We start from the raw sequence: 72089 nt of genomic DNA on the forward strand, positions 1-72089 counted from the left end.
AGTTTCCATGTAGTTGAGTGGTTTTGAGTGAGTTTCTTAATCCTGAGTTCTAGTTTGATTGCACTGTGGTCTGAGAGACAGTTTGTTATGATTTCTGTTCTTTTACATTTGCTAAGGAGTGCTTTACTTCCAACTATGTGGTCAATTTTGGAATAAGTGCTATGTTCACCTAGAACTTTCAAGTCTTGTTTCATAGTAGACTAATTTTGTCCTTCAAAAGAAAACAAATCAACATAGCAAATGTTGGGTTATTTTTTCCACTTACAGGCTTTACTAGAATAGAAAATGCTAGCAATTTATTTGTGGGTACTGAAACTTATGATATGATCTAAACAGAATAAGATGTTGGTGGAATGGCTTTTCTTTAAGATCAAATTTTTGTCTTTAAGTCCTATGATTTTTTTTCCCCTTTAAAATGTCTCCTATAGTCATCCTTTTCCTTGGTTCTCCTTTTAACTCCCTAACCCCAAATTCTCGTCGTCTCATTCCAACAATGATACAATAGATTTTCAGCTGGCTTCCTTGTCACCTCTTTTCCTATCAAATCAATCCTGAATGTTACTATCAGAGTATTCTTCCAAAATGATGTTTTCATCACTAGATGAAACAACTAGATGTAAGTTACATCACATCTAGTAACTTAAAATAACTTCTTAGAGCTGGACAAATCAACTTCATACTTGGGCAAAGCATTGCTTCTCATAATCTCCTCCCCACTGGCTCCCAGCTTTGTACACCAGAGTGCGCTCTGTTGCAATCTTAGCATCCTGCATGGGTCCCTGGTATGAACTGTCCCTTTAAGATATCTGTATCTGCATGCAACAGGAAGTGGGGTGTGGTTTGTTCTGGGATGAGACTACAGTTGTATGCTGAAAAGAGTTTATCCTTGACCTAGAACTAGTACTGCTTTTAGAAAAAAAAAAAAAATATTGTTTACAGTTAAAAAGGAGAAAGTTAAATAGCACAGTTAAAAAGAAGAAAGGCAAATAGCAACAGACAAAGAATATAAAATGTAAATGCTCCTGGTAATAACAACCACTATTTATTGAGAGCTTACTATGCGCTAGGCACTACACATACATTATCAGTCTTAACTCTGAAATAGATACCATTATCCCCATTTCACAAATATCTTGCCCAAGATCACACAGCTAGCAAGCCAAAACTGAAAGTCTGCTCCATACACACGCCCCTAACCACAAAACTATAATAACTCTTCATTGGATCTAAAGCTGGCATCTACCCTGAAACCTGAGAAGTGCCTGCTCTAGGAAATAACAAATGTTTTCTGCTTATATACTGGAAGGAATTTCCTCTATCTTGAAGGGAAGGGTTTGTTTTTTGTTTAGTTTAGTTTAGTTTTGTTTTGTTTTAACAAAAGCACACTGTAGTGTGGGTCCAAACAAGACACAGTGGTATTCTTATCACCCTTGCTTCCACTTTTGAGCAGCTGCTTTAGGTATTGATCAGGTGTTTCATTTTACAAAGAAACCCCACAGATTACCAAGGGCAATGTTTTAACCCAAACCAGACCATGGGCCACAATATTACAAATTGGAGAGTGTGGTGGGATTGGTTTGGAGTACAGTCCATGCTGTGATCCTCTGTGGGAGACTGTTGACTAAACCCAACTTGGCAACTTTAATGGTGCAAAAAAATGGCCCAAGCCAGGAAGGCTGCAGAATCAATGTCTCAGCATTTAACATAGAATTTTCTAGTAGAAATGTTAACACAATATACAAGTAGAGAACTATGACTAGGTGATCAACAGCATATAGGACGTGGCCATACCTAGAATTTCAGGCGTGAGAAGATCTTATACATGAGATGTTGCCTCCATTGCCTACTATAATATAACAATTTAATCATTTCCCATCGGCTCATAAGAGCTGGTTGTGCACATCTCTTCCCAACCTTGAGTTCAGTGGCTTGTGCTGATAACCTAAAATTGGCCACAGTAGGAGTATTTATACCATGGGCAACTAGAAATGCTGCAAATCAGAGTTCCCTCCCACCTCCCTTCCCAGCCAGTTTAGCAACAGCACAGCACTAAAACTACCCCAAGAGTTGCTTAAAACAGCAACTATTTATTATTTCTCACAATTCTGTGGGTTGACTAGGCTCATCCGGGCAATCTGTTCCATGTGGTAAAGCTGTGGTGACTCATACAGCTATATTCAGCTAAGATAGGATTTCTCAAGTTTGGCACTAGATTTGGGGCTGGATAATTATTTGTTGTTGTGTCCTGTGCATTGTAGGCTGTTGAGCAGCATCTCTGGCCTCAATCTACTAGACGCTAGAAGTGACAACCAAAAATATCCCCGGACATTGCTAAATGTCCCTGAAGGCAAAATTGCCAGGGGTTGAGAACCACGAAGCTAAGAGCTTGGCTGGGGCTGGAACACGAATATCCCTTCTCATCTTCCACATGTCCATGACCTTTTATTAAAGAAAAATGTTATTCGTGACATTTGTTAGAGATGGTAAGGCAAAGTTTTCAGGGGAACTACTACCATGGAGTTTTGTATTAGGAGAGAGAGATTGGGCTCAACTCCAAATACAACAAGGAAAAGTGGGGATTTGTAGCCAAGGAGCAGGGGTGGGAGTCAGTGGATAGAGAATTACTAAGAGGAAACATCAAGGTTAGGGGGATTGTGCCCAAACTGACTTGAGAGGATTCTTGCTGAAGGCAGGCCAGGCTGATCTCATACGGAAAGTTGGGGATTTTTATGAAATTGACCCAGCAAGATTCTTGCTAAAACAGAACTAAGCAGGCCAAGGACAAGGCAAGGTTGGGGCCTAGTCAAAAAGAGGAATCAGAGGGGCCTGACTCAAGTTTGGTCAAGGACAGAGTCTTTGTCACCTTCTCCATGTGGCCTCTCATCATCATAGTCTGGCTCAAGCTTCTTTGCAGCATGGTGGCTGGCTTTTGGGAGAGCAAAAGCAAATTTAGGGTCCAGACTAGAGCAATTGCACTTTTGCTGCATTTCTAATTGGTCAAAGCAAGCCACAAGGCCAGGTTAGATCTAAGGGGAAGGCAAATAGACTCCATCTTTTGAAGAGAGGAGTAGCACATTTGTGTTCATCTTTAATCCATGCAGTATCATGTTTGCATTTAAGGACTTAGAACAAATATTCTGCAGGAGGAAAGGAAATCTTAAGACAAAATTCTATTCAAGATTGATTGAAATTAACTCCAGAACCACACATAGCAGTCCTTATTACTGGACTAAAGGTGAAACTGATTGTTCATGTGATGGTAAATTTTTGTTACATATAACAATTACAGCATATTTGAAATTTCTTAAAATGGAAGCAATACCATGAATGTTCAACTGTTTACATCATTTAGAATTAGTACTTAATGTATTATATCTTCTGACAGTTTCAGTTTTATAGTTTTGAAGATATCTCCCAAGAAGTTTTCTAAAGAACTGGTTGTTTACAAGAGGGATCCAGTATCTGTGTTTTTCACCATTGTATCAATACTCACCTGATTGCTAGTGCCAGAAGTAATAGATTGTTTTCTTTTCTTTTTCTTCTTCCTTTTTTTTTTTTTTTTTTGAGATGGAGTCTCACTCTGTCGCCCAGGCTGGAGTGCAGTGGCACCATCTGGGCTCACCGCAACCTCTGCCTCTCCGGTTCAAGAGATTCTCCTGCCTCAGCCTCCCAAGTAGCTGGTATTACAGGCGTGCACCACCACACCCAGCTAATTGTTATATTTTTGGTAGAGATGGGGGGTGGTTCACCATGTTGGCCAGGCTGGTCTCAAACTCCTGACCTCAAGTGATCTGCCTGTCTCAGCCTCCCAAAGTGCTGGGATTACAGGTGTGAGCCACTGTGCCCAGCTAGAAGTAGATTTTTGTTGTTGTTGTTCCAAGGCATTATTTCCTCTAAAAATATTCAGCAGGACTCTACTTCCACAGAATGTTAATGAGCATTACATGTAAAAGGATTTATAGGTTATATACATTTGGGAAATTCTAAGTTGAGAGTAAACAGGTTTCTTTACTGCTGGACTTTTAGGATCTTTACTATGCTAATATATATTGTGACTCATACAATATACAGTGTTTCCTAGACTTATTTTACCACAGAAATAGAGGCACGTCTTATATAACTAGTGTTCCTCAGAATATTCTTGGTAGAAATCATTCCAAGTAGAAATAAAGGAGGAAGCTGAATCTTGAGAGAAAATTCTAGCCAAGATCAATCAAAATTAACTCCAGAAACAAGCAGAGCAGTAGCCTTAGCACTTAGAAAAAAAATAGGTGTCCTTGAAGTAGATCCTCAGATCCAACAATGAACTAACTACACTGATTGTGTTTGTTCTAAAAGTCAATAGCTCTTTAACTACAGAGGCCTGAAACACTTAAGCCAAAGATCTTTTGCAAAAGTTATTGTAAATTCATGAAATTTTATCATCCAAGATCATCAAAGATTCATTAGTTGAAACAGCAGTGTGGAAAGGAAGAACTGGAATAAGGTCTTAACTTTTTCCATGCTTTTTATCTTATAAACTAAACTTGAAGCCCTTGAAAATGAGAACTTAGAGTGCAAGCAGTATATTAATATATTTGTGGTAGGTAGCTTCTAAGATCGTTTTGTTGTTGTTGTTGAAACAGAGTCTCGCTCTGTCGCCCAGGCTGGAGCACAGTGGCGCAATCTCGGCTCACTGCAACCTCCGCCTCCCGGGTTCAAGCGATTCTCCTGACTCAGCCTCCCAATTAGCTGGGATTATAGGTGTGTGCCACCACGCCCAGCTAATTTCTGTATTTTTAGTAGAGACAGGGTTTCACCATCTTGGCCAGGCTTGTCTCAAACTCCTGACCTCGTGATCCACCCGCCTTGGCTTCCCAAAGTGCTGGGATTACAGGTGTGAGCCACTGTGCCCGGCCTTAAGATAGGTTTTAATGATCCCCATCCCTTCGTGTTCATGCCCTTGTGTAATCTCCTCCACCCAAGCTTGGGCTAAACCTGGTGACTTGCTTCCAAGAAACAGAGTACAGCAAAATCACGGATGTTACTTCTGAGATTAGATTACAAAAAAGATTGGCATCTGTCTTGTTTACTCTCTCATGCTCCCTGTCTTTCTCCCTTGGATGAAACCAGCTGCCCTGTTGTGAGCTGCCCCAGGCTGAGGCTTCTGTGGTAAAGAACTGAGGGGAGGTCTGGGCCCAGCAGCCCACGAGGAATATTGAATCCTGCTCACAACCCTAGGACTGAGTTTGGAAATGGATCCTCCCCCAGTTGGCTGACTGTAGCCTTGTGAGGACTCAGCTAAGCCATCCCTAGCTTACTGATTCACAGAAACTGTGAGATAATAAATGTTTGTTGTTTTAAGCTGCTAAATTGTGGGGTCATCTGTTAGGCAGCAATAGATAACTAGCGCCACATTAAAAGAGGCATTTAGAGAGGGCCAGTGCTGTATTATCTAAGTCAAATCTTGCAGACAGCCTTCAGAAGCACTGTGGTTAAGTCAAGCTTTAGAATGGCAGAATAGAAAAGTGCTGATTTTAACTGGGAATAAACATAGGGGATATTGATAAAAACTAGATGACAAAAATCTTCGAGATTTCAGTGACACTCCAGAGGAGATATCAGAAATACAAGGTGTAGAAATGGATAATTCCATGGCCACTGCAATTGCTGATGAAGGTATTTCTATTATATGGGTTCTTGTTATACAAATCTAGACCAAACTGAGCCATCCCTTTTTGGTTTAAATATTATGCTAGCTGAACATAAAAATGTGGTTTTAGAAGAATTCTTTTTTTTCTTCATGAGATCTGGCTCAAATTATTCTTTTAGGTGCTCCTCTCCATTCTCTTTTATTGAATGAATATGTATTAAACACTTAACTATATGCCAGGCCCTGTTTTAGGTACAGAAGATTAACAGAGAAATCCTCACCCTCTTGAAACTTACATTCTAGTGTGGAAGGACAGACAGTAAACAAAATTAATAAACATAAAAATAAATCTCTTAGGCCGGGCGCGGCCTCTTAGGTGGCTCACACCTGTAATCCCAGCACTTTGGAAGGCCGAGGCAGGTGGATCATAAGGTCAGGAGTTCAAGACCAGCCTGGCCAATATGGTGAAACCTCGTCTCTACTAAAAATGCAAAAATTAGCTGGGCATGGTGTCGCACACCTGTAATCCCAGCTATTCAGGAGGCTGCGGCAGGAGAATCACTTGAACCCAGGAGGTGGAGGTTGCAGTGAGCCGAGATTGTGCTACTGCACTCCAGCCTTGGCGACAGAGCGAGACTCCGTCTCAAAAAAAAAAAAAAAAGTAAATAAATCTCTTGAAGGAAACGTTCTTTTGGGTTTACTGGGGCCTAAGATGGTATTGATGCTGAACTGGGACAATAGTATGAGCAAGGAAGGCACAGAGGTTCGAGTAAGCAGCAAGTTCAGGGATCACTGAACAAAATTCTGACCCTTTTTTATGACTGCTTTTACAGATTATGAAAATAATGTAAAAGTCACAACTAAAGGATGGAAAAGAGATTTTAAGGGCAAGTATTTGAGAAAAATATTAATATTGGTAATCAGGAACAGCCTAAAGGGAGAGTAGATCTATGGAATTTATTAATCAATATTATTATTTGCTTTAATATTCCATTTTTTCAAAGTTTTTATAATCACAATTGTCATTATTCCTCAAAGAAAACCTGTGGCCATAGGAAAGGCTATTTCCAGAAGAAAAAACTGATGCATAAAGACAATGCATTGCTCCAGGTGTATTTATTTGAAGTGACTTTTTAGCAGATCAGGCTTGAGTACCTTTTAGCTTATGTTTCAATTGTGGACATATTCTTGTGTGCATTACTGTGTTATCTGCAGAATTCCTTCTGAGTTCCTATATGATTTTTTGGATCAAGGTGTATTTGGATATTTGGCTTCTTACCTATGTTCTAAGTTTTCAATTATCCTTAACACATATATTTTGTACTTTAAACCTAACCAGACTTAGCTGACCCCAAGAGCTCAGAAGACAAGCACAAAATGTCAAATGAACAAAACTAGGGCACTGAAACAATGACTGCTTATTCCAGTTCAGCCTGAAGATTAGCCCACCCCTTTCTTAAGGGTGTAAATTGTTTGCTTTTGATGCCCTTGATTTGTTGCTGTGCTTTATTTTGTTTTTGCAGAGAAGTGAGCAATAGGGTGGGTGAGGTTTGGGGGAAGGAAACCTAGGATAGAGGTATAATTTTTTTTGAAGTTTATTTCAGAGCATGAATTGATCAGGGAAATTGAAGAATGAGAAGGCAAGTGTAGATGTACAGAACAGAGTGGCTTCCTCAGTTCTTTGGAGTTCTTTATACTTCTGGAAGTTTCTAAGGGGAATGTTCCATTGTACCATCTGCCACCTTTTGTCTTTTGGTATGCTGTCTCTCTCTCTCACCTTCAGAAATGGTGGGAAAACGGCTAGGACAGCAGGATAGAACATAGGAAATGGAGTCCTTTAACTTCACCTAAATTTTGTTCCTGACATCTTGATTTTAGTATATTGTCTTTGTAGCAATAAAATCGGAACTATTGCCTCTTCATCAAATTTGACTAAGGCTAAAAATAGATTAGCGAGGTTGAGCATGGAAGAAGTGGCAAACTTCTCCTTCCTCCTTTTCATTTTGTTTCAGTTTGAATAGAAGGAGGTAGCTCACACAATTAACCAGAACAGCAACTGGCTGGATGTCTGGGTGCTTTGAGCCAATTAGGATATTTTTGTGGAAAGTTTCCAATTCTTAATTCTCAGTTATGTAGAGGTGGGAGGCAGCTAGTGTGAATGTCTGTCTGCAGGGTACATGCATACTAACTCTGATCCAATATGGCATGACAGCAATGTGCTTATTCAAGAAAATAATTATCTCAATTTTCTTGTACTCTAACCTAAAATGTCTTCATCTTCACGACTTAAAAAAACAAAACAAAAAAACAGAAGAAAGAAGAAATGCCAAAGCTAACATCACCCACATATTTTGAGACCTCTATTGGTATCAATAATGAAATTAAGCTAAGTCTGAATGGGCAACAGTAATTCATTATCTTCCTCCACAGACCCACTGCTCTCCCCCAGAAATCTCCCTTTAATTAACTACCATCATCATTTCTTCTGATTTTCAGAATTTCTTGACTTCACTCTCTCCTTCATCCCTCATTTTTGGTGTCCAAGTGGCCACAGAAGCAACATCCCACCCAGTGTGTAAGCTGCTGTGGTGAGGAAGGTGCAGGGAGTATTTGGGGACAAGTCTAGTTTTGGGTTGTCAGAGATTTCCTATAGAATTGATGATTTAGCTGAGACTTTAAGGTTCAGAAAAATGTAGCCAGAAGAAGAGTGCTTTAGGTATCTTCCATGCAACAAATTTTTATTGAATACTTACTGTGGGTCAAAGTTTATGCTAGACTCTAGCGTTAGAAAGCTAGGCAAAATCCCTGCTCTCTTAGCACTTAGGAGATTTCAAGGTTGGGGAGAAATAGACATGCAAATATAAGCACAAAATATCTATCTATCAATAGGGCCTTCTAAAGGGTCACTATCCTCTAATACATATTAGGGAATTAAACATTTCATCTTTTTTTTTTTCCTACTAAACCGTCCAACCAGCAATTTCCCCTGAGTATCCAGTGCTTGCTCCTCCTTGCTGTTCCAGGCTCTGTTATGCACTCTGCTATGGTTGCCCAGAGCTCGCAATCAGAATCCCCTCTCCATTACCTGAATGTGGGGGAGAGTATTGTTTCTTGTACTTTCCTGTCTATCTCTATAGTTCACAATGAGGCAGAGGATAGAGTCTGGAGGCAGGGAACCTAAGGGCGTTTCACCCCACTTCCTAAATTGAAAAGAAAACCCTAACTTTCCACACCTGAGTAACAAAAGGACCAGAAGCTGCTCCCTTTGCAAACCCTCACCTTTTCTGCGTGGCAGATGGGAAACTGGCTGTCAGCAACCAATCAGACTGATTGAGGGTGGAGTCTTTGTTTGCATAGAAGTGCAACTTTGTAACTTCACCTTAGCCTCTGATTGGTTGCTTTTTAAACAGAAGTGTGCAAAATTGTGTTTGCACAGAAGTGTGACCTTTGTAACTCCACTTCAGCCTCTGATTGGTTGACGAAAGCAACCAATCAGACTAATTGTGGGTCACCACTTTATTTACATGAGGTGAGGATGAAGTGGCCAGTGGGAAACCTCCAGGGGGTATTCGGACCTCAGAAGATTCTGTATCTGGAACCTTGAGCCACCGCTGGGGCCGCTTCCATACTGTGGAGTGTACTTTCATTCTCAATAAATCCCTGCTTTCTTCTTTCCTTGCTTTGCTGGGCGTTTGGTCCAATTGTTTGTTCAAAATGCCAAGAACATGGACGACTTTCAGTCAAGACCCTCCAATGGTAACAACACCGTGACCGAGCTTTTACTAAAGGGCCGAATTAAAGATTACACTATAAAAGGGGAACACTGTAAAGCTGTCAGCTAAACTAGCCTTTCCTCCACAGTTCATGAGTAAGGAACCTAATTTATACATCAACAAATTTATGCCAGCTGTTCTCTGATGTGCCCAAGGCAGATAAAATCTATCCATGGAGGTTTCATCTCGGTGAGAGGGAGATATACAAGAAATAAGTAAACACGTACATTGCCAACATAATTAGAGATGGAGGAGGAAAATAACAGGGTGGAACTTCTGACAGCTCTCCTGGGAAGGTCTCTGTGGAAGTGATGTATTTGAGCTGAGACCTGAAGGAAGGGAAGGAGTTGGCCGAAAAGGTAGAATAGAATTGCAGAAAGAGATCAAGGGGAGCTCTTCCCAGGGGTCCCCTGCCCTCATATTGCCTGTCTTCACAGGTGTCACCTAATCACCTACTGCTCATAACCTGGCTACCTATCTTTCACTATCTTTCAGGACAACTCAGCCCTATGCATAGGGATGGGTTCCCCCCAAGCAGGGACTGCTTCAGAGTCCAGGCAACATCTAGTTACATCCCTGGATGATGGGTCTTGTTTGAGTGAATTGTTTTCACTACCAGACTGTGAAGGCTTCCCATTCAGGACCCTGGTGTTCATCCCCATTGTCTGGGAACTCTACCCGGTTTCTTTTTCTTTTCTTTTCTTTTTTCTTTTTCTTTCTTTCTTTTTTTTTTTTGAGAGAGTCTCGCTCTGTTGCTCAAGCTGGAGTGCAGTGGCGCGATCTCGGATCCCAGATTCAAGTGATTCTCCTGCCTCAGCTTCCCGAGTTTCTGGGACTACAGGCGCACGCCACCACGCCCAGCTAATTTTTTGTGTGTGTATTTTTAGTAGAGACAGGGTTTCACCACGTTGGCCAGGATGGTCTCGATCTCTTGACCTCGTGATCCACCCGCCTCGGCCTTCCAAAGTGCTGGGATTACAGGCATAAGCCACCGCGCCCGGTCCCCTGTTTCTTTAATTACTGTTACTGAAAGGCATAGCCTTTGAATGAGCTATTAATCCAAAATCCTTTGTTTTCCATTCTTGCTCTAGTCACAGCTTATTTTTCCAGACCATACTGTTCTAAGCCTCAATTACATTAAGGCCAGGAGGCCACCGAAGAACTCCACATGCCACTGCACTGGCGGGTGGAGCAAGTCAAGAAGGGCAGCTCACGAAGGCCCGGGAGTGCAGGAGGCCGGGGTGGGGACGCCTGGATGACGTCACTTGAGGTGAGCCGGCCCCGCGCGGGGCGTGACGTCACGCGGGCGGTCCCGTCAGCCGTGAGGTCACCTGGTGGGCGCGGCCAGGCCGAATCCCCAGTGTCGTCACGGGAGGGGGCGGGCCCAGAGCGTGTCAGTGCAGCCGAATCAAAACAAGCCGGAGACCCGCCTTTTCCCTCCGGCTCGGGAGCGTCTCGCTTGCGCCCCGGGCCCGCAGCGCCCGCGCGGCTGCCAGCCTCGGGTGGCCGCGTGCCGGCTCCAGGAAGCCGGAGAGGGCGCGGCGGCCGGGATGGCGCGGCACGGGCCGTGCGGCTAGACGGGAGTCGAGGGAACCTCCGGCTCGCGCCCTCCGTTCTTTCCCCGAGCCGGCTTCGCGCAGGGCCGGGAGCGGCCGTGCCGCTGGGATCCGCCTTCGCTGACGCCGGGCACCTACCTGGACGCTAGCGAGCGAGATGCCCAACCCCAAAAACAGCAAAGGCGGCCGCAAAAACAAGCGCGCCAACAGCAGCGGCGACGAGCAGGAAAATGGAGCCGGGGCCCTGGCAGCGGCGGGCGCGGCGGGAGCGGCGGCCGTGGGGGCCCTGGCGGCGGCGGCCGGCTGCGGGGCGGCGGCGGCGGGCGCGCCGGGCGCCGGAGGCGCGGCGGGCGCCGGAGGCGCGGGGACTGGCGCCGCGAACGCTGCGGCCGCCGCGGGGGCTGCGGCCGCGGGCGATGCCAAAAACGGTAAGACGGGGCTGGCGGGGCGAGCGCCAACTTCCTCCCCGACGGGGACGGCGCGGTGGCGGGGCCCTGGGTGGCGCGGGCGGTGCGTGGACAATGCGAGAGTCAGGAAGTGCTCACCCCGCCCCTCCGCCCCGCCGCGGCTGCCCCTTCGCGGTCCCCACGCCTGGCGGCGGGGACGGATCTGCGGCCCCTGCCGGGTGTCCGCGCGGGGGGCAGCCCGCGTCCCACACTCTGAGGGGCTCCCGGCTGCGGCAGCGCTGCCCTCGGGCCCAGCCTGCTGCCCGGGCTGGCACTGCCCCGCCGTGTGTGCCGGGCCGAAGGGAGGAAGGAAGGGAGGAAAGAGCCGCCTAAGTTGAGAAGAATGATCCGATTGAAAACTTAGGCACCGGTTAATTTTTCCCGATGCCTCCAAGGCCACCCGTAACCCCCGAAGTGAAGGAGAGCCTCAATTCTTAGCACACCCAGGCTTGCTGCGTCGATCGCCACAGGTGAAGAGGCCTCGAGACATTTAGGGCCTCTGTGTTCGCTCTTTAATTTTTTGGCTTGCTTGAGGAAGGAAGAGAATCTGAACTTGACTTCCGTTCTCAGCCCGGAGTTAAAAAAAAAAAAAAAAAAAAGAAAAGAAAAATCATTCTCTATGTCATTCTGCTTAACATTTTCAGAAGGAAGCCTCATAATCTTAGGTAGTGCCTGAATGCTCCTTTTGAGGGGACACTTAGGAACTGGCCCAGATGTGACAGGATTTCTGTTCTCATTACAGAGCCATGGTTTTCGTTATAAGGTGCTGGGCAAACACTTTTACTTATTTGGACAGTTGTTTGAATTCCTCTAGTCAGGCACTTTTTCCAGGAAGACACCGTAGGTATTTTAATGAAGGGAGATTTGAATTGTTATATCTGGCTTTTAATTTACAGCTTCAGCTTTTGAAGCCATTCTTTATGTAGATCAGGCACTTTTTTTTTTTTTTTTTTTAGACGGAGTTTGCAGTTTCGCCCAGGCTGGAGTGTAGTGGCGCAATCTCGGCTCACTGCAACCACCGTCTTCCGGTCTGAAGCGATTCTCCTACCTCAGCCTCCCGAGTAGCTGGGATTACAGGCGCCCGCCACCACGCCCGGCTAATTTTTGTTATTTTTAGTAGAGACAGGGTTTCATCATATTGGTCAGGCTGGTCTCGAACTCCTGACCTCGTGATCCGCCTGTCTCGGCCTCCCAAACTGCTGGTATTACAGGCGTGAGTCACCACGCCCAGCCAGATCAGGCACTTTTTAAACAGGGCACCTGCACTTACAAGCAGCGTACGGTGCTCTGAACATAGGCGGCTGAGTGTCGCCTGTTAGAACTGTAGGCCCGGTTGGCTGTGTCTCTGCAAAATTGAAATAGGAAGATTTATTTATTTATTTTCAGAAACAAACTTACCCCGTTTGTGAATGTTTCAGAATACTAGTTTTGGGTAGCCTGTGTTCTTCATGTTCTTCTGTTTTTCTCCTGGCTTTAACCTTCATTTTGGTATTGATGTGGCAGTGAGAAAGGTGCTCAGATTCTGGGTAGGACAGACTCCTAGCTCAGCCATTTAGAGCTTCGTCATCTTGGAAAGGTCAGTCTTCTAGAACCTCAATTTCCTCATGTGTAAGCTTGAAAAAAAATTACCCTGGCTCCCTCCTAGTGTTATTGAGAGGCTCAGAGTGCCCCTTCCCTATTATGCTCCCAGTTCTTGTTATTTTAAAGGTTACATATATAATGAGCTTAAAGTTTCTCACAAAGAGTGCATGAACAATGATGACAGCTTTCGTTTATTCATTTAAAAAAGATTACCTGCAGTGTTGCAAGTACCGTGTTCAATACTAAGGGATCCAGCGGTAATCAAGACGAGACATCCCGGTCCTCAGGGAGCTTGCATTCCTGTTCTGGTGGCGGTTTTGGTTTGCTCTGCCCACCCCCCTACCCGCTCCTTTTTTTTTTTTTTTGGCCTATGTGGAAGCTTCAAGTTCGCAGTTTCCTTTTTTTTCTTGCTCCAAAAGATTCGTCCACTTCAAGGTGGCATGAGGAAATTTTTTTCTTAGGCTACTTGTACCTCCTAGTTTGTACATAACAAACTGGTTAAGGGGCCCCTATTATTCTCTGAAGTGGCAAACTTAAGTATATTTAGCAGCACAGTGTATGTGAAGAGCTGTTTCTGATTAGGAGCTTATTTTATTAAGTGAAAGGCGGGGAGAAAAAGGAATGGGCCAACATTCCCATAGTCAGGGTCAGAGGATGTAACTTATATTAGAGGAGTGAGCCAAATTTTATGATGCCCGATTCTTGTTTCTGACGTGATGTGAAGTCTTCGTGAATGATTCACCTTAATTTGAAGAACCCCCCCTCAGTTCTGCAGTTGGTGATAACTGAACTTGGATGCTGAGGACTCCTGTGTGCAAGATCAAATGCCTTTTTCTTTTCTTTTCTTTCTTTGTTTTTTTCTTTGCTATTTAAAGCTATAGTTTATAAGGTAGGGGTTTGGGAGAGATGTTACTGGTGAATTTTTAAAGAGGAAGGGGCAAGAGACGCATAATTCTCAAAATCAACTAAGGACCAATATTTGGATTTTTAATGTTAAAATTATTATTGGTAGTAGTTTTAAGTGTATTTCAATTTTTTACTTAACTGTGACATTAGATTTTGTAATTACAGAAATTACAAATCAAGTAATTATTACAAGAAAGGAGGTACTTGATATTCTTTGAAACTTGTAAATTGTTTTCACTGTTCAAGTCAGCTACCTACATCTGCAAACATGCAAACTTAATGACTTCGCTTAAAATTAATAGTGTTTATTTGTAGTTGTTTGGAGTTCATAGAATAGTTTTGTGTTTTGTGGCTCTTGGGTAGTGTGGCCACCAGAGCAGGGCAATATTAGCTTTTAGTTGTTCAGTTTGTCAAGTGGGCATAAATAAATACTTATTCTATAAAGGAAGATTACTAGCTAGGGAGAGCTTGGGGAAGTTGCGGTATAGTTGTGGTTGGAGAAGTTGAACTGGCTGCAGTCGTGCATCTTGAACAAGTTTAATATTCTTAGGATATCATACCACTAATAAGACATTTATTAGATACTAATTTTAAGATACTAGTTTATGAGGCTTATTTTTCAGGGATTGGAGTAAAAGACCACCCCATCTTTTTCCTACATAGTAATCTGTCTGCACATACTGTTTGCATTTTCATTGTAGGTACACAAGATTACCAATGGTTATATTTAGAATCTAGTTATCAAAAGGTAGATATGTAGTTTCATTCTGGTTCCATTAGGCCTCTGCATTTTTGCATCAGGCCTAAAAATATTTGAAACCTTGATCGTAGTATATCTAGTTTTCATTGGGCCTGGATCTTAAGTACTTTTGTAAATTCCTGTTATTGGATGACCATGGTTCATCACTCCACTCATTCCTTACTGCCTCTAGAACCCGTGGGCAGCAGAGTCTGCCTTAATTCATGGAACTGTTTCTAGCAGATGGAGTTCGTTTGCATAGAGATTGGCTTTCCATTTGGTGGACCTAGATTCAAATCCTGGCTTCTCAAATTACTTGTCAAATGACCTTGGGCAAGTCATTTAACTTCTCTGAGCCTTGGTTTCTGCTTTGTAAAATGGGATTGTAGTACCTACCCATACAGATGTAGTAAAGTATCTGTATGTATCTATTAAATATATTTAAAATATTTAAATATTTAAAATAAAATAATTTTTATTTTAATTTAATATTTAAAATAATAAAATATTTAAAATCTATTTAAAATAAATAGATTACATACATTAGATAGATTAGAACAGTGTCTGACTTATAGTACCAGCTTATGAAGTATTAGCTGTTTGTCTTAGATCCTGGAAATAGCCTGAGCAGAGATACACGTGCTGGAGGTTTACTGGAGAGTGCTGTTGGCATCATTCCTAGTGGAGGAGGGAAGGAAGCAGGATTGGGCAGAAGCAGGAGTTGAACTGTGATGCATCTGTAACAGAGACCCCAGTTGATCCTCTCTTGGGGAGCTCTGGAGGTGGGATGGCCTTTCAGAGTTATCTCACCTTAAATAATAGGGGCAGGGCCTTCTTCCACACACTCCCCCAACTCCCAGTTGACTGGTCATTTGGACTTGGCGTCCCCCCAGGAAGAGAGTATGACCTTGAGGGTGGCATCTCTTTACCTGGAAACCCTTTATGGAGAGGGACTCTGCTGAGAAGCTTCAGCTCTGAGTGAAAGGAGAGCCATTCTTATTCCCCTAGCATTATGGATGTCTTCATTTAGACCACCAGTACCATTCACATAAAACACAGGTGTGGGATAAATATTTCTCACTAACAACTAAATAGGCTTTTTGGAAGAGACTGGGAATTAACCACCATTATAACAATGTTTCCATGGGAAAATGGGTTCTGAATTCCATATATCTGTTTACAAGTAGATTTTTTTGGAGTACCACCTGTTCCCTATGCACAGGATTTGTATTTTGCTGCATATTTAGGCCACTAAAGACTCTTTTTATAACCCAGGTTTGTAGTATATTTTAAATAGTTTCTTTTTAGATGTATACTTTAATTCCTACTACATTTAAATTACCTATATCCATCAGTAGGAAAATGAAAAATGTTTGCTTGCTGTTTATTTTCAAATCAGGAATATCTGTTGAGGATCTAAGGTATATAGGTTACCATTATAATCTTAGAAAACATTTTCTTGCCTTATCTAGAAGTCAGTTTTTTGGGTCTCAAGAATTATTTGCCTTTGGATGTTGCCTTTTGAAATCCACCTTTTTAATGGAGATTGGCAGAAAATATTGCCTCATGCATCAAAGATTCTTCCTGTACACTTTGTGTATTAAAGTGAAGAGCTCTGCTGTGCGCTGTTCATGGTGCTCTATGTGCAGTCTCGTCTTTCTCTCATTCTTTACTTGTTACAGGATCTGTGACCTGTCCTTAAGTTCTAGAAACTAAACCTTCAATGTCAATTTTCCTGTGAGTCCAGGAATATATTTCATTCCATGGAGAATTGAAAACGGGAGATAAAATGGGAAAATCTCTTGCAGCTTAATCCTCCTATGAGTTTACTTCAGGCTTTTAGCTATGAATAATTTAAAGAACTTGAAGGTATCAGAAGAGATTCTTTACAGAAAAAAAAAAATCTGCCCTAACTGATTTTGATCACCGACTCTTTGGCATTTTGGTTTTTTGAGATGGAGTCTCGCTCTGTCACCCAGGCTGGAGTGCAGTGGCACTATCTCGGCTCACTGCAAGCTCCACCTCCCAGGTTCACACCATTCTCCTGCCTCAGCTGCCCGAGTAGCTGGGACTACAGGCACCCGCCACGATGCCTGGCTAATTTTTTGTATTTTTAGTAGAGACGGGGTTTCTGCGTGTTAGCCAGGATGGTCTTGATCTCCTGACATCGAGATCCACCCGCCTCGGCCTCCCAAAATGCTGGGATTACAGGCGTGAGCCAGCGCACCCGGCCCTCTTTGGCATTTTTAAGGGTTTTATTTATTCGAAAATATTGTGTTATTTTATTATTTTACCAGTAATAAAATAAGCATTGTAGAAAAAAAGCTTTCTTTGCCTTTCTGGTTAAACACATAATTCCACCACTTAAGAGATCAACATTATTAATATTTTCATATATGTTCTTGCAGCCTTTAATTTTTTTCTCACAAAACTTTTAAAAGTACATATATAGTTTCTGCAAAAAGATCATATATTTTATAATCTGATTTTTATACCTAGAATAGTTTGTGGACATTTTAGCAGAGCAGTAAATATACAGGTGTATCATCCTATGTCTGCACCTTGGAAATTTGATCATTCCACTATTGTTTACCTTTAGGTTCTTATTCATATATTTCTGGGCATTTGTCCACTTAATTACTTCATGTTTTAGTTTGTTTCCGCTGCCACAACAAAATACCTCAGTCTGGATAATTTATAAACAATAGAAATGTATTTCTCACAGTTCTAGCAGCTGGGAAGTCCAAGGTCACAGCCAGCAGATTCTGTAGTTGGTGAGAATCACAGCATCCTCACATGGCAGAAAAGGTGAAAGGGATGAACTTGTTCCTTCAAGCACTTTTATGAGGGATCTAATCCCGTTCATGAGAGCCCTCATGGCCTAAACATCTTCTTTTTTTTTTTTTTTTGAGACAGAGTCTCACTATGTCGCCAGGCTGGAGTGCAGTGGCTTGATCTCAGCTCACTGCACCCTCCACCTCCCAGGTTCAAGCGATTCTCCTGCCTCAGCCTCCCTAGTAGCTGGGACTACAGGCACGTGCCACCATGCCCAGCTAATTTTTTTTTTTTTTTTTTGGAGATGGAGTGTCGCTCTGTCGCCCAGGCTGGAGTGCAGTGGCACGATCTCGTCTCACTGCAAGCTCCACCTCCTGGGTTCATACCATTCTCCTGCCTCAGCTTCCCGAGTAGCTGGGACTACAGGCACCTGCCACCACGCCCGGCTAATTTTTTGTATTTTTAGTAGAGACAGGGTTTCACCACATTGGTCAGGATGGTCTCGATCTCTTGACCTCGTGATCCACTCGCCTTGACCTCCCAAAGTGCTGGGATTACAGGTGTGAGCCACCGCGACTGGCCATGGCCTAAACACCTTCTAAAGGCTCCACCTCATAATACTGTTGCACTGGGGATTAAGTTTCAGCATGAATCTTGGAGGGACACAAACATTCAAACCATAGCATGTACTTAGGAAAAATTCTTCCTGTGGACTTGCTATATCAAAGGATATGCATATTCTCATGACTTTTAATACATGCTGACAGATTGCCCTATTGAAAGGTTGTACCAGTTTGACATTGCTGTGGTCAGAGTACTTTTCCCCATGGTCTCATCATTCCCTGGTTGTTTTAAAGGCATGCTGGAGAATTGCTCAGCAAATTCTTCAAAATGTCTCAGTAACTGGAGGGCCCCATTTGCATCCGGAATTTGGAGCAGATGCTGTCATACATAGGGGGACTTTCCAAGGCTGGATGTATTTCTGTTGGAGACTTCTGTAGTCTTTAGTGATTTGGTAGCAAACAGAGATTTTAAAAAGTAGTAATGGTGGCCAGGCAATGGTGGCTCACGACTGTAATCCCAGCACTTTTGGAGCCTGAGGCGGGCGGATCATGAGGTCAGGAGTTCGAGACCAGCCTGACCAACATGCTGAAACCGTGTTTCTCTACTAAAAATACAAAAATTAGCTGGGCATGGTGGTGGGCTCCTGTAATCTCACCTACTTGGGAGGCTGAGGCAGGAGAATCACTTGAACTCAGGAGGCGGAGGTTGCAGTGAGCTGAGATCGTGCCATTGCACTGCAGCCTGGCGACAGAATGAGACTCCGTCTCAAAAACAAAAGTAATAATGGTAGATGATATTTTAGTAACTGGTGATAAAGTTAGTGAAGATGAAAGCATAGACCTTTGAAATTCTGTCTGCATCATGATTCTAATCTTATAAAGTCAGGTCTGGAGTTTTTAAAGCTTTAGTGAAAAAAGACTGGGTACTTCAGGCTTGGGTATAAAGCTAGGTGCCATAACTTATGCTATAGCAGAGTGACTTTGGGGCAGGTTATTTAACCTTTCTCAGCCTCTGTTTTCTAAATGCAATTCTTTGGGGTGTGTTTTTGAAGGAAAACAGTATACGTGAAAGATGCTGGCACAGGGCCTGGCAGATATGAGCCCTGTCAACAACAGCTTTGTACATTTTGTGGTTTGTTCAACCTTATCCAACTAAAAATCTTGTTAAGCCATTGTGCTGTTAAGAACAGACACTGAGAGACATTAAGGTGGAAAAAGACTATAGTACCATGGAAGTTTTTATTCAAGCACTGCTTTGACCCAAAATTATTATCTACTCTTCCCCCATCTTCTCTTTCTTATCATAGTTTACTGGGAAAAAATCAGATGATTTAGCTAAAAATAAGCAAACAAAAAGCAACATGTAAAACTGGGTACATCTTCCTTATATAGAAATAAATGCTGCCAGACGTGGTGGCTCACGCCTGCAATCCCAGCACTTCGGGAGGCCGACAGGCAGACCACAAGGTCAGGAGATCGAGACCATCCTGGCCAACATGGTGAAACCCCATCTCTACTAAGAACAAAAGAATTAGCTGGATGTGGTTGCACATGCCTGTAATCCCAGCTACTCGGGAGGCTGAGGCAGGAGAATCGCTTGAACCCGGGAGATGGAGATTGCAGTGAGCCGAGATTGCACCACTGCACTCCAGTCTGGTGACAGAGCGAGACTCCGTCTCAAAAAAAAAAAAAAAAAAAAAAGAAAGAAAGAAATGCAAGTAAGTTATTCCATGTATTAAACAAGGGCAGCTGTGAAAGAGCAGGAGCATATGTGGCAAAATATTGGGTTAAATATAAGTATTGGATTTGAAGATGGAGAATTCAAATGAGTATGTGGGGTTGTGTAGCTGAAAGGAGGTGAGGAGCCCAGGATGTACTTTGGGGGATCAGCCAGGGCTTAGTTTTACTGAGAATTAAACACAGGATCCTTCTCTCTCTCCAGGCAACTACTGGATTCATTAAATCCTCATTCATTAGATCCTAATTCATTGTTTATATACTCATCCATTTACTACATATTTATTATGCACCTATTGTCTCCTATGACTGAGAAGTACAATGTTAAATTATGCTTGGGGGGATCAGAATCCACACCATCCAGGGCTCACTGTGAAGCTGGCAGAGAGACATGGAAACAACAGGAGCCATGATAATGTACTGTGGATACCCAGTGGGGAAAATGATGTTTCCTGGAGGAGGGGACATTTGAGCTGAGTCTTGCAGGAAGAGAGACAGTGAATTCTAAAGATAGAGGAAGGATATTCCAAACAGAGGGAAGTGAAAAAGGGCCTTGAGTTCTGGTTGCTCCAGGAGTTTAATGTGGCCGGTGTCAGGCGCCGTGGTAGGACTGGAGGCTGGAAAGGGGGCTGGGTCAGACAGTCAAATCTGGATGTTTGTAGCCAGTGGAGAACCACCCACCTAGGTTTATAAGCAAGGACACCCACCTAGGTTTATAAGCAAGGTTTATAAGCATGGTCAGCTGAATTTGAAAAGGGGGTAATCATAGGTTGTTGATAAGTTTGTAAAATTATACATTTTAACAGAATGAGTATCTTTTAATACAACTAATAAAGGATTGGAGGTGGAGCCTGCCATGGACCCTCAATTGTGGTTTTTCAATGAAGCAGAGGGCACATGGCACATGCTGCTTTTCTGCCCAGGATGACAGTGTCACAGGATCCAAGACTGCTGTATGGAAAGCCTATCTTAATTGTGGGCAGCAGCAGCCCAGTGCTTTCTGAGCCATGTGAGGTTACTAATTGAGGTTAACATCAGAGAACTAGATGCCAGTGGGAGGGATTGGGACCATTTGAGCAAGTAAGATTTTCTCTAGAGACAGGGGCTTGTCCCTATGGTTTATTTTTCATACCTAGGTAGAAAGTGTATATCTCTGTGCCAAGTTGTACTAATTATCTTGGTTCGTCATTTTATTTTTGTCAACATCTTACCAGTTTTTAAAACAATAAACTCTGGTGAGAGGAGATGCTATTTTGTACAGAGTGACTGTGTGTTTTAATTTTGTATATTTCAGAAAGCTTCCAGTTTTCAGTGGTTAGCGAAATAGCAACTTGCTTTATTTAATCAACAGGATGTTTTAGCTTAATTGTACTTGAGAGCTTTTTATAAACTAGCAAAAAGTCAGTAGCATTTCTAATACTTTAAAATAGTACGATTTTTCAGACAAATTACTTTTGCTAAATTGTACAGATAAGGATAATACTTGAAAAGTCTAAGAGTGAGAAACAAAGATATTAAGAGGAAGCTTAAAGAAAAGTGAGGAAAGAGGAAGATGAAGTGTTAAATGTAGTCATATAATTGCTTAGATAGCATTTAATGAGAGTTAGCATTGTTCTCATATATACACATAATATAGTGTATTTCATAGATTTAAATAGTCAAGGAGGAAAAACTTTCTCTACTCTCTTAGGCTTAGTGATTGAGGGTCTGCAAATTAAATTGACAAGAGACAGATTGCAAGATAAAAGACATTTAATCATAGAAAAATGTGAGTCAAAGGAATGGTTAGAAGTAGGGGCTTGTATGTTATTTTAATAGGGGAAGGGGAGGGGAGAAAAGGGAACTTATGGGAAAACAAAGGACTTTTTGGAAAGATAAGTGGGCCTTTAGGAGAATAGATGAAAGATGCGATAGTTCTGTGGTAATATCAGCTTGGTGTGGTGTGAAGACTTTTCATCTCTGATGATAAGTCGCTCTTCCTTGGTTGCTCTTGGGGAGGGGATTTATGTTAATTGAATTCTTTTTGAGAGCCTCTGCTTTTAGGCCAGTAAGAGATTTCAGGAACTTAATCACTTTCAGCTCTTTAATTTTTATGCCACAGTGGCATATTCTGGACCCCCTCACAATATATTGCCACTCAAATCATATTACCCACCCCCCCCCCACCAAGAACAATTACAGATAGTCGGATAGGAAAAGATGGTCCAGGTGTCACAATTCACATTTCTCTTTATTTCATTTTATTGGAAATTCATTAAAAATAGAATGCCTTAAGATCTATTCCTTCATAACACTGATCAAGAGGATGAATTCAGACAAAAGTTAGTAAGGTATCAAATTGCTCAGGTAAGTTAAGCAGCTACTTGCCACATTGAAAATGTATGTTTTTCCCTAGGGGTAAGCATAGGTTTGATAATACTTTAGATCATGTCCCTTCAGGTTATAAAGTCATCTCAGGAGAGTCTTTGGACACTAATGTTGAAACTGAGTCACAAACTTTGTTTTCGCTTTATAAATCAGCACTCCTGAGTGTGATGCTTATTTCAGTGTAATATTTAGTATAACACAACTTCTTATTAAGGTAACACACTAGTTGTTATGCCTAACACAGCTCAGTGGGCAGAAGTCGAAACAGAAATGTACAGAATCAAGTTCTGGCTATTTTTGATTGGCAGCGGGTACAGTCTGTAATCTGAGAGTGGGAGCCTGAGGTGGCTGGTGATAGGTGTCAATGAACAGACATGGAGAGCCCAGAACAGTGCTGCCAGAAGCCATGAAGAGGGCCTGGCATTTAAAAATAAGAAGTGCCTGCTGTGGTGGAGACAGAAGTGTACATGCCTGAAAACACAAGGAAGCTCAAAGAATTCTTCCAAATGGTTTCCAGCTCCTTGGATCCGTTCTTACTGGGCAGTGCCTACGTGTCACAGTGACTTTCTTTACCTCGGTAATGATACAGTTCCACTATGTTAGGCATATAGTTTTAGTAGCGAAGGTGATGTGCTGTAGTGCAGAAGCAAATTAGGGAAGACTCCTGGGTGATTGGTGTGTTGGGGCTGTAGAACTTACAGAAAGGAGAAGCAGCCATTCCTAGTGACAGGAACAGTGAAGTTGCCACAGCTCCCCTTTTTGAGTGTTTAATAGGAGTCAGGTGTGACACCTGTAGTCTGCAGTCTACATTTGAGTATGAGGACACTAAGCTTCAGAGATGGCCTTTCCCTTCTTGCAGAAAAGGCTTGGCTGTAGGGAAGTGTGCCTGACCCCCCATGCTTTATAGTTGGAATCTTGTTGATGTTGGGTCCATCTTGACTCACACACATACGTACATAAATAATGAAAAACTATATGCAGATTTTTAAAGGAGAGGACTGAAATTCAGTGTAAAAACACCAATATGGTTTTTATACTGAATAGGGACATTTACATTACTTTTAAAAGGTCTTATGGGTCGGCCGTAGTGGCTCATGCCTGTAATCCCAGCACTTTAGGAGGCTGAGGTGGGTGAAACACTTGAGTCCAGGAGTTCGAAACCAGCCTGGGCAACATGACAAAACCCTGCCTCTGCAAAAATACAAGAATTAGCTGGATGTGGTGATGTGTGCCTGTAGTCCCAGCTACTCGGGAGGCTGAGGTGGGAGGATCGCTTGAGCCTAGGAGGAAAGGGTTGCAGTGAGCTGCGTCTAGCCTGGGTGACAGAACGAGATGCTGTCTAAAAAAAGAAAAGAGCCTTATGCTTGTCATTCTGGTACTTGAACTGAAATCACATTTGTAAAACAAGAAAATACTTGACCAAGGAAGCACTTTACTCACACATTGTACACGTATGTTGATCTGATCCTTCTATCACAGAAGGACTTCCTGGTCTTGGCTTGGGAGATTGTGAACATTTGAACTGGCACTTCCTGTTCTTAATGGACCAGAGTTCATAACTAGCATGTGATTATCTTTAGGGTAAAGTCCTAGCAGTAGGATCACTGGTTTGATATATATTGCCAAACTGCTCCTACAGACGAGGTTTGCCAGTTTAAAACATCAGTGGCGGTGCAGTTCCTTTGTACTCTGTAATGTAAATTTTGATTACCGTTTTCATCTTTGCCAATCAGATGGATGAAAAATCACATCTCATTGTCATAATATTTGCATTTTTTGGATCATCAGTGAATATCTTTTTATATTGACCATTTGCATTTTTTTCTTGTTTGTGATTTTTGTTCATTTTACTGATAGGGTATTTGTGTTCTTACTGATTTTCACAAAGTGTTTGTGTATTCAGGGTACTTTTTGACATACGCTTTCCCTAGTTTATTGTTTGCCTTTCAGCCTTGTTTATGGTTGTCTTTGCTGGTTAGAAATTTTACAGTTTTGTATGATTACGTTAACATCCACATCGAAATAAAGGTAAAGGTAAGGGAGTGTGAGGCAAGTTGTGAAATTACTTGTAGGCAAAGCAGTTTGAGCATGGCATAAAGTTAGCAACTTTGAGTTCATTTGTATACCAGTGCACAATAATGCTATTACATTTATGAGGTTGTGTTTACTTTTTAATTTGGAAGACTCTGTTTCTCAGAATTGGTTGCAACCCGCCGGGTGTGGTGGCTCATGCCTGTAATCTCAGCACTTTGGGAGACCGAGGCAGGCAGATCACTTGAGGTCAAGAGTTTGAGACCAACTTGGCCAACATGGTGAAACCCCATGTCACTACTAAAAATGCAAAAATTAGCTGGGCATGGTGGCGCATGCCTGTTCCCAGCTACTCGTGAGGCTGAGGCAGGAGAATCGCTTCAACCCAGGAGGCAGAGCTTGCAGTGAGCTGAGATCATGCCTCTGAACTCCAGCCTGGGCATTAGAGGGAGACTCTGTCTCCAAAAAACAAACAAACAAAAAAAATTGGTTGCAACTCCTGCTGCCCTCCCTTACCTCCTCTCCAAGTCTCTGGCCACTCACTGCTGTCGAGTCAATAGCTGAGCTCCAGTGCTCAATACCCATCTCTTCTTGCACATTTCTAAAATCCCTTGTAGTTTTTTTTCCAGCTATGTAGGACTTTGACACTTGTAGATAAAGACTCATTATTTACTTGTAATTGCCTCTTCTCAAGAACCAGGCTGCAAACTGAGGCCTCTTAAGGCTAAATTGCCCATAAGTTGCTCATGATAACAGACTTAAATGCTGAATCATAAGAAAGTTCTCATTTTTCTCCTTCTGGCACTTGAACTGAAATTACATGTGTATATTAATAAAATGAGAACATAGCACTCAATTGAACCAAGAGTTTATTCACACACCATGCATCATGCTGATCCAGGGAACCTTTGTGCCTTCTCAGATGTCTGTGATTTGGAAGAGGTTTCCAAACTCATTCCTGTTCTAAAATGTGAGATTTGAGAGACACAGGTTATAGGTGGAGATCTGGCTCTGCCATTTTGCAAGGCTGCCAAACCTTGCCAAGCCCAAGTTTTATCTGCAGAAAGTGAGCATGACGTGATACTGTTTGTGACGAGCTCTTTTTCAAACCATAGAGCTGTTTGGAAAAGCAAATCATTGTGCCATGATTTGGGGATTTTAGTATTTTCTAGGTGAGTTTTTGGTTCTCTGTTTGTAATGTGGTGTAGTGTGGCTGCTTCCCAACCAGTGATGAATGCACACACTGATTTGTTGGAAGAACCAGTGCAGATGTTGGCTTTCGCCCAGGGAGTTTGCAGTGAATGCCGGTCTTCCAAATCTGTATTCTGCTGCTTGAGGGGGAGCCTTTCGTTTCTCTGTAAGTTTGGATCTGGGAGCTCTTGCTGTGCAAATTTTGCCCAGAGAATCTGTAATATTCATTCTCCTGCTGGTCTCAGGGCAAGCCCAGTTTTTTGAATGAGACCTTCTGGAGCTACTGCAAACGGCCTTTCTGACCCCACAGTGAGGAGAAACTGAGGTAACCGAAGCCTTGAGGAGGGTTCTTTCACCAGTGTGAGCATAGCTGACTTTGGGATTCTTTCATTCTGATCTGTGGATCAATCCTGTCCCTGAGCTCTCCTGATTTTGTTATAACAGCAGAGTCCACTTAGATTTTAACCATTTGATCAGCAGAGCCTTGTTTTTGGCCTGTTGTGCTGCATGATTTACAGTGTGCCTCTGGATTTGTAATTATGCCTCACATAGTTTATATTTTGATTCACTTCAGGCTTTTCTGCTTTCTCCTCTTTACCTGCCTCTAGGGCCATATGGAGTGGAAGTTTGCATGTTGTTGTAAAAGCATTTTGAAATGTTCATAAGGCTTTCATGGTTTCCTTACTTCCCTTTTAGGTTTTGCATTTTAAATTAGGTTATAGAATTGTGAATTTACCAAACTATATTGTAGATTTTATCCAAACAGTTTCTGTGGGTATGAAATACTGGTCATGTGTACGTATCAGTATTTTATATGGAATCATTATATTTCTTGGGGTTAGGCTGACAAAAAACAATTTGTTAGCTTCATTCATGAGTGGTATTCAGATTTGAAATTTTTGACTTTGGAATAAATCAGTTTTCCTCAACTTATATTTTAATGTTCTGTGATATATGTGATCTAAAGATGACTTTGGGGGTGAGAGTGGGGCTAAAAAAAAGGAAATAGATGATAAAAAAGATGACTTTGAGTAATTTTTAAATAATTAATTTTAAATATTTTTTTCTTGATCAATTTTGGACATATGAGTTAGAATTCATTTAGACTATATATATATGTTGAATATAATCATAGGTAATATAACAAATTCTATAATAGTAGAAAGTAAGTTTTAGATTTTTTTGGTAACTCTTTTCACAAATGTTATATTATTTTTCCCCTCTGGTTTTGAAAAGAATAGTTTTGAGTCTTTGAGAATGGTCATACCATAAAATTATATCTGTGTTCCACAAAAGTTAATAATTGGAAAAGGAATGAACATTTAGTTAAAATATCAGTAGCTTAAACTATCAATGGGAGTCTGTAACTCTAAGTTTACTTAATTTTCCTTAGAAAATTTTATGAAATACTCCCTTGAAATCAAATCATATTATAGCAAGTTGCTTCAAGTTAGTATATGTGAACTGCTAGTTCACAACAATCATGACTGATTGTTGAGTCTACTTTTCATTTTTACTGAAGTATGGGTAAGACTTAGACATGCCCTCTTCTTTGACAAGTTTTTCCTTGTTGCAACAGATTCTATAACTTGCCTGTTGGTTGCTGATGCAGCTTTTCAGAAATAGGCCGTGCAGTGTGGCCCCAGGCAAAAGCTTTGTCTTTTCTCCCCAGAACCTAGCAGAATGACTGCCAGAGTGATCACCATAAAGCATTTTACCAGGTTATTTTGAAGGGACGCAGGGAGCAGAAAGAGTGTATTTCAGGAAGTTCAGCAGGGCAGAAAAGGCCTGTGGAAAACAAAGGAGTGTAAGGATTTCATTTATTTTAGGGTATGGATAGGATAAAGAAGTGAATTTAGCTACATCGTGCTGAGATTTTATTGATTTAAATACAGTAGTCTTAAAATTGTCTTGGGAGTTGGTGTGTTAACTCAATCCGTTTAACTAAACAGAATGCAGGCAAGGCAGGCTGAACTTCTGTTTCTCCCGGCAGTGCTTTTTCTGCTACTTAATTTGATATTCTCCATACTGAGAGAATGGTGTTTCTTTACATTCTTTCAAAGGAAAATCCTCCTCTTTTGAGTTTAGCAATTCTATTAACTAGAGCAGATTGACTTGTCATTATTTTTAAGGAGTGCAAAGATTGGGGTCAGGAAACCTTTATACTGTAATTGGGTTTAAGTACTTTTTTAACGTGGTCTACTTAGGTTGGTGCAAAAGTAATTTGCGATTTTTGCCATTACTTTCTTACCTACTTTTTAAGTACTCTAAGGATTAATATGAGGATTGAACATTTTGAATAAGACACTATTCTTAATTGTAGAACTACATACTACAATCTGGTTACACAAAGCTGTGGGGTCACCGCCTCTCCATATAAGCTGGCTCTGTGCTCTCAATTGTCCTGTGTGCAGTATGGGTGGAAATACAAGAGAGAAGGCCACTTACTAGCTGAATGGCCTTGGGCACATCACCAAAGGAGCCTTCCTGTGCTCAGAAAGAGTATGTGGAATCGGGACCAAAGTGATTGTCCTATTTCTATTCTGTGAAACTTTGATACTTTTAAGAAACATTTAGGATAAACTATGACACCATTATCTTCATCCTGATGTTCAGCCTAAACCAGGCATATTCTGGGTCCATATTCTTTTGGGTCTTGACGTGGCTTCTATTAGACAAGGAAAATATGAATCTTCTACTTTATAGTCATTATTGATGTGATTTCTTACTGAGATCAGAGTGTCAGAGCCAGAATGGAAATAACAGGTAAAATAGAAGCCTGTAGTTTTTTATTCAGTTTGAATTTGAGGCTGGGTAAACTTGTGGGTTTTAATTTCAAAGTAAAAAAAGGGTGGGTCTAGGAGAACAGACTAAATATATTAAGAGAATGTTAAAAACCCAAGTTGTTAACTGTATTGAAGCGTTGGTTGGTTGTGCGTGTGTGTGTGTGTGTGTGTGTGTGTGTGTGTGTGTGTAGCTACCATGTTTATTTTGACAGAGTGGTTTGCCTGAGTAAAAGCTTTGTGTTTAAATCCTACTGTAAGCAAAGAAAAACATGTTTAACAATGTAATTGCCTTGTGCTCAATTTGCTACTCACTTTGGAGCAGGTTCACACACTAAAATAACATAAGGGGAGGTTAAATTACATCAAAGGTTAAGACAGATAAGCTTAAGCGATCTCATTGTAGCTCCTATACTAATTAAAACAAGTTGATAAAATATTTTTGTAAGTACTAGCCTTCCTTTATGTGTAGTGCTTAGTGTCTTTATTTTTAGTAGAAAAAAGTTCTTAAAAATATTTGAGGAAATTTATATTAAAACCTTTTGAGTTTTCATTTAAATAATACTTGCCAGTTAATCAGGAAATGATTCTTTAAATTTTTTTTTATTTTTAATTTTTGTGGGTACATAGTAGTATATAGGAAATAATTCCTAAACACCCTGTGAATTTGAGGCACAGTGTGGAGCATCAGTGGGCTGCAGTTAGCTTCTTTGTCCACTCCTGTGTCTTATCTAATTTCCATGTTACAGGCACAGGGATGGGCCAAGGCTGAAGCAGAGACTTTACCCTAGCTGGTGATCAGATGGAAAAGCAAGGCTGGGGCCTAATTACAGGAGCTCCTTGAACATGACCCAAGAACTTGGAGCATTAGTCTGAGTTTCTGAGGTTTCTGAATGTGTGTATGATGTGATCATAGTCAAGTTTTCAGAATGCCGATCTGAAGGTATTAATCAAACTTTTTTTGCTGTGTATCTCCTAAGAGAATTAGAAAAAAACCAGCATTCTTGTAAATTTTCAAGTTGTCACACCCAGTTTTTTAAAGGCTTAAATAGATGCTGAGGATACAGTTTCCAGTTCATTGTAAACATTGTAATTTATGCAAACAGAATCCTAATTATCATAGTAACTTGGTAACCATTATCATCCATTTAAAAAATAATTAATTTTTTTTTTTTTGAGACGGAATTTTGCTCTCGTCGCCCAGGCTGGAGTGCAGTGGTGCGATCTCGGCTCACTGCAGTCTCGGCCTTCCAGGTTCAAGTGATTTTTCTGCCTCAGCCTCACGAGTAGCTGGGATTACAGGCACGTGCCACCATGCCCAGCTAATTTTTGTATTTTTAGTAGAGACGAGGTTTCGCCATGTTGGTCAGGCTGGTCACTCCTGACCTCAGGTGATCCTCCCGCCTCAGTCTCCCAAAGTGCTGGGATTACAGGCGTGAGCCACCACACCCGGCCTAAAAAAATAATAGAAATTTTACATTCTTTTCTTTATTTCCATTCAGTTTGTACTCAGAATTTGATCCTAAGACAGGGTATTGTCCTGCTTAAAAGTATTTTATTGATCATCCTATCATATTTTCCTATAACAAAATATATATATAAACTTAAATTTTTATTAAGTTGGACTTCTGAGATGGCAGAGTAAGGGCCTCCAGAAATTTGCTCCTCCATGAAAGCGATAAGAGCACTGGCAAGAATTACCAAAATTAACTGTTTCAGAACTCTGGAAATTAACCAAAGGCTTACAGTAATTCTAAGAGTGTTCTTTCAAGAGAAATGACTGAATCGTAATAAAAACAGTGAGCTGTGGTGTTTTAACTTGGTTAGTACCTCCCCCTTTCCCTAGCTCTGTGGTATCAAAGCAATGTAATTGCTATGTAAATAGTTGTTATACTGTATTTAGGGAATAATGACAAGAAAAATAAGCCTATGTATGTTCAGTACAGACCCAACCATCCTTTTTTTTCCATGAATATTTTCCATTGACAATTGGTCAAATCCATGGATGTGGAAACCCACAGATATAGAGGACAGACTGCATATGAATGGGGTGGAGAGGGAGTCTTAGCTACCTGGAGAATGTGTGCTGCACCAAAACAGTATTCTGATTCACATTCCAAAAAAAAACTCTGGACTGGTTTAATAAGACACAATGCAGGCCAAACTGCCCCATTGGAACTCTGATCTGGGGGATATGTAGACATCATATCACCTATTATCAGTTGAGCTTTTAGAATATTTTGAACAGCAGGGAGTTGTGAGTTGTATTTTCTAATCGGTAACTGGTCTACAGATGACCCGTGTTGCCAGTTAATCATGCAGTTTTATGCTTTACCTGTTGGGCAGACAAGGGAAGGGGTAAAGTCATTAGTCTTTTCAGCAGAGGTCATTGGGATTTCAGAGGTAAGGGGAAAGGGCCAAATCAGCCATGGCCTTTGGCCTCCAAGCACCATTTTGGGGCTCATCAAGAGAGAAGAAGCAGGTCCAACATTTACACTGCGTTGTAATTTACATGGTAAATGAAAATCACATAGATAAACTATGAGTAAAGAGGTTTGAGTATTGCCACATTTTGAATATTTGTGCTGACAAAGGAGGACATTAATCTGGATAATCAAAATCAAGCTTATTTTCCTAAGCAAGGATAATATTGGAATTCAGTACTAAAGACTGACATGAAGTCTTTAAAAATAGGATTGTTTAACAACTGATTGGACAGTTTCTCCACAGTTGTATATATACAGTCATGCATTGCTTAATGATAGGGATACATTCTAAGAAGTGTGTCATTTGGCGATTTCATCATCAGGCGTACATCATAGAGTGTACTTATACAAAGTATAGCCTACTACATACCTAGGCCAGATGGTATACCCTGTTGCTCCTATGCTACAAACCTGTACAGCAGGTTTGTTGAATACTGTAGGCAATTGGAACACAATGGTATTTATGCATCTAAACATACAGAAACATAGCAAAGGCACAGTAAAAATACAGTACAAAAGATAAACAGTGGTACACACATGTAGGGCACTTACACATGAAAGGAGCTTGCAGGGCTGGAAGTTACTCTGGGTGAGTCAGTGAGTGAATCTGAAGGCCTAGGACATTACATTACTGTAGACTTTGATAAACACTGTACACTTAGGCTACCCTAAATGTAGGGGAAAAATGAGGTAGGTATACTAGGATGTCACTAGGCAATAGGAATTTGTCAGTTCAGTTATAATCTTATGGGACCACTGTTGTGTACGGAGTTCATTGTTGAATCAAACGTCATTATATAGCATATGACTGTATATGCACACGTACATATACACACACATACACTTACATATATGCTTAGTCTGGAGTCCTCTTCCCATTTTATGATAGTGTGATTTGGTTCCAAGAGCTCTTGAATCTATATTTCCTTCAGAGCACATTATGTAGTGCATGTTCGTGCTAGGATGCTGCACAGTTTTCAATGATTTAGTACCCTCAAGATCTAAATCTCTAAACAAGAGAAAAGGCAGCCTGCTAATTTGTTTTCTAGTACAGTGTGATCCCATTATATGCAAATTGAATTATGCAAATTTCAACTAATCACATATAAATAATATTAATAAAAGCTTCACATTGTGTGCAAAATTTCAACAAGCATGTTTTCCCAAATTATGTGTGAAGCCATTTCATATTTTCAAAGCTGTCAGGTCAACTGAATTATAAAAATGCTTTTTTACCCAGTGGCACCATTTATATTTTTTATATTTTATATGTTTCTATTTTATAAATATGTTTATATTTTATATGTTTATATTTTCTTATAAACAGAAATACTAACTTGTGGCAGTATTATGTGAACTCTTCGTGTTGCTAGAACTTCTGTAAGGATTTTGGTTACGTTTGTATTATTATTATTTTTTACATTCACTGTTACAACTTAAAATCTTTATTATAGCTTTTTCTTTTTTTTTTCTTTGACAGGGTCTGGCTCTGTCGTACAGGCTGGGGTGTAGTAGCATGATCTTGGCTCACTGCAGCTTCCGCCTCCCAGGCTCAAGCCATGCTTCCACCTCGGCCTCCTGAGTAGCTGGGACTACAGGCACGCACCACCACACCAGGCTAATTTTTGTATTTTCTTTTTTTGATAGAGATGAGATCTCACCATGTTGCCCAGGCTGGTTTTGAACTCCTGGGCTGAAGTGACCTTCCTGCCTTGGCCTCTTAAAATGCTGGAATTATAAGCGTGAGCCATTGCGTCCAGCCTGTAGCTTTCAAAATATCACCTAAGTGTGCTAATACTGGTGCTGAAAAACATCCTGGAAATCAGTAACTTTGGAAAAGAAATTAGATGTGATAAAAGATACCAGGACATGACATGCTGTTAATTTATGAAATAAACTCAGAAGTATGAGAGTTAATGCTGATAGAATTAAAAAGTATGAGTAAAGTAGAAATACAGGACAATGACGGCACGTGTCTGTGTTCTGCGCGTGCATTCCCCATACTCTATCCTTAGACTATGGAATAATCTGTTCTGAATTATGTAAGTTCTTCAGGACCATGTCCCATGAGTAAAATGTAGTCATGCTTCATGAATCTCTGTTACCCATGCTAGGGAAAGATGGCTTTGGTTTAAAAATACATATTGTTACAGGACAGGGGTGCCGATCCAGACCCCAAGAGAGGGTTCTTGGATCTCACACAAGAAAGAATTCAGGGCAAGTCCACAGTGCAAAGTGAAAGCAAGTTTATTAAGAAAGTAAAGGAATAAAAGAATGGCTACTCCATAGACAGAGCAGTCCCGAGGGCTGCTGGTTGCCCACTTTATGGTTATTTCTTGATGATATGCTAAACAAGTGGTGGATTATTCATGTGTCCCCTTTTTAGACCATATAGGGTAACTTCCTGACGTTGCCATGGCATTTGTAAACTGTCATGGCACTGGTGGGAGTGGAGCAGTGAGAATGACCAGAGGTCACTCTCGTCACCATTTTGGGTTTGGTGGGTTTTGACCAGCTCCTTTACTGCAATCTGTTTTTATCAGCAAGGTCTTTATGATGTGTATTTTGTGCCGACCTCCTGTCTCATCATGTGACTTAGAATGCCTTAACTATCTGGGAATGCAGCCCAGTAGGTTTCAGCCTCATTTTACCCAGCTCCTATTTAAGATAGAGTTGCTCTGGTTCACACGCCTGTTGACAACATAACAGAGTACTTATTTGTCTGACACTGAGAAGAACATCTTCACGGGGTTAGAAGAAGGTAATTTTGAAGGTCTCCTTTTCCTTCTACTTCTTTGACACTAGTCAGTAAATATTGAGTGGATTATTTTATGCATGCCTTACTGCTTTGTTGTGAAGAAGAAATCTGCATCTTGCCCCTCATAAGCCTAAAGCACACATAAAAAGTCATGATTGACAAAAGTGTAAGTTGGGAGAGCATGCAAGTGGCAACATTTGGCCCAAGAGTAATATAGAGGGCTGTAGAGAGTGGGATGGTACTTTCCCAGCTAAGAAGGCTGGCACCTCCCTGGGCTTGGGAAGATGTGGAAGGGATTGGGCTTGGGACAGGATTGAGGTGAGGCACAGGTGGAGGACGGTGTGTGCCTGCATGTAGCGAAAGGGGGCAAATGAGAGGGGGTGAATATAATAACACTGAAGTGCTTAACTCCTGGTGGGCTTGGCCAGCCTTGCACTTAACGTGGAGAAAGGAGGATGGATGGCCACTTCCTGTTTGTGGCTTTGCTCTAAACTTGTTCAAAATCTCTTGATTTTTATGACAAGTAATATAAAGTGATATGGCATTTATTAACAATTGCTTATAGTTAAACAGTGCTTGGCCAGGTGCAGTGGCTAATACCTATGATCCCAGCACTTTGGGAGGCTAAGGCAGGAGGATCACTTAAGCCCAGGAGTTCAAGACCAGCCTGGGTAACAGAGTGAGACCCCACCTCTACAAAATTTTTTTATAAAAAGTCAGCTGGGGCTAGGCTCGGTGGCTCATGCCTGTAATCCCAGCACTTTGGGAGGCCGAGGCAGGTGGATCACGAAGTCTGGAGATGGAGACCATCCTGGCAAACACAGTGAAACCCCGTCTCTACTAAAAAATACAAAAAATTAGCTGGGCGTGGTGTGGTGGCGGGCGCCTGTAGTCCCAGCTACTTGGGAGACTGAGGCAGGAGAATGGTGTGAACCTGGGAGGCGGAGCTTGCAGTGAGCAGAGATCGTGCCACTGCACTCCAGCCTGGGCGACAGAGCGAGACTCCATCTCAAAAAAAAAAAAATCGACTGGGAGTGGTGGCGTGCACCGTAGTCCCAGCACCCATAGTCCCATGCTGAGGTGGGAGGATGGCTTGAGCCTGGCAGGTTGAAGCTGCAGTAAGCCCTGACCATGCCACTGTACTCCAGTGTGAGCAACAGAGCGAGACCCTGTCTCAAAAAAAAAAAAATTGGTGCTTAGGTGCCAAGCACTGTTCTGACTACTTTAATAACTTCTTCATTCCTCATGGCAACCCTTTTGGGGTAGGTATTAATATTAATATTATTATTTCTGGGCCAGGCACAGTGGCCCATGCCTGTAATCCCAGCACTTTGGGAGGCCAAGGTAGGCAGATCACCTGAGGTCAGGAGTTCAAGACCAGCCTGACCAACATGGAGAAACCCTGTCTCTACTAAAAATACAGAATTAGCCAGGCATGGTGGCACATGCCTGTAATCCCAGCTACTTCGGAAGCTGAGGCGGGAGAATCGCTTGAACCTGGGAGGCGGAGGTTGCGGTGAGCCAAGATAGCACCATTGCACTCCAGCCTGAGCAACAAGAGCGAAACTACGTCTCAAAAAAATTTTTTTTGAAAAAAAATTATTATTTCTGCCATTTTACAGGATTTTATAGGTAAGGAAACAGAGGCACAGGGAAGTTAGGTGATTTGCCAAAGGTCTTTAATAAGTTGCAGAGCTGAGTCACATCCAGGCAGGCTGACTCGATGTCATCTCCCACAGTCTGGAGTTGGGAAGCCGGAGATGGAGGACACTGGTCAGAAATTCATACCCTAAGAGGACCGTGCTCTCTGCAAACAAGGGGATTTGTTCCCACATAAGAGGAATAATCAGCGATCTAATAAAACAGATTTGAAACCTTACATTTGTAATAACCAGTTCACTTTTACACAGCTAAGTACCCCATGGAACCAGGACTTACACGTAAATGTCCTTTTTTTTTCTCCTTTAAAAAAAAATGGTACCTGGGTGCCACAAGGAGGGTAGCAGGAATGATGTTAGTTTGAGGAAGTGAGGGTGAGGGCCAGGCTCTGTCCCGACAGAGAAGGCCTGGACAGAGTCTAGGAGACCTGGCTGGAGCTCTGTAGCTGCCTCCCCAGCAGCTGGGCTGGTTCTCCCCATGGGTTCACCCTCTCTCTATTACTGTGGTCACAACCAGAGGACTGCGTCTGGTTGGGTCATTCTTTCCTTCATCAGAAGATTTATTAAACACTTATTTACACAGTAGTGGGTTTACAAGGATTAATGTGACTAAGTCATCCCTACTTTAGATTTTGCCTGGAAAGCCTCATATGACTTAAGAAGACCCTCCTTACCTTCATTCCACCCAACTCCCCACCTGCTTATGATGCAACTATTTTAAGGGGGATAAAAATATTTAACTCATAGTTTAAAAGCTGAAAATAGCAATGTCCAGTTTATAGGGCTCCTCAGTGAATGAGGTTGTCAGGGGATTTGGGCTCATTGGGCAGTCAGTGTGATCCTCCTCTTTCAATAGGTAAGGAGCACAGAGTTCTGAAGTGAGGGCAGGCTGCAGGGTAAGAAAGCTGGGGAGACAAGATAGGCTTGGCCCAGGTAACTTCAGCCTAGCTACCCTGTTATCCAGACTTGAAACTGAGATTTTTGCCCAGAATCACATGAACCCTGTTATTTCCTTATTTTAACTTGAGCAGGAGAAATAGAAGCTGGTTACTGAATACTTGATGATGAACCTAAAATACAGGCCTTGGAAGGTTTATATACTTTTTTAAACAATGCCAACTCTGTGTAAAGGAGCATTTTTCTGTTTTGCTTGTTAGATTATCACAGTTTAATTAATGCGCCAAGGGAAGTTGGTGGCACAAGTGTATGATACCCTTCTCCCATCTCTCGTGTTGAAGATTTAGTTGTATCAGATCAATCTATATTCCATTTATGCCTTTGTGGGACTGCTGTTCTGTTTTTTCTTTGGAGACAAGGTTTCACTCTATTGCCCAGGCTCACTGCTGCCTCAATTTCCTCGACTCACTTGATCCTTCCACCTCAGCCTTCTGAGTAGCTGGGACTATAGGCACATGCCACTGAGCCCAGCTAATTTTTTAAAATTTTTGTGGAGGCGGGGTCTCACTATGTTGTCCAGGCTGTTCTCTAACTCCTGGCCTCAAGTCATTCTCTGGCCTTAGCCTCCCAAGTGCTGGAATTACAGGCGTGAGCCACTGTGCCTGGCCATACTTACTTATTCTCTAAACACCTACTGTATGGCATGTTCAAAACATTAGAAAAAGTAGAAAATATTGGAGCAGTTTGCATTTATCTGGGGAGTGAAATACAGTGGTATAAAATTATGGTAGAAGTAGCATGTAAGTAAACATTTTTATGAAACTTTACTATTTATAAAGTATTTTCATGTACATGAGCTGAATAGGGCAAGCATTTTATCCTCACTTTACAGATGAGGAAACAAAACTGCACAGTGTCAAACAACTAATCAGGAGCAGACCTGGCACCAAACACCTCTCTTCTATTATTCCCTGCTGCTTTTCCAGTTTGGACAATGTGTGTGTGTAGTGTGTGTGTGTCGGGGGCGGGGGTGGTGCTAATGAGGGAGGAAAGTATGTTTGAACCGAGCCTTGAAGGAAATAATGTCCGAATTTAGAGGCCAACACACCTCAGCAAAAGCATTGTCAGACATCCTCTGACTATTCCCGAGGTCCACCCTGTTACCCCATTTTGCCTGTCTCCCTGGGAGCCTCACCCTGCTGGTGTGTAATAGGGTGAGGTGTCTGTTGTGTGTATTACTGGGCGTATTTAACATGCTCTTGGCCTTGTATTTGTTTTTGAAGCCTACCCACAAGGCCACATCAAAGTGGCTGACTATAAACAAGCAGGGCTGGCAAGTTGGAGTGGGGGCTCTTTATACAAGGAAGAGGCTTGCTGGTTAGGAAACAGTGGAGCGTGGCTGTGAACATGACAAACACTTAAAGGGACAGGGACGGGGCACAGCTGTGGTACCTCGTCTGTGTTCCATGCGTGCATTTCTGTTAGACCATTAGAGCTCTTAGCTCAAGACCTGGCATGTAGGAAGTGCTCAGTATTGGTTAAATGAAATATTTGCTGCTTTTTGAAAAGACACAGAATTTTTCCTCTCTTAATCCACCTTTCTTTAGTGTGAAAATACTTTTCAAAGAAATATCAAGTCAGTCTCAGCATTTACAGTTGGAATATTGTGAATGCAAATGTTAGTTAGATCTTCCTTTGACCTGATTTGATTTTATTGGTCTTGGGTTAGTAAAATTTGGTTATTGTGGTTACATTTCAGTGACGTTCACTTCAAGGCTCTTCATCTGAAGGATCAAGATAAAAACAACTACACTTAATAATTGACCAATTAACATTTTAAAGGCCTCTAAAGGTCACAGCCCAGGTGACTGGTGAATTTACTCAGTTTCAAACCACTCTTCTACTTCTTTTTGTTGTGCTTCAGTACATCCAGGTCTGACTGCCTAAGATTACAGCTCTCTTTTTCACTTCTGCTTCTCTTGTCATGTGTGGGTTTGGTGAACCAGTGTCTTTAATGCGACTTTATTCAACACTGGAGTTTTACAAAGCCTGGGCCCAGTGGTGCCGGGAACACTAAGATGAGTAGGAGGCTTCCTCTCCTGAGTCGTCAGGGGATTATGAAGAGTCCCCATGATGAGGGACTCAAGTAAGATTGGGGCCAGACCATCGGGGAGGGGAGGAGAAGGGGTTGGAGTCAGGATAGGGGGGCAATCCTGGTAAAATTGGTGTGTAGAGAGGTGGGCCTTGAAGCAGTAGGAGTGGGGAGGAAGTTTACTAGATGCCAGGTGCTTTCTCAGCACTTCATCTGTATAGTTTTTTTCATTTCATTCTTCTGAACCATTTAAGGTACATTCTGTTGTTTTGTGCATTTTATACAGAGGAAACTGACACAAAGAGAAGTTAAGTAACTTGTCCAAGAGCATGCAGCTCATAAATGGTTCTGCCTGGATTCCAACTCAGTCTGGTTGCGGAATCTGAACTGTGAATTGCTGTCAGTGGCTGAATGGGATTTGGACAAATGAAGATTAAGGGGAAACCACAGTGATCAAATATTAATACATAGACGTAGACAAATTGGCTTAGGGCCATTTTGCCAAGGCCCTGGAATCCCACACCTGAAGGAGATAATTGTAACATATGACAGAACTAATATTTGTACAGGCTTTATGGGTCCACATTGCCACCACCCTCTGCTGATTGATTTGGTGGAATGTTGTGTCTGTGGTTCAGTGTGCAGGGATAAGGTTGGGAAGGTTGTTGAGTAGAGGAGTCACATGGTTTGTTCCCTTTCATATGTCTTTAAGCTGTCCTGAGGTTTTGGCCTGTATTCCTTGAACTCATGAACATGGTGTTAAGGCTCAGCCTCTGCTGTCTTCTGTCCCCTGCCCATGCTCTTTCCCTGCCCTACAGTTACCCTCTGGAAAGAGTTTCCTGGAGTCTCCCTGTTTCTGCCTTTTCACCTCACTGTCCACCTCTGACCTGCCCTCCATCATTCCCTCTGGAGCTGTTCTCCATGAGGAGACAGTGCCTGGCTCACTGCTCATTTTGGCTGGGCCTTGCAGGCTTATTGCATCCAGTGAGTTCTTAACTCAGGGTGATTTTACCCCCTAGGGAATACCTGGCAGTGCCTGGAGACATTGAGTGGGGCTGGGCTCTACGGGATGGATAGTGAGGTTGCTGCTAGACATCTTACAGGATGGCTCCCACAACAGAGATCCAGCCCGAATGTCTGTAGTGCAGAGGTGGAGAAGCACCGATGTTACCTGGTGCTCTGGGACATTTTGCAGTTCTCCATTCTTTTTTTTTTTTTTTTAAAGGGAGTCTCACTGTGCCACTCAGGCTGGAGTGCAGTGGCGCAATCTCTACTCACTATAACCTTCGTCTTCCAATTCAAGTGATACTCCCACCTCAGCCTCCCAAGTAGCTGGGATTACAGGTGTGCGCCACTACACCCAGCTAATTTTTGTATTTTTAGTAGAGATGGGGTTTCATCATGTTGGCCAGGCTGGTATCGAACTCCTGACCTCAGGTGATCCACCCACCACGGCCTTCGAAAGTGCTGGGATTACAGGCGTGAGCCACTGCGCTGTCCCCTGACTGCCTGGACATAATTCTCTCCTGACTTGTTTTTCAGTAAATTCTGAGTTCATTTCTTACCAATCTCTGCAGGGGAATCTTCTCCTCCAGCCTTGGTTCCAGTCCTTGCATCCCAGGATTCTTTTCCTGGCCTCTGGTCTCTGCCCACTCATCACATTTTTCTTGGGCATCTCATTAGTCCTAGGGATTTGACCTTCATCTGTGGGTGAGTGACTCCACATCTGTATTCACAGCTCTAGCTCTCTTGAGCTCCAGTCAAATTCATGTCTTCTCCACCTCAGTGGTACACAGGTACTTCCAAATCAGTGGGTCCTAAATAGGGCAGCCTTAAGTCTTTTTCCATCCTCCCTGCCCTGCTGCTCCCACATTGCTGTCCATCAGCATGGACTCTCACACACACACACTCTCTCTATCTCTCTGAGCATCTTCTCACACTGCTCCTGAAGTGCAGGCACTCCTTATTTCTAAACCCGCAGCACCCTCCCTCTGGCCTCCTTACTTCCAGTCCCGTGCCCCACGCTGCCACCAGGGGAGTTTTCTAGAGCAGAACTCTGAGGCTGGGAGTCTGCCTTTAGCTTCTGTCATCTATACACATAATCTAAACTGCTTCATGACCAAGCCCAGTGGTTCCCAATTGGGAGAGTAGTATTGCCCTCCAAAGGGGACCTTTGAAAGTGTTATGAACATTGGGGGTATCATGATGGGGAAGGTGGGGTGGGTGGGCTACAGATACTGAGTGCTCAGGCCCAGTGATGTTTGCTTCCTGTAGTGTGCTGGACTGGGCTGTCCAGTGCATTACAGGAAGAGAATTGTCCGGATGTCAGTAGTGCCCTCATTAAGAACTGGCGATGTAGTTTTTAGCTTCTGCCTAGAGGATGAGGAGAGAAATGCTGAGCACTGGTCCTGGAGAGTACTTATTTTGGGGATTGGGAGGCGAAAGAACTGCATGGTATGAAACCTTACGGAAATGCAAGCAAGAATGTAAGGGAGTGATGAATTGTATTGAAAATTGTAGAAATGCCAAGACACAAGTGGGGAAGGCTGTTAGTTGTGTGACTCCCTGAAGCACCCTTGTCATCCCGGCCTGTAAGCCACACTAACCCCCACTCATACAACCGGCAGCCACTCTTTGGGGCCTGTGGCAACAAGTTTGCTTCCTTGGTCCTGCACTGTGAGACTTTCAGTCTCCCAGTTTGGCCCCACATTTGGTCAGTTTTGCCATCTCTGCATTAGCCCCTTCCACCTCTGGCCACCTCATTACACAGCTTCTTTTGTAAATGAAAATATCCCAAGCTGTGTCACAGTCAGCTAACGACAAGAACAGCAGCAACAACATTAATGATCCTTTATGTGCCAGGTACTGTGCTAAACTCTTTATAAGCATTTCTTATTTAATCTTCAGAAAATCTCTGTAAGGTAGCTACTATAATTATGCCCATTTATGGTTGAAGAAATTGAAGATTAAACAGATGAAATAACCAGTTCACTTTTACACGGCTAGTATCCCATGGAACCAGGACTTATACATACATGTCCTTTTATTTCTCATTTTAAAAAACAGATTTTATTTTTTAGAGCAGATTTAAGTTCACAGAAAAACTGGAAGTACAGAGTGTTCCCATATACCTCTTGCCTCCTCCAGCCTCCCCCCCTATGAACACAGAATGGCACATGTGTTATAATCGATGAACCTACATTTACACATCACTGTCACTTGATTTCATAGTTGACATTGGGGTTCCCTTTTGGTATTGTACATCCTATGGATTTTGACAAATGTATAATGACGTGTATCTGCCATTATAGTATCATAGGAATAGATTCACTGCCCTAAAAATCCTCTGTGCTTCACCTGCTCATCCCCCACCCCCTGTGGCAACCACTTGTTTGTTTTTTTTTACTGACTCTGTCATGTCTTTTTGACATTTTAGAAATAAATTCTAAGCTCAGATGTTCAGTTATCATTGAATAGCTATAAGGAATCAGTGGAGTTCCCATATCCATGAATCATGTTTATTTCTTAAGAATTGGGTTAGTGGATTCTACTTTCTGTCACCATGTTTTCTGTCCTTTCTGGGAACCGGCTTGGCTGTTTGCACCGTGTGTGTGGGACATGTACTCAAGATAGAGTACAACTATGTTGTTCCCACTTCCTGTCCTGATAGCTTTGGAAGAATTCTGGTTTTTTCCTTCACAGCCTGGCTTTGTAATTTTGTGTAGACCAACAATTAGTTTGATTCAATATCCCTGCCATTAGGTGTCAGACCACCTTAGACGAGAAATGGGCATGAGACCGTCTATGTTCCAGCGGCTTTCTGGTATTCAGGACAACCTAAAGCTCGGGATGAAGGGCTTTGAAGGTCCTTTTTAGAGATTCCACCGGACTGGTTGGTTAAGTAGCTTCATCATATTATTCCCTGGTTCACTGGAGTGATTCATCTTTAAAGGAACCCTAGAACTGCCTTTCATTATATTCATGTCTTAGAAAAACCTTATACCATACTGTTGCAAGTACAGGTTGAGTATCCCTAATCCAAAAATCTGAAATCTGTTCTCTCTTTATTCCTCCCCCAGAAGCCCCATGTGCCACTCCCCTGATCTGCAGCTTCGGGAGGCCGGTGGACCTGGAAAAGGACGACTACCAGAAGGTGGTGTGCAACAACGAGCACTGCCCCTGCAGCACCTGGATGCACCTGCAGTGCTTCTACGAGTGGGAGAGCAGCATCCTCGTCCAGTTCAACTGTATCGGCCGCGCGCGCAGCTGGAACGAGAAGCAATGCCGCCAGAACATGTGGACAAAGAAGGGCTACGACCTGGCCTTCCGCTTCTGCTCCTGCCGCTGTGGCCAGGGCCACTTGAAGAAGGACACAGACTGGTATCAGGTGAAGCGGATGCAGGACGAGAAAAAGAAGAAGTCTGGCTCCGAGAAGAACACAGGGAGGCCTCCTGGTGAGGTGGCGGAGGAGGCAAAAAAGTGCAGGCCCCCAAATAAGCCCCAGAAAGGCCCGAGTCACGACCTCCCCCGCCGGCATTCCATGGACCGGCAGAACTCCCAGGAGAAGGCAGTGGGTGCCGCAGCCTACGGTGCCCGTTCCCCCGGTGGCTCCCCGGGCCAGTCCCCACCCACGGGCTACTCCATCCTCTCTCCTGCCCACTTCAGCGGCCCCCGCTCCTCCAGATACCTCGGGGAGTTCTTAAAGAACGCCATCCATCTGGAGCCTCACAAGAAGGCCATGGCTGGGGGCCATGTGTTCAGAAATGCCCACTTTGATTACAGCCCTGCAGGGTTGTCAGTTCACAGGGGGGGACACTTCGACACCCCCGTGCAGTTCCTTCGGCGGCTGGACCTCTCCGAGCTCCTCACTCACATCCCCAGGCATAAGCTGAACACCTTCCACGTGCGCATGGAAGACGATGCCCAAGTGGGCCAGGGGGAGGACTTGCGGAAGTTCATTCTGGCCGCGCTCAGTGCCAGCCACAGAAACGTGGTAAACTGTGCCCTGTGCCACCGGGCGCTCCCGGTGTTCGAACAGTTCCCACTGGTGGATGGAACTCTGTTCCTAAGCCCGTCGAGACATGATGAGATCGAATATGATGTTCCTTGTCACCTTCAAGGTATAGGTGTTAATTCACCTTGCCTGCTTTCTGTTTGTTAAAAACCAAACAGTGAACAAGACAGATAGCTCTATTTTGGTGTAGTTTTCACCAATGTTGTTTTTTTGTTCTAGTCAGGTGCTAGGTAACATTTAAATATTTCAGCTTCGCCCAGTGACGCGGTGATTTTTTACTCTGATGTCACAGTACCAACTACAGTTGTCCTAGCGGATAATTTTGTGTGTTCTGTAATTTGAAGAGAGGATTGCCAGTGTATGGTTTTGCATAATGGGGAAGGAAATTAGTGGAGTTGTTGCATATTTGTCACTTACTTTAAACCTGTTTAATGGGCCCAGCTAGCTCTGTATCCTCTTAGATCCTTATAAACATAACAGTGAGGAAAAGCAGTGGTCAGAAAAGGTCCGAGGTATTTTTAGATTAGTTGAATTAATTTTGAAGTTTATGAAAGATGAGAGTGTCTTGATAGCAGCAAAAGGTAAATAGGATTATTGAAAGCTCAGGCATTAGCCTGGTGGTGGTGGTGGAAGGAGGGGCGATGGGGAAGCTTATTATTCCTGTGGATGACATATAAGGACTTGGTACATTTCAGCCATAAATTGAATGACACGAGGTTGGTTAGTATAAGAAATCTATCAGTTCGTGTACAACTACTGAACTTCCATAAAGATGAGACACATCACATATAACATGTTTACACTTTAAATGTGTGCTAAAAAGCTTGTTGTAAAAATGATATATCCCCCACCTGTCTCCTTCCCACCAACCCTGCTGTGTCAGTACCCAGACAAACATTTTCAAATCTTAGCTGATGCTTCAAGTTTTTGACATCGTGATTGTAAATACTGCTGTCTTCATTCTCCAGCTTTACATATTATCTGTTTATTGACTGGCTTTGAAGGTGGATGACTGTGCATCCCCCTCCTCCTTCCTCTCAGGATGAGATACCATAATTATTGGTTAAATCCTTAATGTTTACTAATGTGAATATATATATTTAATATTGATCCAAGAAGTATAGGGTTTTATCTTATTATATAGTACTGTACATTCTAGGACTCCTTTTGTTTTTATTAGGGTTAATTGATTATTTTCATTTGCAGAGTTGTTTTTTTTTTTTTTTTTTTTTTTTATTAACTTTGGCTAGTTCTCACTCTCCAGCAGCTTTACAAACCATCTTTCAAAACATTTCCACATACCTGTCAGATTTTTTTTGGAAAAAAAATTTTTGCCCCTGAAAATGCCCCTCATGGAGACTCTTACCCTCCTGCTTCTACCTGTCCTGGTGCACTCAGGACCTGGTGTACCACATAGCTGTCCTTCTAGGGATGCCTTCATTTCTGTCCTGTTTTTAAAAATCTTGTTTCCTAGATCTCAATATTTTATTTTTTCTCGGTTTATTCTCTCAGCTTTTAGGAAACATCCCCCAGGAGCTTTTTGAGAAAGGGAGCATGGGAATAGATTATTTGAGACTTTGAACGTCTGAGAATATCCTGATTTTATCTTCACTCTCCATTGCTATTTAGCTGGCTGTAGTCTTCTAAGTTATACATATTTTCCCCTTGGAATTTTGAAGACATTTCTTTACTGTCTCCCATCTTACAATGTCGCTATTTTGAGAGGTCTGATGGTACTCTTATTCCTGTCTTTGCCTCCATCTCCACCCCTCCATGAAGGTTTTAAGATTTTCTTCGTATATCCCTAATGTTCTGAAATTTCACCATATGTGGGTCTTTTACACAGTTTTCTCTATTTGTCGTGCTTTCTGTACTCTCTTGGCCCTTTGGCTCTATAAACTTACCATCTTCCATTTGGAGAAATTTGTTTTTGTATTATTTCTTTGATAATTTCCACTACCCTATTTTCACTTTTGAAAAATTCTGTGAAACTCTGATTTTAATCAGATATTAGACCCGTTAGATTATTTTTTTGTTGGAGTGGAGAACTCCTTTATTTTATATATAATAAAGGATATATAATAAATATATACATGGCCCTGTTCATCTCTTTATTCTGCTTTATGGAAAATTTCCTTGACTTTTTATTTTGGTGTTTTTACGAAGTTCAAAATTTTCTGTTCTTACATTTTTAATTTCCAAAAGCTCTTTTTAATAGCATTCTCTTCTTGTTTCATGTATGTAATTTCTTGTGCTACCTTTCTGAGCAAGGAAAGGGAGCTGAAATTGCGGAGAGTAGTCTCTTTCATTTTGAGAATTGTACCTAACTCCCTTTATCTTGTAGCATTTGTTATAAAGCAGAGCATTCCAAAACTTAGTGGTTTAAAAGGATAATTTAATGACTTCTCACAATTCTGTGGGTGGATTGTTAGGTTGGCTTAGGGGGCCTCAGCCGGAATGGCTTGTCTGTGTTCCATGTAGTCTTTCATCTTCCAATAGGCTAGCTTGGACTTTTTCACATGTTGCCCTCAGGATAGCATTCAAGAGATGTAAGTAGAAGCTGCAGAGTCTGTCTCTAGAGGCTTAAGCTTGGAACTGAGTAACATCACTCCTGTCACATTCTGTTCATCAGTGTAAGTCCTAAGTCTAGCCCAGGTTCAGATGATGCTGAAATACTCTGCTTTTTGATGGAAAATGCTGCATAGAATTTATGGTTGTTTGTAATTTATTGCTCCCTACGATCTCCCTACGAGCTCCCCGGTGCTTGTCCAGTTTCCGAGCTTAACCATTTACTATCCCTCAGTCTACTTTCTGACTTCATATAGTTTAATTCAGGGTTGAAATAACCTCATTGTTTCATGGAAGATGGAGTTTGTGTTTTTGTTTTTTTATCCTGTTTAGGGGTAATTTTAGAGGGAAGTGGATGGAAACACCTTTATTTCTCCATCGTAAAACTTGAAACATTTTTTATGAAGATGAATATGGGTACAGCATATATGAGAATAGTAGTGTTCTTTTTCTATCCATGATGGACAAATTATTTTCATGTAATCCATTCATCAGTTGATCAAACTTACGGATTTCACACATGCTGGGTACCATCAGTTCTTGCTTGTCATCAATTTATAATGTTAGGATAAGATGCTTTTATAAAATGTAACTAACTTACCAGGCTTAAAGTTCTAGTATCACACCTGGATATGAGGTACATTAAGTACCCTATAATTTCCAGAGGAAGGGACCACTTTGGCTTGGTTCGTAAAAAGAGGCAGCATGAATGCTGATGTCAAAAGGTGGACTGGATCTTGGTAAGCAGAGGGTCTACCCAGGTCAGGTGTTTGTTGATGAGGAGGGAGTGCCTGCAAGCAAAGTAAGGGTGGTTAAAAAGAAGAAGGGCAGGTTGCGATCAGGAGATAGGGAGAGAGCTGTTTGGTTGGAGCCAAGGGTGTTCTAGAGTGGGAAAGGAGTAGGATAGGGAGAGAAGGGAGAGAACAGATTGCAGAAGTACTTTCAAGCCATAATAAATAACTTTGCTATATATTCTTTATGAATGTGAATGGAAAGATTTTCAGTGTTTTTTTAAAGCAGGCAGTCACATGGAGGAAAGGTGCGGGAAAGGGGTTTGAAAGGGGTGGGATCTAGAGACAGAGTTGAGACTTTGTAGTCTAGATGCAAGGAGATAAAAGGTGTGGACAGAATGGAAGGGAGGGGATATTGTCAAGAGGTTATTTTAAAGAAAAATTACAGCTTGTGAATTTAGAAACAAAATTCACTTTGTTTCTAGACCAGATAAATGGTGCAAGAGTAGAGAAAGGAGATGGGTAGATAAAGGTGGGGAAAGGGCCTGGTTTTGCGGGCAGAAGATGAGGTTTCTGTGTGTTGGGTTTGAAGGAATGTTGGGACTTTTGTGTGGAGATGTCTAGCAAACACGGTTAAAAATAAGCATTTGGGTTGAACACTGGGAGTTTATAACAGTGGTGGTTAAAATCCTAAGGGTGGAAGAGCTCTTGGATAGGAAGAAAAGAGAAAGAAAAGGAAGGAGGATATGATAAACCCACGACCAAATCTTGAGAGTACCTTTCAGGGAGCAGATGAAGAAAGAGGTGAAAATTAGGCCTGAGTACTTGTGTGTGCATATATATACACATCAAAACATAGACATACATAAATAGATAATGCACACATTAGATGTGCACCACAAAGATACTGAGAAGTTGAACATCTGATGTAAAACCTGAAGATCAGGGTGTTTAATCATTACCAGAGAAGTTATCATTGCCACAAGTGAGGCCTTGACCACATATCAGCATTTTTATTGCCACATCTTTGAGAAATCCATGCCGTCTTATTTGTAGTAAGAAAATGTAAATCATGTCTTTAATCACCAATTACTGATCACACATTCTTCTATTTTTCTTTTCTTTTTTCTTTCTTTTTTTTTTTTGAGCATCTCAGTCTGTCACCCTGGCTGGAAAGCAGCGGAGTGATCATAGCTACTGCAGCCTTGGACTGCTGAGCTCAAGCAGTCCTCCTGCCCCAGCTTCTCCAGTAGCTAGGACTGCAGGCTCAAGCCACCACACTCGGCTTATTTAATTTGTTTAAACTTGTTGTTGTTGTTTGTTTTGTTTTGTTTTGTGACGGGGTTTCACTTTTGTTGCCCAGGCTGGAGTGCAGTGGTGCTATCTCGGCTCACTGCAACCTTTGCCTCTGGGTTCAAGCAATTCTCCTGCCTCAGCCTCATGAGTAGCTGGGACTACAGGCTCCGCCACCACGCCCAGCTAATTTTTTTATATTTTAGTAGAGATGGGGTTTCACCATGTTGGCCAGGCTGGTCTCAAACTCCTGACCTCTGGTGATCCACCCGCCTTGGCCTCCCAAAGTGCTGGGATTACAGGCGTGAGCCACTGCGCCCAGCCCTAAACTTTTTTAAGAGATGGGGTCTCACTGTATTATTGCCCAGGCTGGTCTTGAACTCCTGGCCTCAAATGATCATCCCATTTCAGCCTCCCAAAGTGCTGAGATTACAGGCATGAGCCACTGTGCCTAGCCTGACCATGTGGTTTTTAAAGCATTTTCAACTCCAATAGAAGGGCCACACTGCAGGCCACAGGATTGCACAGCATGCGGGGCTGACATGCTGCTGCAGTACTTGCTGTGTTCAGTGGCCCTCTCTGGATTACTACTCCCTCGCCCTGCCCTTTACCCCTCACTGCCCTCCCCGCACTCTGTCTCTGGACTTTGTTTGCTCTCTTTTCCTCTGAAAATAGGTTTTGTTTAGCATTAATAATTTATTAAGATTGGTCTAATTAAGAAGTTCTTATTGGGCTTCTTTACCACTTTGAACCACATGTGATTGTTCTCTGAAGAATCAGCTTTTTGTTTAAATTCACAAAGGGTTTAGAAATTCAGAATTCTCTGTGGTGGGGACAGTGTGTAGCAGAACTGAAATAAATCTAGACTCAGTCCAGACCAGGTGTTCCAGTGAGTTTGCCTGTAGGTTACGGATCCGAGAGACATCAATCAGTCTGGACTTGCTACTTAAATCTTATGAACTTGAGCAAGCTGCTCAGCTTTGTAAGCCTCACTTCCTACTCTCAGAAGTGGGAGCAACAGTAATGCCTATTTTGTAATGTTGCTGTTAGGGTTAAATGAAATGATTCACATGGAGCTGGTAGCATAGTGCCATACCCTCGGTTAACTCTTAGTAAAAGTTACTCTGTCTTCATCATTATGGTCATCGTTAGCAACACCTGACTTCTGTGTCGAAGGCTGCCCTTACCCTTCTCAGCTGTGACCTCTGTACCTGGGAATGTTTGGGAATTGCATTGAGTACGCAGGACAGAGAGTGCAAATGAAGTTTTCTCCAGTGGCTCCTGAATCCTTGAACGGACTTCCTAACATGCCCTGAGGCCAGAGTAGATGTGGCATGTGAGATCCTTTTATTTTCAATGCGGTAGAGCAGAGGTGGGCAGTATTTCAGGAAGTTCTTGTCATCCTTGCCCCTTTTGGCATAAAGGCCCCCAAGGTTATCTGTCTTTGGCTGTTAACATGCACCATCCATTTACCCAACATTTATAAAGTGCTTTCCACATCCCAGACATTGTGCTAGTCACTGAGTCTATAAGGATGACTAAGACATGGTTCTTGCCCTCAAGGAGGAAGGGGTTCATGCAAGCAAATGCAAATGAAGGGCTCCCCCTAAGTACTGTAGATGGAACATACATACCTTTCCATCGGGTAAGGAGCAGGTTGGTCCTTACTACTGAGTGCTGAAGACCCATAGTCTGACTGATGGCAGTGAGCAGCACATTCTGAATACGAGGCCACTTAGGATTATGTGTTCTCCTGATGGTAGTTTTTAACATGGGGAAGCGCCCTGGGTTCCACACAGAGAGCAGAAATGTTGCTGTTATACGTTGCCTGGGCAGATTCTGGGCATTCTGACTCTTTCCTAATTATTTAAACTGTGATGCTTCCATATACACTAGGATGACATCTTTCCTTTATTAACATTAAGATGTTATCAGATAATGGAGGGGGATCATGTTGTAACTTTTAAGAGCTCAGTGAATAATAAGACATTGAACTTTTAAAAAATTACAAGTAAGATATAATTCTGGTTCCTAAATTAGATGTGGTGATGGCTGAGCATTTTGAGGACAAGGATAGTTAACAGTAATTTTGGTTGTGGTGTAAGTCTGGGCTATCAGTCCCCAAGACAGACTTTTGATTTTTATGATGGGACTTGTCACAAGAGAGCCTGTGACAAGATCAGTGTTGTTGGTTAAGTCTCTATATGCTAAACATAAACTTTTGAGCAGGAAGTCCTGCATGAATACAGTACAGGCTGGTTTTGAGTATATGTGGCTTTGTTACTTGAATTTGGATGGACCCATTATGTAAGCCCAGCGGCACTTTTTGGAAAAGTGAATTGAAGCCAAGTTTTTAATATGCTTGAACTTAAAATACATGTTTTATTGACAACAGCTAGTAATTCATCATTATCCTGAAAGGACAGCTTGTGTACTAAATATTGATTTTTCTTTTTATATTTATCCAGATGATAAAATCTTTGCTTATAATTGGTAGATGAAACATTTTTATCCCCTTGGAGATGAAATGTGATTTCCATGATGGCCACTCAGAGCCTTGTGTCTTCTGTGCACAGGGAGACTCATGCACCTGTATGCGGTGTGCGTGGACTGCCTGGAAGGGGTTCACAAGATCATCTGCATCAAGTGTAAGTCACGGTGGGATGGCAGCTGGCACCAGCTGGGCACTATGTACACCTACGACATCCTGGCTGCCTCTCCATGTTGTCAGGTAGGTACTGAACAAACTGAGGGAGCAGTGGGTGATATTAGGCTTCTGTCCCCAAGTGAATGTAGGGAAGATGCTTCTGGCAATAAAGAAGAAATTCAGTCCAGCAATGATGGCTGAGTTACTACTTGTAATGTAGTAATGTAGTCATTTAGTGGAATACTATTCGGTCATTAAAAGGAATACTGTAGAATAATATATAATTATATGGGAAGCATTTCCAGTATATTAGGTCAAAAGAACAGGTTATAAAATGGTATAATAATATGCTTGCATTTGTAAGTAAGTGAGCATGAAAAGGGAATTGCTAACCTGTTACCAGATGGTCTCAGTGGTGGGAGGCTGCATGGTTCCTTTAGTTTTCTTTTTGCCTGAGTATATTTTCTAAGATTCTGTATGATTAGCTTATACTAAATTTCTAATAGAAAAAAAGTTATTCAAAAGGAAGAAAGTCACTTTCTTAAATAGACAGGATTTTCTTGTTTTCTTTCTGTGGGATAGTACAGTTATCCAGGAATTGCATGCCTTGTAAGGCGTTTGAGGTTGTAATCCTTAAAGCACTACTAAAAGGAGGCATTGTCTCATGCTATGAGGACATCTGAAATTTAGCTGTCATCAGAAAAAGAGGGAAGTATTCACGTATGAAAACACAAATAACCGGTAGAATCACAGGAGACAAAATCCTTGGAAATATCTTGCTTTATTTCCAAGTGCTTGGGGAAGAAAACAGCTTGTTATATAATTCTTTGATACTCTCATGGGCAGGAGAGAAATTTTTCTTTGCTCTAAGGTATTCCAGCCTGGTTTTTTAGTACAAATAGCTGATACATACTTTATTAGTTACTGTATAGTTTTATGTCTTTAGCATTATGGCTTGATTTTTGTAAAGAGAGTATCTTTACTATTATCAGTAGTTATTCACTGTGGCATTTTATGATAGTTATTGTGCCTTAATGCCAGCTCTTGAGAGAAACCAGAGGAAGTGGCTCCCCTCTGCACACACACACCGTGGAGGATTATCTTTTAAATTAAAGAAATAAGGAAGTGAAAGAATGTTTGAGCCTGTTAACTCAGAAGATTAGCACTGGAAAGGACTGGGATCTAGACCGACCTCCTTATTTCCTCATACAATGGAGGCCTACAAACTTGGGATGTTTTACCCAGGTCTACATACATTGCGTCACAGCCATGACTGCACCGTGTGACTCCTGTTCTGGTGTTCTTTTTGGTACACCATTGAAAGGCAATGAGATTATTTCCATGTCTTTAGGAAGAAAAACAGAACAGCATCCTGCCACACCCAGCCTCTTGGTATTCACCATGCACTGTATTTCTTCCTTAAAACAATTGAAGCCCAGACCTTTCATTTCTGGCCCCCTACTGAAAATAATGAAAATATGTTCGATTATTGTTAATTTAAAAAAATCAGTGAGGATACAAGTGTTAGACACTACTAATGAATCAAGGAAAGTCTTCAATAAGATGTAGCCAAAAATAAGCAATAATTGATTCTTATAAAGGTATAACAGGGTGAAGACGGGTTTGCTCAGAATCACACTTTTAATGTTGTTCAGAGAGATTACGTAGTTAAAAGACTGTTTACCTCAGGTTACAGAAAAGTAGTTCCTGTAGTGGCTGAGGATCAGCAGGCTGCTTTGGTTCACTCCAGCCTTGCTGCTTTCTAACCGTGGTCTTTGGCATGGTGCTTTATCACATGTGCCTCAGTTGCATTATCTAAAAGTCATCTAATACTACCTACCTCCCAGGAGTATTTTGAGAACAAGTTGAGATTATACTTTTTAAGTACATTTTTAAAATGAGTCTAAATTGAGTCTGTTTTATTTATAATTTCTGGTTATTCACTTAAGTCCTGGACCCATTGCTGAAAGGTTCTAGGACTGTGCTGTTACGGAGAGGCTAGGCATGAGTGAAGATGCAGGGTGCTGGGAACTCCAGAAGCCTCAGACCAGCACTGCACTTCCTGGACTGCTAATTTTACTTGAGTATCTTGGGAAATTTTATTTTTACATCAAAGAAAATGCAACTTTTATATAGAGTAGAATGAAAAATGAAATTTCAAAGAAGTTTCGTGGAGGTTTGGGTGAGGGAAGTCAGCTTCAGCCACTGTCTTAAAATCCAGGGGGAGGGGTTTCTTATTGTTAGGGAACTTCAGTGGAGAGCATTTAGGCAGTCGTAGTTTAGAATTTTCTTCTCATAAGTAGGTGAAACAGCTAGCAGTGCTGCATATCAGGAGAGAAGCTGGGAGTCTTTCAGGCATACCCCGTTTCCCTGTTTTTGGTAGTAAAAGGGATGCTTTGCAAAGCCCTTGATCAGTTTCCCAGCATTTTGGTTTGGATGACTTTGACAAGTGTTGGGAAGCGGAGGGGTGTTGTGGCTGATGGTGTCTGTTTCCCCCAGGCCCGCCTGAACTGTAAGCACTGTGGGAAGCCGGTGATCGACGTGAGGATCGGGATGCAGTACTTCTCCGAATATAGCAATGTCCAGCAGTGTCCACACTGTGGGAATCTGGACTACCACTTCGTGAAGCCATTTTCCTCCTTCAAAGTTCTCGAAGCTTATTGATGAAAGCTTTGCTTTAGTAATAGCTATTTTATTGATATTATTACTTTATTACGTATCTTTTATAGGGAAACATTCTGTGACATTAATTTCTTTTCTAATTTAAAGGAGAGTTACTTTGTTGTTTGTGTGCCACTAAAATAGGGGCTGCCCTTGCCCTGTCTTGATTCCCGAGTGTTAGTCTGTGGTTTTGACCAGAGCCCAGATGGGTAATCCTGTGCATTTGGGTCGGGGTTCACTCTTACCAAGAATCTTTGATGCAGCTTTAAGATGGTGGGGAGGATGGGGTGAATTTAGGAAAGGAATTTGTGGTTAGAAACTAAGAGCTTCATAGGAGTTGGAAGGAAACTCTTACTAAAATGTTAACTTTCTAAAAACCTTCTTTTAGATCTTCCTTGGGCCTTTGGAAAAATATGTGACAAGTGAATGTAAGTCTGTGCCTGGAGAGCTAATAGTGCATTAGTCTATCTCAGCCTAGTGTTCTGCAGCACACATGGGCAGGCAGTTTACTCACACTGACAGGTGACCTGAAAGTGGCACAAGTGCTGTTTCTGTCGCTATTGTAATTTGCCAGTTCATTTTTCATGCTGAAAATAATATCCAAATTGTAAGACATAGGAAAGATATTAGTGTTGCAAATATGTTTAGGTAAACTGACCTATAACAGAATATGTGAAATGAATTTGGAAATAATGCAAGAAGGCAGAACTCCATCATTTGAATTGTGTCTTTGAAGTTGGTAATATAGCTCTTAAGGAGAACCCATGAATAACATGATTTGGGCAGTGATGATTTATTACAGGTTGCACTGTTGAAGTGTCATTTGGTGTCAGATTCTTCTCACAGGTAAATCTCTCAGCCACAGAATCTAACTGGTGAGCTTCAGAACCAATAATTGCCACACTTATTGTCCTCAAAATTGCTTATGGCCATGTTTAACCGATTTAATTCTGAGTTTCCAAAATCAAAGATTTGACCTTAAGAGGGAAGGGAAAAAAAAGTGTGAAAGGATGATGAAGAAAATAATTTTACTATTTCTTTTAAAAGTATGTTTTGGAAAATCAATTATTTTAATGCATAGCAGTATGTTTGAAAAATAGACCATTCTAAAAAGCCCATGATACCTTACTGTTGATGAAAAAAGATGATCATATATATAGAACTTGATTAGTCAGAGCATTGGGCATTCCAAAATACAGCCTTTGGTTCAGTAGATTTTAATGCTTTAAATAGACTGACGTCCCATACCCTTATAGAATTGGAATATGATTTCTCAAAAATTAATTGGATAATTTCATGTATGATGTGCATATATGCTAAAAGAATGCAGAAAATCATTTTATGAATAGCCAAATTTGGGGTTGATGTGAATATTTTATATTACTCATTTGGTTTATACCTTTTTTTTTTTTTTTTTTTTACTATGTGGTTTTGCTTTTCAGAAGTATTTAGGCAATATTGCACGTGAGTTTCAGTTCTTTTTTTCTTTTTTTTTTTTTTGAGATGGAGTCTCGCTCTGTCACCCAGGCTGGAGTGCGGTAGTGCGATCTCAGCTCACTGCAACCTCTGCCTCCCGGATTCAAGCAATTCTCCTGCCTAAGCCTCCCAAGTAGCTGGGACTACAGGCACGTGCCACCACACCCGGCTAATTTTTTGTATGTTTAGTAGAGACAGCGTTTCACCATGTTAGCTAGGATGGTCTAGATCTCCTGACCTTGTGATCCGCCCGCCTTGGCCTCCCAAAGTGCTGGGATTACAGGCGTGAGCCACCGCGCCTGGCGGAGTTTCAGTTCTATATGAAGTATTTGATGTTTTGTTTGAAACAACGCAGCATTAAAGAACCAATGTTATTCACTAATACTATTCATCTTTCAGTTTGGTTGATTTGGTTTGCTGCATCTAGGTTGGTGTTTGATCATCTGAAAAAACATTTCAGTGGGAAGAAATGCATAAAATGCCTATAAGAAGTAGAAAGTCATTGAACTGACAGTGTTTGATGCAACTAAAAGAGGATTGTAAGACATAGCTTTCTGCAAACTTGTCTTTAATGCACAAAGCTGTAGTGGTGAATTAACTATTTCCTTACTGATTCTCTCCTGTACCCAGATGCAAAAAGTGCTAAGTTTCTCTTGTCCTCGTAATACCATTTGGATTTTATTTCTGAATTTAAATAGTAAAATATTTATGATGCTGATCTTTAACCTACCTAAAATTTTATAGTGAAACCTGCTTTATATTGTTGTTCTGAAGCTTACAATTGACCTATACATTGCATTCAGCAAGCTCCTGAATTTAGAACTGCTGTCAGTATAGTGTATGCTGTGTTCCATGTTGCCTTTTTGGATGGCTTTCTACCCCCTGAACAATAAATAGGATGAGGTTTTACTGTAATTGGGTAAAATTTACTCTTGGACATTATTTCGATGCTAAAGTAAGGATTCTGTGGATGTGACTTAAAGAGAATAGCATGAGAGCATGAAGCATATCTGAGAATATCTTTTGCCTTTAAGATGATTCATTCTTGTCTGGAGGGAAAATCTGGCTGATTTGGGAATAAAATATAATCGAGTGTTCAACACCATGAAGATAAATCTTATTTTGGAAATCTACTGACCTTAATACCCCAAGCTTGCCCTGAATACTTTGATTGGAATTGGAATATATCAAAAAAGGTTAGTATTTTTGTTGTAGTTAGGATACTAAAAGGATATTAGTTACCTAAGAGATCCAATTTGTTTTTCTGATGAATAGTGTTCAGTAAAATGAATCAATCTTAAGAGTGACTAATAATTTCAAAGTGATTTTTTGTCTATTCTTAATTTTTTTAATTATTTATTTTTAAGAGTTTTATACCTTGAGCAGATAGAATGATCTGCTTTAGTTTAGTGAGAGGACAATTTCTGATTGATTGTTTTCTCTTCAGGCCATCTCACCTCTTCATTCTCTTGTTACATTTGAAGCAGTTGATATAATGGGTTTATACTTTAAAAGATAGACATGGTGCCATGAAGTTGGGGAGTTGGGTGAATTATCCCATTCTAGTTACAGAGGAGCTTTCCTTAAATGCCCTTTAACTTCTAGGTTTTGTGCAAGAAGTTCATTTTCTGAGTAAAAGTTATTTTCATATATGTTGGGGGAAAATTAACTCATCAAAAAAGAATTTTTTAGGTATTTGAACTCTAAAACTAACAGATAAGACAGATATGTACCTTATTAGAGCACCAAAACTAATTTGCTAAGTCTTTTGTTTAGTCCTGCAAGACTGATGCTTAATACACAGTCTGTTCTCCTGTGTCTAGGTCAAGAACTCCAGTTTGCTTTTCTGTTCTGTGTCCTGGTAGCAGCTGTTGAGTAACTTTCATTGGAGGTTGGGAAGGAAGTGAGGAGAAAGTGTTCTTGTTTAGTGTTTTATTTCCTATAATAGGATGCTGCCTAACCCAGTTCATCTCTATGTCCTGTTCACTGAATATTCCGGGTAATTGAAAGAAAATATAATGGATGGGCTTCATTAAAACCAGCTCAAAAATAAATTCTTGTCGGTAAAGATTTTTTGTCAAGATGTCTTGGATTGCACTTTTGTTGAGGAAAGACAGTGTAAATAGTTAAAGAATGTTGATAAAATTGAAACATTTGGTTGTGGAATTGTGTGTGGTTTTAGAGGGTTTCTGTTTGTGAAATGTATGTATTAAAAATAATAAAATTCCAGAAACTAACATTGTACTCTGTCTTTAGTTTGTCACTTTATTTTTCATTGAACTTTTTGAGCAGTGGGATTGTCTGGTCAGAAAAGATGAAGAGAAAGCTTTCTGAGGTTTTGATCACTGTTCAGGTAACCATTTCAAAGTCACTCCTGCAGCTAATAAAAACTGCCAACTTTTTGTGCTGCTTGCAAGTCACGTATCACATGTAAACTCACTTTGCAATAAAAGCTTTCGTATGACAAAGTTGATTCTATATGAATAGTCCAAAATTATTGTTCTGGTTTTAGGGAATTCTATTGGATAGATAGTATAGTGTTAAAGATTAGATAGACCCCAAGGTCAACCACCCATAGCCACATAGCCAAAACTTAAGTCATCCTGATTTCCCTGAAATGCTAGTTCTAATCAAACAAAACAAAATGCAAGGCCTTGTCGGCATGATTTGGTGAAATCAAACTTACTTACTAGCCATATAGTAGTCCCCCCTTATCTGCCGTTTTGCGTTCTGCAGTTTCAGTAACCCATGGCCAACCTAAATGGAAAATTCCAGAAACAATTCACATAGTTTAAATCATGCACCATTCTGAGTAGCATCATGAAATCTCAAGTCCTGTGCCATCCTGTTGAGCAGGCGAATCATCCGTTTGTCCAGTGGATCCATGCTGTAGATGTCCCATGCCTATTAGTCACTTAGGAGGCTGCTAGATGAGTCCCGGTATTGCAGTGCTTGTATTCATGTCACCTTTATTTTACCCGAAAATGACCTCAAAGTGCAAGAGTAATGCTGGTGTACTCATACACTTGTTCTATATTATTACTAGTCATTGTTGTTAATCTCTTACCGTGCTTAATTTATAAACTTTATCATAGGTATGAATGTATAGGAAAGGTCTTGGAAAGGATCCCCTAAGGATAAGGGAGTGCCTACTGTGTAGACAAATCAACAACTGTGGTCTGCTTTCCTTATAAAGAATGTTAACATGTAATAGCCAGTTATAAAAGAGGGCGAAAATAGTTTCTCCCTTATGCTTTATAAATGGTGCTATAACTGCTGTGTGCAGACGTCTAACAATTTTGGTTTGAGGTCTCCAGGTTTGCCAACTGTTCTTTTGTGTGCAAAATAAACATACAATTTTAAAATTTGATCTGATTTTATTTTTGACAATAGATCATTCTACAGATGCTTTTGTTTCCTAGGCCTGTAACAATTTTCATCATGAAAAGATCGTATGCTTCTTCATTATAAGCAAAGAAGTCTAATTGAACGTCTTGCTGACTTCATATACTGTGATCAAGAATAGTTTATCCTTAAATCTCCCTGTCCTCTTCAATTCAAATATCATTCTTGGCCAATAGATTGAAATCCACAAACATTAGAACACAAGATAAGTTGGGGAAACCTGGGTAAAGAAAGTCTTGAGTCTGCCAGTGGATTCAAAGCCTGTGTTGCTACTTACTAATGCAGATGTCTGAGGCATAAATTTTACTTTATTTAAAGCCTTATAAAGGACTTGGGATATGATTTCTACTGATGTAATTTATGGCCAGCAAAATTCCTTTGAAATTTTAAGGAAAGTACAGTTTTTATTGCAGAAGGAAAAAAGTTGCAGAAAAAAAATGAAGTTAAATGGTGATTGGTAAGCATTAAGTTTAATGGAAGAAAATTCTTATTTCTTATTGGTGGTTTCCATTACTTTAGATCTTGCTTATATTGTTTTGACTTAAATTTGGCAAATTCAGCAGCAATTAGATTGCTAATTATGTAGGCTGTTTAGTAAAGGGTTAAATTTTCAAAGGGGGAAAAAATTGTTGTCTTGAGCTTTTCTTCTTTTTCTGTTCTCTCAACTCTGCAGTGAGGTAAACCTTACCTGCTGAATGTGAACTACCTTTGAGGACAATAAAGTGCTGTACAGATGTAATATCTGAAATAGTAATGTATTTTTAAGGCATATTTTTTCTTTAGTAGAAACTTTTAGCATTGTGGTAATTATATTAGCTCTACCTGGCATTGCTAAGCCTCAGAAACAGCAAAAGTAAAAATAAAGCAGTTTGTCTCATGAAGTTCAGTAAAACAACACTGGCTACATTCATCAGTGTTCAAATGGAATTGGCTACCATAGCACCATTTCTTGGTGATGAGCACCATCTCAAGCGGTTCTGTTACACTTGATTACAAATTTAGATATCTAAGTCAAGCATAAAACTGTCTCATTGTAATTCCTAATAAACCCAGTTATTCTAAGAGTGAGAAAGTCATAGCCAAAACAGTCATCGAATTTAGACGTGTCAGAATTGGGAGCAAGGGCTATGCTTTTTGTTTTACCCACATGGTAAATGTTTGTGAATTTCATTGACAATTGTAGTCATTTTAGAGGTAAACTGAGGCCCAAAGAAGTTAAATCTAAGTAAGTTCACATAGTTAATGACTAACTAGGAATTAAATCTGGATTCTCACTCCTACTCCTCAAAGTGAGATTCGGTAACATATTCAGCTAGCTAACTCTTGCTCAGAGGTAGAGAATCCATGAACTTTCTTCGGTTTTCCCTTTTGTTTTCTGTTACCACTTGCATACTGGCCACCTTTAGCATATTAATTGTCAGATCTAGACATTAGTAGCCTGAAGAGATCGTTGCCAGTTGTCCATGTTACTTTTGAAGCTGTTTTAAATGTGAACTTTAGATCCTGAAGTTAATTTTTTTGTTGTTGCTTTCATTTTGTGTTTACTGATTTCATTTTCTGATGCTAAGGGTAACAAATTGGGGGGCCTATATGAATGGCACTTAGACTCTCTGTAAAGGAAAGAAAATGTCAATTACAGCCATGTACACTTTTACCAGATATGTAAATAAGATATATAACTTGATGTTGACTAAAGAAAAAATATCAACCTTTTAAATAATTAAAGGTAGTTCTATTCAGAAGTCTTACTGAAGACTGTAGGCTGAGGCCTGTAGCCCAGGAGCAGCCTTTGAGAGAGGTTCTGCCAGGCTGTTCCAGCACAGATACTTCAACCCACTGCTTATATACAGATGCTGGAGGTTCGGTACGTGCAAAATCACATCAAAGTTTGGGTGTAAGAGTACATCTGGTTATAGATTACAGAAGCATAATCACTAAGCCTGTCAGACATTATATGTTAGAAAAGGCAAGGACTAGGGTCATTTATCTTTTAAAGAATATAGTGACCAGGCAAGAGACATGGAGGACCGTCTGCTAATACTGCACTGTCCTCAAAGCATGCTTTGGGAGAGCTGCACATTTTCTGGAGTCAGCACTTTGTGAAATTATGTTAGCAAGCAGAAATGAGCAGACATGGCTGCTTATGTTTGCTACTTTGTCTCCTAGGCGGTTGGGTGTAATACACAAACATGGAAGAAGTGTCTGGACATTGTACAGAGCAGGGAGTCCCCAGAAGTAAGTGAGAGGAGCCTTGTGGGTGTGGAAATTACAGATTTGGTCAATATATGTATCAGTGGATGGGCACCTTGTTTTCGGTTGAGAAATAATTTGGGCTTGTGACAAGGGAGTAGATTTAAAAGCTATAGTAGCCTTTGCTTCAACAACACAGGTGCCAACATAGAAGTAATTCTGTGAGGCCTAGCTGGGCCCTCTGCATAGGAGTGATGAGCACATTGGAAGCATCCCCTGTTTTAGAAAAAGAACACTTTCTAAAAGGGAAAAAATTTGAAATCAATAGTTGTGTCTTCACCTCATCGTTTAATGCATCAATTTGTTGACATCTGTTCTCTTTTGTTAAGATAGATGATTGCTTAAGGAGAACTCTGGGTATAAGGTGACGTTTTCACAGTCTACACCAAGAATTCATCATTTTATTCACTTGGGGATCTAGCTTTGAGTTATTTTTGGATTCAAACATGTCAAGCTGTCGGATTTGATAGCATTGATCTATCCAGTTTGGGCAGGGTTTTCCTTTTTGACTATTCTAACAGTTTCTCTAGGTGTGTTTAATTTTCAATTTCTCACAATCTTGTTAGAAGCTCTGGTATCACAGACTGTTGAGGGTTGCTTGACTTGATCAGGGTTTATTGGAGTTCCATATAGTCTTGGAAGAAGTGCTGGTTACATGTTTCTCTTAAGGAATGACAATTTTTTTTATGGTTTAGGGGCTGTCCCTTGCTAATTAGCAGTATTCTGAGTTACTGCCAAACCATTGGTTGAATAAGTGCTTTATGCCTTTTTGTTATTTTCATCACATTAACAAATTGCATATTTTTCTGAAGCTCTGATGACGCTGCAGGTGATTGATGAGGGAAGTAAAGCCGGGTGAAGCCTATTGGCTTGCGTTCCTCTGAGGCTCCAGAACCCCATGGTTCTGAAAAGAGAATGATTGATTTGGGCAGGGAGTGGGATAGTGGGAGTCCTGGGGGCTACTGTGCATATTTCAGAAGACTTAATTTAGATCACAAAGTTACCCACCACAAGGCTGCATAGGATACCTAAAAGGTCAGTTTACTTTTGGCAGGAGTTACTGCAATCTTGGTTATTAAGCTGCTCAGAAACACTGGCAGTAGCATATGCCCTTGATGAATAATATATGAAAACAAATGAATTACCTAATAAATGCAGTTTACTTTGAAGACGTAAGTTTTTAAAACAGGATAGAGTTGCGGCCGGGTACGGTGACTCAGGCCTGTAATCCCAGCACTTTGGGAGGCCGAGGTGGGCGGATCATGAGGTCAGGAGATGGAGACCATCCTGGCTAACACGGTGAAACCCCGTCTCTACTAAAAATATGAAAAATTAGCCGGACGTTGTGGCGGGCGCCTGTAGTCCCAGCTGTTAGGGAGGCTGAGGCAGGAGAATGGCGTGAACCCGGGAGGCGGAGATTGCAGTGAGCCGAGATCGCACCACTGCACTCCAGCCTGGGCGACAGAGCGAGACTCCGTCTCAAACAAACAAAACACACAAAAACATAGGATAGAGTCATACTGGGTTAAGGGTGGTCTTTGGTGATGGGAAAATGTCATTTAAAAAAATGTCCTTCACTTTTTTTCTAGTCCCTTTTCTTCTACCTGTTGTTGTGATAGTTTTGCCTATCTCACTTATCCTTACCTGCCTATCTCTCTTTCTTTCCTACTTTGTCCTTTCTCTTGCCCTTCCTGTTGCAACAAGTTTCTTAACCATCAGGATATAGTAAAAGCTCCTTGACAAACCCAGACATTAGTTAGTCAGCAAATCAAAAAAGAAGTTAGTTGAGAAAATAATTACCTACAATCAGCAAGAAGATCAACAAGTTGACCCTATAATCAGTTGATTTTCGGCAAAGGTACAAAGAGAATTCATTGAATAAAGAATAATGTAACAAATGGAGTTGGAACAATTTGATATCTGTATGCAAAAATATATAAATAACCCAATCTGGATCCATATTTACACCATATTTTTAAAACTAACTCAAAATGGATCAGATATGAATGTAAAATCCAAAAATTGATAGATTAGATGTTATTAAAATGAAGAATTTCTCAAAAGTTACTGTTAGGAGAATAAAAAGACTAGAACCACAGACTGGAAGAAAAGGACCTGTATCCAGAATACATAAAAAGTTCCCCCAAAAAACATTTGAACAAACACGTTAACAGAAAAAGGAATGATGACACATAAGGTACTCAATATTGTTAGTCATTACGGAAATGCAAATTAAAACCACAATGAGGTGCCACTTCACACCCATTTTAATGGCTGAAATTAAAAAGAATATCAAGTGCTGGCAAAGATATGAAGTAATTGGGACTCTATTACACTGCTGGTGGGACAGTTTCACAGTTTTCTTAAAAAGTTAAACATGTGCCTATCCTATGTCCCATCCATTCCACTCCTGTGCATTTATTCAAGAAATGAAAGTATATGTCTACCCAAGGACTCATTCATGAATGTTTATAGCAGCTTTATTTGTAATAGCCCCAAACAGAAACAATCCAAATACCCATCAACAGAAGAATGAACAAAAGTGCAATATGCAATTTAGAGTACTACCCAGCAATAAAAAGGAACAGATTCTTCATACATGCAACACCATGGACGGACCTCAAAATAATTAAAGTGAAAGAAGCCAGAGAAAAAGACTACACCCTGTATGATTCCATTTATGTAAAGCTCTAGAAAATGCAGATGAATCTGGTGACAGATTGGTGGTTGCCTGGAGATGGGTGGAGGAATATTAATGAGAACGGAAAGGAAATGATTACAAAGGGCATGAGAGAATTCGGGGGTGACTGATGTGTTCATTGTCTTGATTGTAGTGATAGTTTCCCAGATGTAGACATCTGTCAAACTTATTAAATTGTATACTTTAAATATGTTTAGTTTATTCTGTGTCAATTACACCTCCATCAGCCAGAAAAAAATACCCTCTTCTCCCCCCTGCACCTCCCTACCCAGGATAACTTGTATATCATAAACATTTTATTTATATTTAAATCAGTAATACACTTTCATTTGACAGATTTGGTTCTTTAACTAGACCCTCTAGTTGTAGGACTACACTTTCTTGCAAAACCCTCATTTATGATTCACTCTAAGAATGCTTCCCATTTGGTTCTTTTTAAAGTGGAATTAGAACTTAATGACACATGAGAAATACTATAAATATAGAACCTCTCTAGACTTGTAGGATTTCCATTTTTTTAATCTTTTGCTGTTTTTTTCCCCATGTTTAATTCAGTATTTTGTGTATATGATTTGCCTCATCTGCTCAAAGCATCCTACTGAGTTATTGAAACAGTATTTTCTTTTTATAATTATATTTCATTGGTTTATGCACTGTTTTATTAAATTACATCATTGCAATGGCAAACGTAACTGTGGCATAAGCAAGTCTGGGAATAAACCTGAGTAACTTTTGGTAAGTACACAACTCTGCTGGGCGAAACCATATGCGGATGGTGCCTGATAGCGAGGAGGCTCCCAGCTCCCAGCATTCGTCTGGCCGAGGTCATTCATCATAGTGTGGCTTTACAAAGCGATTTAGAGGCAGTTAATTGCTGGATTGGTTAAGGAAAGGTTGATTGAGAGAAGATTCTACTGCTCAAGCTCGTTTAAATCCTTACTTCCCTTACCTGTAAATATTGAGTCCCTACCTGGGGGTGTTAAATGAAATCATTAAATAAAGTGTTTAGTGCAGTCACTAGCATGGAGTAAGTGCCAAAGATGTTCCGTATTAGGATCATTTATGTTATTTCTGGAAGCATTTTTATGTTAGGGCAAGATTGTCTTGACTCAACACTTTTATTTTACAGATGGGGAAAATGGCTCAATGTTAGATGGCCTTTTCCATCACCAACCAGTCGGTAACCCCTAAGAAAGCTTCTCAGGGGCCTTCTTACTAAGAGGCTCCTGAAGAGTTCTCTAATAGCAGTGGAGGAATTACAGACCCTGTCTCATGGATACAGGAGCTTCTGAGAGTGGCTTTACTTTATGTCTCTCAAATCGATGGGTGTGTTGACAGAAAGGGAGATAAAACCAGGCCTCAGTGAGGCAGTCAGATGAGAAGAGGGTTGAGGAGGTTGTGCAACTGGTAGGCAGATAAAATCCGTCTTAATAAGGAGGGATAGAAATTTTGTGACAGCGTATTTGTTTTTTCCCTAGTTGGATCAGCTTCAAACTGAGACCTCTGCTCAAAAACCTATTTCTTCTTTGGTTGGAAAAATGATCCATTTGTTTCTCTTATGTAAAAACAAACAGCTGCCCATCAGATCTGTGATCTACCCTAACATGAAATTTTAAGTGTAGATTATTTTTTTAAAATTTAATTGAAATTCTCACAAAGCATTTGACTTACAAGGTTTGCATTTTTATATTAAGAATTTTATTGAACTGAAAAATTTCTGAAAGAGAAATTTCACTCCTAACGTCTCTCATTTACATTTTTGTTAGATTTATTAATGCATATGTAGCACTTTGTATGTATGCTGGGAAGCAAGAGCTTTTCGAAAAATTGTGTTGGAATCTCAATTGTTTTCCAGATTTCTTTTGTTTTCTTTCTTTGTTTTTTTTGTTGAGACGAAGTCTTGCTCTGTTGCCCAGGCTAGAATACAATAGCACGATCTCAGCTCACTGCAACCTCCACCTCCAGGGTTCAAGCAATTCTCTTGTCTTGGCCTCCTGATTAGCTGGGATTACAGGCGTGAGCCATCATGCCTGGCTAATTTTTTGTATTTTTAGTGGAGACGGGGTTTCACTACGTTGGCCAGGCTGGCCTCAAACTCCTGACCTCAAGTGATCCACCCACCTCAGCCTCCCAAAGTGCTGGGATTACAGGCGTGAGCCACCACGCCCGGCCCAGATTTCTTTAACCTGGTATTCTATGTAGGTGGGATATAACCTGTGGTTCTTTGGAATTGGGGTTTTAACAGTAAGCAATCATATGATGTGTAGTGTAAGAAGCACTAATGTTTTATTATAGCTTTCAGGGTAAAAGCATTGCAAAGGAGGTGACAGGCATATTCTGTTGCCCAGAAGTTTATGATTTCTCTTTTGATGTTTTTCATGTTGCATGTTTGGATTTGCATTAGTTGAAAGTTTTAAGAAAATATCTAGCAAATTAAGCTACATGAGAAAGCTTTATTCAAAACTGCTAAGCATTAAAATTCAAAAGGATGATTTTATCTAAGAAGAATATTTAAAATAGTCAAATTGGCGTTTTTTATTATTAGAACTGCCTCTATATTGAGGTTAGAGCAAGTAATTTGGCATTTAGTTTTCTTGGTTTACATATAATTTTAATTAATAAGATATTAATTATGAGTCTGAGGATTTCAGAATTTATTATTAAACCCAAAAGAAAGGAAATAAGAAAGGTCTGAAATAAATGGAGTTCTCAACTTGTAGAGATGTGCTCTTTTTGCAAATAGAAACTTCCAGGTCAGATTTCCAGTTTGGGCCAAGGAAGTAAGCTTTTACCTCCTCAAAGACAATATTGTCTTTGCAGCTGTGGAGGTTTGTGGGGAGAGAGGTCAGAGCCAGATGAAAACAGAGTTTTATAGGATCTATGTCAGCATTTAGCAAGGTTGATCTTGTCGGGTATGAAGTCACTCAGATGGGGGATACAGAGATATTGCTAGCTGTTGTACTATGGAAGTCACGTGATGGGATTCCATGTAAATATCACTCCAAGTAGGCTCTCCTCTAGGTCAGGGACTATGTCTTTGACAACTTCTATCCATAATGCTTACTATAGGGCTGTGCCCATTAGTTGTCTGTCAAACAAATGTGCTGGCAGCTGTGGGGAATTCAGACAATTTTCTTTCCTAGTTTTGTGTTTTTGGTGCCTACTTCCTTGGGGATTCCTTTCAGAAAACCAAATGTCAAAATATTAACAGTAAAGAAAATACCTGGATCATAAGAACTGCCTTCATATCTTACACATTTAGAATAAAAGTGATTCTTAGTCCGTTCAGGCTGCTATAACAGTACCTTAGACTGGGTAACTTATAAACAACAGAAATGTATTATTTACAGATATAGAGGTTGGGGAGTCTAAGATCAAGGTGCCAACAGATTTGGTGTCTGGTGAGGGCCTGTTTCTTTTTTTCTGTTTTTTTTTTTTTTTTTTAGATGGAGTCTCGCTATATTGCCTAGGCTGGAGAGCAGTGGCACGATCTCGGCTCACTGCAACCTCCACCTCCTGGGTTCAAGCAATTCTCCTGCCTCAGCCTCCCGAGTAGCTGGGACTACAGGTGCCCACCACCATGCCCAGCTAATTTTTGGTATTTTTAATAGAGATGGGGTTTCACCATATTGGCTAGGCTGGTTTGGAACTCCTGACCTTGTAATCCGCTCACCTCGGCCTCCCAAAGTGCTGGGATTACAGGAGTGAGCCACCACGCCTGGCCAAGGGCCTGTTTCTTATAGATGATGTCTTCTAGCTGTGTCCTCACATGGCAAAGGTGTGAACAAAGCATGCTTTGACTTCTAAGGGCACCAAACTGATTCTGATTAGATCAGAATCCTCATAATCTAATGACCTCCCAAAAGTCCCCACCCCTTCTGTTGTTTTTTGCTTTTGTTTTTCTCTTCTTTTCACAGGTGTTGAAGGTCCCACCTCTAAAAGCCATCACCTTGGGGCTTAGAGTTTCAACATATGAATTTGGAGGAGACGGCACAAGCGTTCAGACCATAGCAGTGCTCCTGTGTGGGATTATTTAAGTAGTTAAGATTAAAAAGTTAGAAAACATCAGAAAAAGAAGGAACCTTAAAAATCCTGTTTCCCAATCCCTGTACTGTATAGAAAGGGGGACAGATACAAGAATTTCTTAGAATCAAGACCTCTAGAGCTGTGCCATTCAGTACAGCAGCCCAGCCACATACTGCCATTCAAATGAAGTTTAAATTTTTTTTAAATTAAAAATCCAGTTTATCTGGCCGGGCGCGGTGGCTCATGCCTGTAATCCCAGCACCTTGGGAGGCCGAGGTGGGTGGATCACCTGAGGTCAGGAGTTCGAGACCAGCCTGACCCACATGGAGAAACCCCATCTCTACTGAAAATACAAACTTAGCCCGGCTTGGTGGTGCATGCCTGTAATCCCAGCTATTTGGGAAGGCTGAGGTAGAAGAATCACTTGAACCTGGGAGGTGGAGGTTGCGGTGAGCCGAGATCGCACCATTGCACTCCAGCCTGCGCAACAAGAGCAAAACTCTGTCTCAATAAATAAATAAATAAATAAATCCAGTTTGCCAATTGCATTAACGATATTTCAAGTTCTCCGTAGTCACATGTGGCTAGTGGCTACCATATTGGACAGCACCAATTATACAATGTTTCAATTACTGGAGAAAGTTCTATTGGACAGTGCTGGGCTAGATTTTTTTCACCAAAATCTTTCCTGTCCTCTGTGAAAACCTTAATGAGTGGGTTCCTGATTATTAGCCCTTAATACTGTTTCACATATTTCAATAAATGATTTAAAATTAGATACAATGTGTGGAATATTTCTGTTACTTATTCATTTTTGGTTATCCTGGGTGTGGGGCGGTGTACCTGGGAGACTCGGGGAGACTCAGTTGAGTTCATTCAGACATCAACAGCCTTAAATAAGCAACCACAGGGACGCGAGACAGAATGGAAAAGGGCACACTTGGCCTCCTAAGAAACACAAGGCTAATTTCAGGTCTGTGTCAAGCGAAAGTAACTTCCCAAAGTTGGAGTTCCTAACATCCCTGCTCAATTTATCCTCTTCTGTGAGCAGCTAAGCATACAGTTAATTCATTTTTTAATAGCCTAATATTAATGGCTTTTTTTGAGTTGATAATCCCTTAGGAACCTTCACTGGACTTAATCCAAGATGATTTTTCTTTGTTGAGTGGTTCTCACAGATCACAGTACTAATTGGATTATTCTAAGTATAACAGTGAAATAAGTGGAGGCTGAATCTTGGTTTTTTACTTCTGATTTATTTATTCAACCAATTAACAATTTGGGAACCCTCTGGAGTCACAAGTCTTGCAGACATACTTGATGGCTTAATGCCAGCTGAGGACTGTAAACTGAGTGCATCGAGGAAAATAAAATCCTTGAATACAGTCTTGGATCAAGAAGTCAACTCTTTAAAGCTATTAATTAAATGTCACCTTCTTATGAAGCCTACCTTGACCACACTATTTAAATTGCAACCCTTTGGGCTCCTTTTCAATAACACTTATCACCTTCTGTCACATTTAGCATGCTTATTGTTTATTGTGTGTCTCTTCCCGATGAAATCTAAGCCTGTTAAGGACATGGGTATTTGTTTGATTTGGGGGAGTCTATTTCACTGATATATACCAAGTGTCTAGAACAGTGCTTGTCACGTAAGAGATGCTCAAGAAATAGTCATTGAATGTATGAATAAGTGAATATGATCATAAAAAGTGATTGTTTTCACTTGATCACTCCACTAAAACTACTGTTGTGGGTCGGGCACGGTGGCTCACTCCTGTAATCCCAGCACTTTCGGAGGCCGAGGCAGGCAGATCATGAGGTCAGGAGATCAAGACCATCCTGGCTAACACAGTAAAACCCCATCTCTACTAAAAAAAAAAAAAAAAAATACAAAAAATTAGCTGGGGGTGGTGGCACACGCCTGTATTCCCAGCTACTTGGGAGGCTGAGGCAGGAGAATCACTTGAACCTGGAAGGCGGAGGTTGCAGTGAGCCGAGATTGTGCCACTGCACTCCAGCCTGGGCAACAGAGCGAGACTCCATCTCAAAAAAAAAAAACAAAAAAAAAACCTTACTGTTGTGAAGATTACTGGTGACCTCCATGTGTTAAAACCTGTGGTCATTTCTCAGTCCTCATGATAGTTAAATTCTTAAAAGCTTTTAATACAATAACTTCCTCTTCTAGGACTCCATGTGTTGCAGGTTTTCCTCCTAACTTACTGGCTAGCTCCTTCTCAATTCCTCCTTAAGTGGTCCTTCTTCCTCTCCCAGTCTCAACAATGGAATACCCCAGTGCCCAGTCTTTGACCCTCTCCTTTTTTTTTTTTTTTTTTATCATTGTCTTGGTGATCTCAGTCTGTTTCATGGCTTAAATCACAACCATATAGTCACGTAAGAGATGCTCAAGAAATAGTCATTGAATGTATGAATAAGTGAATATGATCACTTTAGATATATTTAGATAGATTATTGATAATAGATATATCAATTTAGGAAGACTCCTAAATTGATATATCTAGCCTAGAGTTCTCCTCTAAACTCTAGACTGTATTAGTTTGAAAACAACCTCCAAATGTCAGTGGCTGAAACAAACATCTATTTCTTGCTCATGGGTTTTCAGCTCAGCTGCGTCTCAGCTCCAGGCTGTGGATTGGGTTTACATTTTCTCCCTGTTTCGTAAGTGGATCTTTTTGCTGATCTTCTTATTCTAGGACCCCAGGCCAAATGCACTATCTGTATCTGGTCTGTGCTATTCTATTGTACCAGAGAGCAGGAACAAGATGGCAGGTGGAAGTTTTTGATGCCTCTAAACATGGCATATGTCACATCTCACCTTTTTTTTTTTTTGAAGACAGAGTTTTGCTCTGTCGCCAGGCTGGAGTACAGTGGTGTGATCTTGGCTCACTGCAACCTCCGCCTCCCGGGTTCAAGCGATTCTCTTGCCTCAGCCTCCTGAGTAGCTGGGATTACAGGTGCACACCACTATGCCTGGCTAATTTTTATATTTTTAGTAGAGACGGGGTTTCACCATGTTGGCCAGGATGGTCTTGATCTCTTGTCCTCATGATCCACCCCCCTCAGCCTTCCAAAGTGCTGGGATTACAGGTGTGAGCCACCGCACCTAGCCCATCTTCTCACATTCTATTGGTCAAAGAATGTCACATGGCCAAGACCAAAGTCAATGAGACAGGAGTATACTCCATCAACTGGAAAGGGAGTGAATGATTTTGAATAACAATACAGTCTCACAGACTATCTATTAGACATTTCAGACTTAGCATGTCCAACATTGAGTTCTTGATCTTTCTCTCCAAACTTGCTCCTTCTACATTCTCCATTTCAATTACTGACAACTCCAATTGCTTAGACCAGAATTCGTGGAATCATCCTAAATTCTTCTTTTTTATATTCCATACCCAAAGTTTTAGAAAATCCTGTCAATTCAGTCACCAAAATATGTTTAGAATTCAACCACCTCACACAACTCAGCACTACTGCTTGATACGAGTCATTGTTTCTTGCTTACCTTATTGCAATAGACTTCCAGTTGATCCAACTGCTTCTGCCTTGGCCTCTCAACGTATTTCCATCAAAACAGCCCTGTCTGCAAAACTGTATAATGTTTTCTTTTCAGAGTAAAAGTCAAAATCCTTGAAATGGCCGACAAGAATCTACATGATCCAGCCCCCGATTACTTCTGTAAACTCTAAGGGAAGTGTTACTACTCTTTCCCTTCCTCGCTCTGTCTCAGTGAGGTCTCCCTGCTATTCTTCTAAAATACCAGGCATGTTGCCACTTGTATTTGTTTTCTCTCACTGCTGTAACAAATTACCACAAACACAGTGGCTTAAAACAACACAAATTTATTATCTTACAGTTCTGTAGTCAGAAGTCTGACACAGGCCAGGTCTTGCTGTGCTAAAATCACAGTGTTAGCTGGGCTTCATTCCTTTCTCAAGAGCCTTCAGGGAGAATTTGTTTCCTTGCCCTTTCCAATGCCTGGAGGCCATCTATGTTTCTTGGTTCATGGTCCCTTCCCCCGTCTTGAATGCCAGCAAGGATGGATTGAGTCCTTCTCACATTGCATCACTCTAACCTCATTTTCTGCCTCCCATGTCCACTTTTTAAACAATTTTTAAACAATTTTAAAACATTTTATTTTGTAAGTTTTGTAAAAACAACATTATCATTCCTTTCACTAGTTTTATGATAGCTATATAATGTAAAGAAAACACAATGATTATTTTCACCTAGGCCCATGTAAGATGTCCCTAAAATTCCTCAAATTTACCCCGGTGTGCCACATATTTTTATTTACTATATGTGACATTGATGTGAAGTCTGAGAAGCCTGTGCATAGCTAGAGTGTCTAACATGGAATTATCCAAAATATGTGCAGTACAGTTGAATAGGTTCAAGAGATACCTTCATCCAACTATGGTGAAAAATTTCAAAAGAATCAGAAAAACTGTGACAGATTTACATGAGGTCCATCTTTACAAAAGTGCGTTGAAAAATAATTCTATCACATTAAAAAGTTAAACCACAAAACTGAAGACAACCTAATATAAACAAAGTGATCAGAAATGATAAACTTCAAGTTGATGCCATAATTGTAGTTGCATGGTTAAGTTGAGGAAATACTGGATATTAAAAGCCCAATGATGACTTTGTATGCTAACTTGAGTTATTTCCTTGAATAATGGTTATATTGAGGAATTGGTCAATTTTCCCTTTGTTCTTCTGCTTGTTTTGCTGTTTTCTCCAAATACATCTGCTGAGGTGAACTAAAGAGGACATTTTTCCATCATGTTCTCTAAAAATCTACTAGATGGGATCTTCTAAAGAATCCAACAGAAATCATACTCTTCTAGGAAATTGCTGATAGTCCCTAACCACTCTACTATGAATGACACCAGACCTCAAAAATAACATTGAAAATGCACAGGTAAGACATAATAGTTGTCAGTAGCAAATATTTTCTTTGAGGAGGAAAGGGTGAGATAAGAAAAAAAAGGAAAGGAATCTACCATATAGGTTGCAGTAATCTTAAATGCTCCAATTAAGCCATATAATAAGTCTTCCATGGATACATTAAACATATTTGAAGCAAAATTTCCAGCAACTAAGAGTGTTTGGAACATAAGAGTTTAGAAAATAGTAGTAGCAATAATGATTATTGCTATTGTTGTTAATCCTTATCATATTATTTTTATAATAATAAAGGAAGTCATAGCTACTGTATCTCCAGATCTCTCTTTTTTTTTTTGAGATGGAGTTTCGCTCGTTGCCCAGGCTGGAGTGCAATGGCGTGATCTTGGCTCACTGCAACCTCCGCCTCCC

At 41.0% G+C, this 72089-nt stretch overlaps 1 protein-coding gene across 1 annotated transcript; it reads left to right on the top strand.

The window, feature by feature from the left end:
* Positions 1 to 10801: 10801 nt before the first annotated feature.
* On the top strand, positions 10802 to 56598 carry HECA (hdc homolog, cell cycle regulator). The gene is made up of 4 exons (XM_054492695.2): positions 10802 to 11389; positions 42051 to 43091; positions 50154 to 50308; positions 52724 to 56598. The coding sequence occupies exons 1-4, from the start codon at positions 11119 to 11121 to the stop codon at positions 52886 to 52888; spliced, it is 1632 nt and encodes a 543-aa protein (XP_054348670.2). The 5' UTR covers positions 10802 to 11118; the 3' UTR covers positions 52889 to 56598.
* Positions 56599 to 72089: the final 15491 nt, after the last annotated feature.

This window comes from Pongo pygmaeus, chromosome 5 (assembly GCF_028885625.2).
Source record: "Pongo pygmaeus isolate AG05252 chromosome 5, NHGRI_mPonPyg2-v2.0_pri, whole genome shotgun sequence".
In the NCBI taxonomy this organism is placed as follows: Eukaryota; Metazoa; Chordata; class Mammalia; order Primates; family Hominidae; genus Pongo; species Pongo pygmaeus.

Excerpts from the sequence above, each read along its gene's own strand:
- HECA (XM_054492695.2), top strand. The coding sequence starts at position 11,119 with ATGCCCAACCCCAAAAACAGCAAAGGCGGCCGCAAAAACAAGCGCGCC. Across the intron at positions 11,390-42,050 it reads CGCGGGCGATGCCAAAAACG|AAGCCCCATGTGCCACTCCC; the intron begins GTAAGACGGGGC and ends TTCCTCCCCCAG. Across the intron at positions 43,092-50,153 it reads TGTTCCTTGTCACCTTCAAG|GGAGACTCATGCACCTGTAT; the intron begins GTATAGGTGTTA and ends TTCTGTGCACAG.